Source organism: Vitis vinifera, chromosome 1, assembly GCF_030704535.1.
Source record: "Vitis vinifera cultivar Pinot Noir 40024 chromosome 1, ASM3070453v1".
Taxonomy (NCBI): Eukaryota; Viridiplantae; Streptophyta; class Magnoliopsida; order Vitales; family Vitaceae; genus Vitis; species Vitis vinifera.
The window spans coordinates 9,533,631-9,605,719 of NC_081805.1; the positions used below are offsets into that span (position 1 = coordinate 9,533,631).

The window sequence follows — 72,089 nt, forward strand, 5'->3', positions numbered from 1 at the left end:
CATTTTTCTAAAGACAATTTCATAAAATGAATTATTACTTTGGACTGTATTTGGCAATTAGTTCTGAAAATAGTTTAAAAAAAAAAAAAGTTTTAATATTTTGTGTGGTGGAGTCACGTCATCAGCATCCTAAACCATGAAATGGTTAAATGTTGCAGGTTAGATGGGTTAGCTTTGGACTACTTATAGGCTATAGGATAGTGGAGAAGTGGAGAAAATGTCATATCCCCAATCATTATCCCTAAATTGTTAGCTACTTATAGCATATCAAAATACTGAACATTACCACCCAGTCGGTGGAGAAAAAAAATAAAAAAAAGGGAAAAAAAAATCCATAAAAAAATGTGTTGAGGGGGAAAAAAATCCATAAAAACTTATTACTATATATTTAAACGTTTGTGATATATATAATTAGAATCAAGGATAAAAATATCAATAATTATATATATATCGCTACTGTGATTTTAGGGATATATCAGAAATATTAGAGAAATATCAATGAATATTTTTTCACAAATATCGGTCGAGCGAAAATTATTTAACATTCATAGGAATGATTGGAAAAACTGTAAAAATGATAAAATAAGCAAGAATACACATTTTAAAATTATTTTGTAAGTATAATTGACATAGATATGATAAAAAGAAAAAAACATAGATAAACAAACATATATTGGTATATTCGATATTTCAATTTTAAGAATAATAAATATGCATTTTGGAAATGAATAAAGTTAGAATTGAGTTAAAAAAATATTTGTTTTTATTGAATAAAAATAATTTATACATATGATATTGCAATAGGAGTTAGTATCAAAATAAAGATCGATATGGTTCTATCATATTATTAGATGAAGGGAGCCTATCTTGTTGAAGACAATATTTATTTTCAAAATTTTAAAATACTTTTATTATAACATGTTTTATTACATTTTAAATGAAAAATGAAATTAATTTATATAAAATATTTTATTTGAGATTTAATTTCTATAATTTTATTAAAAATATGTTATAACAAATTTTTTTATTAACATTAATTTATTTAAATAATTAAAATTATTAATAATTTATCTTATGAAATTAATTTTAATTTCTAAAATATGGCCCATAGAAAGCCAAATTTCTGATTTCATCAAGATGGATAATTAATATATATTTTTATTGAGGGAGGAAAATTGTTCTCATAATTTGTTTCCTTGTTTTTCTATTTGTACTAAATCTAAAAATCAAAAGGCCTCACTTCCTTTGACTCGGCCATGAAGAAGCCATTTCTCCAGTTGCCTTCCACAAGAGAGAATCCCTAAAAAGGCCATTTTTTCCTCTGCCACTCTCTTTCAACGCAAGTACTAATCTGATATGGTTACTATTACTATTATTATTATTGCAATCCCCATTTGATTCCCACAAAAACTCTTTCCCCCATTCCATTTCTGGGAAGATTCTTCCCCGGTTGATTTCGGAGACAATCCATGCAAAACCCCCATGGAAAACCATAAAAAAAAATGTTCTTTTTCTTTGTTCCGTGTGGTTTCTGGATGTGTTGTAAGGGTGTCTTAGCTTTTGTACCATTGGATTTAAATTTTATGAACCCTAACTCCACGATTTTTTGGGCAGGTTGAAAAACTCAACCTTTGCCTGCAAATCATGGTCATATTATCGAATAGCATCTTATGTTTTTTTTTTTTTTAAAAAAAACGGATAGATTTTGTATCCTGTACGTGGGTTGGACTGGTAGGAAATATCGGTCAATTTTCTGAAAAATCGTAAAAATACCGATTAATACCGAAATATCGGATAAATTTTTGAAAAATTACCGAAATTTCTGTGGACCAATAATTGGTTACGAATTTTGTGTTGGAGTCGGTATCTTTCATCATCCACATGGGTATGGAATTGTTCCATTTTTGGGACAAGGAGCTTAACTAAAGTTGGTGAAGTGGAGACAAAGCAGGAAGATGGGAGGAAACTATTCCTTTATTTATTATTATAATTATTAATTGTTAATTATTATAATTATTGAAATGGTCGTCACTTTTTGATTTTATTGACTTAGATGGAAGTGGAACCTCCATATGGCCATATAGGTTGGTGGTTGGCCCTTTAGTTTTTTTATTTTCTTTTCTCCACCTAGTGTACTAGGATTAGATTAGGCATCCTTTTGGAACTCTTATATAAATTTTCAAGGATATTTCCCATCGAAATAGTATTTTATTAATAATTATTATGAAAGCAATGACAAAAAAATTTATTAAAAAAATATGACAAATTTTATGGTAAAATTATTTATTAATCAAAAATAGTTTCTATGAAAAAGATAAACATGAAATATGAAAATTCTAAAATTATTGAAAGAAAAAGATTATAAAATAAATATCATAAATAAATTAAAATGGATATTTTATAATTCTAATTTATTTATTACAAAATTCATTATAAAATATTTTATTGCTATGTAATAATGGTCCACAATTTTCAACCCATTGTAGAAATAAAGCAAAGCTTTCTCAAATTGCATTGGTACGTAATGATGATCCTATTTTTTTAGCCAAAAAGTAGAACAAGAAACATGAAACCTGATGAGAAAAAAAAAACAAACAAGGAGAAAAAGAACTAAGAGTTTTAATGGAGATTGATGTTCTATTTGTTGTTTAAAAGTTCATCTCCTTGTACCAAAAATGCAGGTCCTCCTAGGTTAGCTTTTGAATTTCTCAATCACTAGAGGACAATTTCAAGGGACAAGTCTTGTTAAGGTAATTTTTTACTCTCCCCGGTTTCTCTCTCTCTATACTTTCCAATGAAACTCTAACTTGTCAATACTTCATTTTTTTATAAAGGAAATTGAGCATAAATAATCAAACTTGCAATTGAGTTATTTGATGGTTAGTAGATTTGGTCTAGTGGGTGGGTTTACTTTTAATTTAATTTGATTCCATTGAATGTGACGTTGATGACTTTATATTTTGAGTATTAACTTTTGTTTGTTTGTTGCCAAGTGTAATTAAATTTCTCTACTCATAAGTTTTCAAGTAAATATATTTCTTTTTTCCTCTACTAGGCAAATAGCAAATATGTTAAAGGAATTAAATGTATTTCATTTTAATGTGTTTAGGATACTTAGATAGGATTTAAATAAGTTCATGCATGAAACATTAGACTTCCCGTTCTAGCATCCTTGTATGAAAAAAATTTCTCTTATTACATGCTAAGGACATTTAAGTTGTCAAAGAATGAAAATGGTTCATTGATGAACAACTTTGAAGTTGACAACTTCTAAATTTGTCTAGCATGTGAATGAGACTATTTTTTTCTACAAATGATGCTTGAAGTGTCCAATTGGACAATATAAGGAAAACATAATATCTTTGAAGTTACGCTCTTATGCTTGGTTCATTTTTTAGAAATTTCGATAGTCGTTCCTTTTGTTCTCTAAGTGCATATTTGGACAAGGCTGAATAATATGCCTTCTCCATTTTGTGTACTTGGAGAACTATAGGGAAATGCTGTCGAAATTTTTCTAAAATGAAACGAAACATAATAGTTGTTGACATGTAGGGATTATGTATTCCTATATGGGATAGGAACCACCACCTAAACTAGGAAGTTGGAGATGTTAGAATGCATAAGACATGTAGTATAAGTTGATATTAGTTTAACAAGATAGAATCATGAGAGTTAATTATGTTTCTTGGTTTAATATTTTGATATATAATTTTATTTTAATTTTACAGAAATATGCATAATAAATTATCTTTGACGATTCGAGAGTGAATAAAGACTTAAACAAATGTAAGATATATTTATTTCTCATTTGCATGGTAGGACATCAACTAGATAGGATCATAATTCTATAAGAGAACCACATTTATTACTTTGGTTCAATACGTAATGAAATTAAATGTATTTAATAAGATGAAATATCATGAAGTAATAGAAATTTTAAATTGATAATTTGTGGCATTAACTACAATGACATGAATTGAATAAGACAATTTTTATAATTAACCACCCCACTTTCATATACTTGTAGACAACATGGATATATTACATGATGAATCCTTTTGATATATGATACAACATTAACATTTCAAAAGTGTTAAAACAATTGCTTTTGTAGACAAAAAAAAAAAAAAAAAAAGGTCTAATGCATGGAGCAAGAGCCCTTACTCTTAACAAGTTGATTCTAATGTTAAAATTCCTCATGATTAATTCATTGTGTATTTGAATCATAGAATGGATCGAAGTTGGATGTCTAAAGATAGAATGTCAAGGGAGTACGAGGAAGGAGTTGAATACTTCATTAATTTTGCATTAGAACATTGTCCCAATCAACGTGGAATTCGTTGTCGTTGTATGCGATGTGGAAACTTAATACATCATACACCTAACAAGACGGGAACATATGTTTTTCAATGGAATTGACCAGAGTTATTATACATGGTATTGGCATGGAGAAGCAGGTCTTACTAGTAGCCAACCAACTGAAATGGCACAACGTTATGACACGATGGATTGTGGTGACGTTGCTAGTACAGTAGAAATGGTTCATGCTATAGAAGATGAGTTTATGACAGACCCAATGTCATTTAAAAAATTGCTTGAAGATGCTGAAAAACCTTTGTATCCTAGTTGTATAAAGTTCACAAAACTTTCTGCACTAGTTAAATTGTACAATGTGAAGGCACGGTATGGGTGGTCAGATAAAAGCTTTTCAGATTTACTCCAAATATTAGGGGATATGCTCCTGGTCAACAATGAGATGCCTTTATCCATGTATGAGGCAAAGAAAACATTGAATGCATTAGGGATGGAATACAAAAAGATACATGCATGCCCAAATGATTGCATACTATACAGGAATGAGTTAAATAAAGCATCTTCATGTCCTACTTGTGGAACGTCAAGGTGGAAGGTAAACAAGGCAGGGGCAAGAAACACTAAGAGGATTCTTGCAAAAGTGTTGTGGTATTTCCCACCCATCCCTAGGTTTAAGAGGATGTTTCAATCTCCCAAAATAGCGAAAGACCTAAAATGGCATGCACAAGGAAGAGAAAATAATGGTAAACTTCGACACCCAGTGGATTCCCCAACATGGCAACTAGTGAACCAAATGTGGCCTGAATTTGCTTCGGATTGTAGGAACCTTAGACTTGCCATTTCAGCAGATGGTATCAATCCTCATAGCTCCATGACCAGTAGGCATAGTTGTTGGCTTGTTCTCACAATAACTTACAACCTTCCCCCTTGGTTATGCATGAAGAGGAAATTTATGATGTTATCTTTACTAATATCAGGACCACGACAACCTGGTAAGGATATCGATGTTTATTTGGCACCATTAGTTGATGATTTGAAAACATTGTGGGATGTAGGGGTGAAAGCCTATGATGCACATCAACAAGAGTTCTTCACATTAAATGCTATTTTGTTATGGACGATTAATGATTTCCCTGCATATGGAAACTTGTCTGGTTGCACCGTTAAGGGATATTATGCTTGTCTAATATGTGGTGAAGAAACAAATTCACATTGGCTAAAACATGGGAATAAGAACTCATACACCGGGCATAGAAGATTTCTTCCATGCAACCATCCATTTAGAAAGCAAAAGAAGGCATTTAATGGTGAACAAGAGTTTAGGTTACCTCCAAAAGAACTTACTGGAGATGAAATATTTACAAAGGTTGATATGATTCATAACTCATGGGGGAAAAAAAAAGGCTAAACAATGTGAATCCTTTGCTAATCCGACAAGTTGCTGGAAAAAGAAGTCTATATTTTTTGAACTTGAATATTGGAGATATTTTTATATCCGACACAACTTGGATGTCATGCATATAGAGAAGAATGTTTGCGAGAGCATCATTGGAACTTTGCTTAACATTCCAGGTAAAACAAAGGATGGAGTAAAGTCTCGACTTGATTTTCTCGAAATGGGCTTAAGGCCTAACTTAGCACCAAGGTTTGGGTTGAAGCGAACTTATCTTCCTCCTGCATGCTATACTCTTAGTAGAAAGAAGAAGAAAATACTATTACAGACTTTAGCTGATTTGAAGGTTCCAGAAGGTTATTGTTCAAACTTTAGAAACCTTGTGTCCATGGAAGAGCTAAAGCTTAATGGTCTTAAGTCCCATGATTATCATGCACTTATGCAACAACTACTACCAGTAGCAATAAGATCCGTGTTGCCTAAGCATGTCAGATATGCCATTACAAGATTGTGTTTTTTCTTTAATGCGCTTTGTGCAAAGGTGGTGGACGTGTCAAGATTGAATGATATACAACAGGACATAGTGGTGACTTTGTGCTTGCTAGAGAAATATTTTCCACCTTCCATCTTTGACATCATGCTTCATTTAACAGTGCATTTGGTAAGAGAGGTTAGATTATGTGGACCAGTGTATATGAGATGGATGTACCCATTTGAAAGGTACATGAAAGTCCTCAAGGGTTATGTTCGAAATCATAATCGTCTAGAAGGGTGCATTGCTGAGTGCTATATCGCAGAGGAAGCCTTAGAGTTTTGTACAGAGTATTTATCGTGCATGGATGCAATTGGGATTTCTTCTAGTGTGAAAGATGAATGGAAATGTGGGAAACCATTACTTGGTGGTCGTGCAATAACTATTCATGATTACAAATTGGTGGAGCAACCACATCATTATGTTCTACAAAATACAACCATTGTACAACCGTTTATTGAGTAAGTGTCATATATGTGAATATTTGATTTTAAAATTCTAACTAATGTTTATACAAACCATGACTTGCCTATTTTTGCTTGATAGTGAACATATGAAATATTTGAAGACAAAATATCCTCGTCAATCAAAGAGAGTGAAGTGGCTAGAGGATGAACATGTGCGCACATTTAGTTATTGGCTTAGAAAAAAGGTATGAAACTATTCATACTCCCCTTAAAATTTAATGCTTACAAAATTTAAATTACATTAACTTACATATCATTAATGAACCTTATAGGTTTCAGATGACATAAGTAAGAAAGAACCTATTGAAAAGGAACTTAAGTGGCTTGCACAAGGACCAAGACAACAAGTTCTTACGTACCTTGGATATATCATTCATGGTTGTCGTTACCACATCAAGAACCATGATGAGGCACGAGTCAACCAAAATAGTGGTGTTAGTATTGTGGCATCGACCATGCAAATTGCAAGTTCCAAAGATAAGAATCCTGTGCTTGGTGACATGTGTTTTTATGGGATTATCACAGAGATATGGGACCTTGATTATAACATGTTTAACATTTGTGTTTTTAAGTGTGATTGGGTTGATAGCAAGAATGGTGTCAAAGTTGATGAGCTTGGTTTTACATTAGTTGATTTGAGCAAGATAGGACATAAATCAGATCCTTTCATTTTGGCAATGCAAGCCCAACAAGTTTTTTATGTAGAAGATCAAGTTGATCCAAGATGGTCTATTGTATTATCAAGGCCAAAAATGGAGTTGTTTGACATAGAAGGTGATGACAACATAGCCGACAATTGTATGGAGCATCACCCATTCGCGAATGGGATGCCTAATATTAAGTCTTTTGATGAAGTTGAAGATTATGATGAAATTTGTATGCGTACTGATTGTGAGGGGATTTGGATTGAAAATTAAGCTTAATACTTTTTTTTGGTTGTGATTGTGATTACTAAGTGTATTATGTGATTTTTGAGTTATTGTTAATATACAATATGATGCTCAACAATGTTATGTTTTTATTTTATTCTTGTCAAATATATTTTTATTATTATATACTTGCTAAGCTATTCTAAATAAATGTAGTTAGCATCATATTTATATATTTTGAATAGTTTGAACTTTCATTTGAGCTTAATTGATATGTAGTTAAATAAATGTTGCTTATATGTTGATATTGTATGTTTAATTTAAGATTAGACAAGATAAAGCCATTACTCACTTATTTCATATTGATTCAACTTTTAAATAATTTAAGGGGTAATTGCATTGAAGGTTTCCATAGATTTGAATTAAAAACTTTAAATCAAAGTGTTAAACTACGTACTATGCAAAACAAAGCAAAAGGTTTTATGGGAAGATAGATTGAATCCACCAACCCATAATGAACCGGTTTGAAACATTAATAAATAACATATATGAATTAACTGTAAACATAATAACAACCTACCTTATATGAAGTTGATCTTCGTTAGGAGTCATCTAACAATGGAAAAATATGTTTTAATTGATAGTTGAATATTCTTATTTCCAACTGAAATGGTGTATGAATACCATAATTTTTATTTTCTTGCTCTTTCCTTTGTTTTAGGTCACTTGTTTATGCTAGAGAACAAAACTTTTGAGAGATAATTGATCAAGTTGCAATTTTTGTGTAATTGAATAACATTAGTTTTAAAAAATTCAAATAAAGTTTCATTAATGTGAATTTGGTGGATTTTTTACTTTATGTGAATTTAGAGAAAATCTTCTTCAATTTATTTTACTTCAACGAATGTAGTCTTTGGTTTGTTATTGTTAACTATTAGTGACATTACTCCATCCTCAATATTGTGTAAGTGAAGCCATGTATCCTAGAATCATTAAAGTTAAGGCAACCACATCTCATTACATATGATTAATACTTATATGCTTAATAGTAGGAAAATCAAACACCTTGCAATGCATCCTCAACCCACACTTTTAAACTTCATTTTATGAGTATTGCATCCTAACTAGAAACATGCATTCCAATTAGGACCTTATAACAGTAGTGACTAAAATAGATGTAATTTAACTAAGCTATAAGTAGAATGTGTGTGTGTGTGTGTGTGTTTATAAGATAAGTCATGGTAATTTTCTTTAAACTCGATGATATGTTGTTGTTGAGGTTTAGCAATAGATTAGCCTATTAATTTTATGCATATTTTATAATCAACATTTAAGATTAATTTTCATGTATTGCAAAGTTTGTACAACAATGATTTATTCATACTTATGAAATCATTTCGTAACTAATTTCTTTCGATTTAGTTGAGATGCATTTTCAAGTGTTGTTTATTATTGCCTAATTCTGAATTATTTGGGAACTTGGGAGAAAAGTGCTACATTTTTACGGATGGCTCCACCAAGAAGAGATAAAAAGCAGGTAACTATTAAAATATCATGTTTTACTTTTGAATGTAAGATATATATATATATGTATGTATGTATTATGAGATTAATCATATTCTTTTGATTGTCATGTAGATGGATGAAAAGGAAGGAAAACAGAAGATTACTTCACCAAAAAGGTTAAGAGGCCCAACTTTAAAACCTGAAATTGCTAAAAAGAGAAGTGAAAGACTGAAAATTGACATTCAATATAATGATGATGGTGAGGGAGTGGGTGAGGGATATGTACAACTTGTATCATACATGGGTGTGTTAGCACGAACCATGGTGCCAGTTTATCATACTGATTGGAGAGTAGTGTCTGTGGAATTGAAGGAGAAATTATGGGATTGCGTTAAGGTATATAGAAATCTATTGAAATTATTTTTCTATATTTTGTGTAGACTGACATGATTATTAAATAATCAATATCTTCTTATAAAGTATGTAGTAATCTAATGAAATTATTTTCCTTTATTTTGTGTAAATAATCAAGATCTTATATTTTAGGGTGCATTCTTGGTTGATGAGAATAGAAAAAACAACGTCATATCATCCATTGGGACTAGCTTTAGGTCATTCAGGCATAGATTGACACAAGAGTATATCCTGCTTTATAAGGATAAGCCCGAGTATCTTTTGCAGCCACCAACTGAATATAATTACATTCCAATTGAAGACTGGAGAAAGTTAGTGGCTAATAGGTTGTCAAAAGAGTTTCAAGTTAAATCAAAAAAAGGAAAAGAAAGGAGGGCAAAATACGTTTATATTCATCGAGTGAGTAGGAAAGGATATGCAGGACTTCAAGAAGAATTGGTAAGTTGAATTAGTATATTTTATTTTGTTGGACATTTACTTTTGTAAAGTTTAAGTACTTCACTTTTTTGTTTTTTGATAGATGCAAAAGACAGGTTCGAGGAAACCTATTGATAGATGGGTCTTGTGGAAGCTAACAAGATTGAAAAAAGGTGAATATGATGAAGTTACGAGGCCTGTAGTGGAAAAGATTGTAAGTTGTCAAACCTATACTTAGTTTTAGTCAATTTCATTTGTTTTTATTTATTTAATATGACTTTTGAAGTATCTTATATTTTTTTGGAGGATGAGTTGACAAAGGCTGTTGAGGAAGGAAAGATCACATGTGTTGGCCAAAAGGATATCCTTACTTTAGCATTGGGTACATTAGAGCATCCTGGACGGGTTAGAGGAAAAGGTGGAAAAAAAAAGCCCAAACAATTCTTCAACACACCAAAACCCACAAAAACTCTTGAAAAGGAGGAATGTCAAAGGATGTTAATGGAGAAAGTCAAGAGCTTGGAAGAGGAGATCATTGCTTTGAAAGCTGGAAAAAAAGAACCCCTCACACCCCGCTCTGAAGTGAGCAGCACAAACATAAGGAAACAATTGTTGCAACATGAAGAAATAGGAGGGAAGACTCATGATAGTGCTCATGTGGAGAACCTATCAGCACAAGGGACTCGAAAAGCTTCTCCACTAACTCAGGTATATATGCCTTTTTCTAAGTTAAATTTATAAAAACAATATATAAAATAACTATAATGAAAGACTAAGGATTACAAAATATGTTTTTACAGGTTTATAAATGCAAATTAGCTCTTGAAACTGAAGATAACATTGTTGCATATGGAACTTATTTACGAGATTCACAGATTTCCATTGATGGTGCTGATATATTAGTGGTCATCCTTTACCCTCTTCAACCTAATGCACTTCTTCCATTCCCACTTTCTGAAAACATTAGGACAATAAGGGAGGGTGTTGGATATGAGGTTTTGTGGCCTATTGCATTTGTGATAAATGATGATGATGAGGTGAATAACGTTATACCCAAACTTTCAAAGTTGAGTTATATTTTCCTACACTCTTGGTTTCTTTATTAATCATTTTAATGTCATGCATCTATTTATGTGTTTAGGATGTTGGCAAGAGGAAGAATAAAATGAAGAAGATACAAGCATCCCCAAAGAAAATCAAATATGAGAATCCTAGAGATGTACAACTATTTTCTAAAACAGTTTCAACAATGTTGGAGGGTAAATCGGCACCCAAAGTTGACTTTCCAATCAATGTTTTTGGGATGAAATTTCAAACTTTCCTCTTGACAAGTGAAATGAATGATGTAATTTCTGCAAAAGAGTTGACTATGAATTGCATATGTTTCTATATTTGGTGAGATTTTGTTGTAAATCTTTATGTTACATTCATGATATAAATAAGTAGAAGCTGTTTTTTTGTTAAGTAATTTTAAATTGGGTGATATTTCATTAGGCGGTTGCATGAACATCTGGATGAGACACTACAGGAGAAAATTATATTTATTCATCCAGGAATGGTGTCCAAGGCTGGAACAATAGCCCCACAAATTGAAAAAAGAGCAAGGTTCATTGTTGATCGCCTAATTGACTCCAAATTGGCAGACTTGGTTTTTCTTCCATATAACCCAAGGTAAGTTGTTAATCATAATTGTTTTTAATTTCTTAGCCTTATAAATGCTATTTATCTAAATTATATGTTAATATATTGTAGGTTTCATTGGGTTTTGGTTGTAATTGACCTCAAATCACAAATAGTCTACTATTTAGACTCGCAATTGCAACAACCATACCAAGATATAAAAGATATTGTGAACATGTAAGCCTACCATAATTTTAGTTTTCATATCTCAAAACGAACACTAATGTAATCTTATTTTTTGTAGGGGGTTTCGAATTTTTGTATCTCAAAAGAAGAAAGGATCTAAAAAAGAGCTCAAGTGGATGGTTGTTGAGGTTACATTTTTTTTTTTCTCCTAAACTTTTTGAAGACTTACCTACATTTAAGTTGCTTTCTTGAATGAAAATTTACTTGATTTTTGAAATGTAAAGATTCTATATGGCTTTCTCTCACATGAATATATACATATATATATATATATATATATATATATATATATATATATATGAATTTTCTTAGTTTATAATTGTTTTTGTTATTATTTCCTATTTCTAACTTGAGTTGAGAAGGATGCCATATATGTTTGTTTCACTACCTTACGAAAATATAATCTAAAATGCTATGAATACAATGTACTCATATGTCCATTATTCCACTATTAATTAATGAAGTAGTACTAAAAAAGAACAAACCCATTTTTTCATGTGATTGAAAGATTTATGATCCATTTTTACCTTCTACAATTAATATTTCAAGAAATAGTAATAGAAACTAGAAGAAAAATAGTAAAATTTTTGTTAAAAATGCATGACTAGAAGACTTTTTTCAATTGTATTATGATGTGGAAGATCAAACCTTAGAAAATTCAAGCATAAAAAAAATTAATATATACATAATTAGTCAATTTGAAATGTTGGTCATAGGAAGAACAATTATTAAATTTTGATCACTATATCCATAGCATTTACAATCCTTTAGAACAATTTAGATGTATGTGTGGGTAAGGAAGCAATGGGGATCCTTTAGATAGCTTTGATCATGTTACTTAGGTGTGAGTTGTTCTTTATATCTTTCTTTTAACCTTAGTATGTCTTATATACATCCTATATTTAGTTTAGATGTTTCTTGTAAGGCACAACCTCTCTCTTTCTCTTTCTCTCTTTAATCAAAACTCTTTACTCTTTTATCCATCTTCAATCAAATTGTTCATATGTAAAACATTTATTCCTTATAATTACTAATTGCATTTCTCTTCTATAATGTCAATCTATGAGATGTAAAATGAGGTTAATACTACATATTTCCAAATATATTATCGATAATTGCTCTTGAAGCTTGATTGATTTACCTTAATGAAGTCTTCAAAGTCATGATCTTTTCTAAGGGATATTCTCACATAGACAAAAGTTAACTATTATATTTTTTTAAAGTTAATCACTATTCTTAATAAATATAATTGATCATTACCTTTATCTATTCATTTTTTTTTCTCCATATTTCACATATACATGTTATTGTACATTCTTATATTTTACCTAATTTAACCCTCCAAGTTGTAAACATGGGAGCTTAAGGTATTATGCTAGACATGTATTGAGTATAATTTAGGTGCAAATTTTACTTGAAACTAACATTATGTCATTCATTCTTTTTTTAAATTTAAAATGTGAATGATGAAAAAATTGACCAAATTTATATGATGTCATATTTGATTGTGAAATTTTGTTGCTATAATTTTGCTCATAGAGGCCCAAACAGTTGGATGGTGTCATGTGCTGATATTTTGTCATGCGATACATGCAAGACATAATTGCAAATAGAAGTCTCTTAACATCTCAGGTTTATCTGCCTATGTATTTTCATAAGCACATGAGAACTTATACATATATTTAATGTTTCACAATAACATATTTTCTCTTGTCATATATTTTAGTTTGAAGGAAAAAAACCTATTCACGAGCTAAGTTAGATGAAGTGAGATCTGAATGGGTCTCATTTTTTAGCACTCTTATCTTAGACCAAGTATAGTGGGTATGTTAATTTATAATTTTTTCATAAAATTTCAGACATAGATTTCAATTAATGTTGCATCTTTTCTCTTTGCAAGGTTTCGGGTGACATTTGCAGTTGTTGCAATTTTGAGATGACAAGATCATATGTAAGATCTTATTGTCATGCATAGATGCTGAAGTTTTGGATACTTTTGGGTACATACCTATATCTTTTAAAAGATACATTTGATGAAAGTACTAATTCATGTTTTTTTTTTATTATGTATGTTTGTTGGATTCTTTTCGCATAAATTTTGGTACATGTTAATATCATTTTAGTAAAATTTCAAATATAGACTTAAAGTAATGTTTTTTTTTTTTTTTTTTTACTTGCAAGAGGTTGGGTGGCATTTGTAGCACTTGCAATTTTTAGAGTATAAAATCATGTATAAATTCTTGTTATCATGCATAATTATTTAATTTTTGGTTCTTTTTTAGTAAATATCTTATATATATATATATATATATATATTTGATAATAGTATAAGATCATGTATACTTGTTAGGTTGTTTGTGGATACATTTTGATATATTTAGGATACATATTTATATCTTTTTAATGAACTTTCAAACACAAATATAAAATAATGTTGTTTTTTTTCATACTTGCAAAAAATTAGGTGACATGTTTAATATACATTGGATGTAGATTTTATGAATAAAAAATGATACATAATCTATCTAAAGCAGATTTTACTTGGCTGTCTTAGTAATGCTACAAAATGAGTTTAAGCTTGCCTTTTGTTAATCTTGCAGGTTCATAGAAATGTTATCCAACATAAAGGAAAGTGCCACTCTTCCTCTCCATTGAAATGGTGTTCACCATGGAAGGAAAACTCCTCTCATCAATTAGTTTTTGGTTTGCCAATGCCATAACAAGTTAAGGTTAGCTCCTTGCTAGTGATTAAATTTGAGATTTCAAAATTTTCAAAGATCGTATCAACTTGAATTTGGTTTAGGAGTTGAATGTCTTAGTCCTACATGGTATGCATTTTAAATAACACATCTTGTCTTTCATTTCACATCCATGGATTTGAGATTGTAAACATGTTATCAAAATCTAAAGCTGCAGTCCTAGAAGTTGTCCCAAACAACAAAGGGCACTCACAACCAAGTAAGTTGAAGAATAATCTTTCAATGCATTTCTTTTTGGTTATTAATGTGTTGTAGTACAAATTAAGGTCATAAGATAAGTACATTATGAATTTTGTATATACAAACAATGGTCTTTGCTGATCTGATAAGATGTCTTATTTGTTGCACACCATCATGTTATTACTACAGATCATTCTTCTTCTTTGTTATAATAAAATAGGATCTCTTTCAAAGATGGAAAGGTCAATTCACCTCGAAACTTTCTTGCTAGTACCCACTTCGAGGTTGTTCATAAAAATCAAATGACTCTCTTCAATCCCCCATTTGTATATGGTTTTCTCACCTTTTGGACTTCAACTGCTTCTCAAGTGCCATCTTCTAAGTCATATATCAAGCAATCTAAATCAGGAACATACCTTGATTCCTTCATATGCCCAATCAAATTTTCCAGAACTTGATATATCCCCTCTATTTTGGGGCCCACCTCATCCCCAACAACAAACTATAGACATGATTTCCTACCTCGACCCAGCAACTACCAGTCTCCTTCTTATTTCCCATTTTTTTCATCAACTTTCTCAGTCTTACAAACTCCCCCACTTACCATCAACTGCATATATATTTGATAGCATCACATAAGTCCCTGCCATATTAGGCCTCAAATCCAATATCCTGTGAGCAGCTAATTTTCTGGAATTGGGAAACCTGTGTGCTTTACAAGCTCCAAGAAATGGCCCCCAAACGCACTCATCAGTCTTGAATGGCATGCTCTCTATGAGTTCATAAGCTTCCTCAACTTTCCCAACACGTCCTAGCAAATCCACTTCACACCCATAAATCTCCTGGTCTAGACTAATGTTATAATCACCCACCATTAATTTAAAATATCTCAAGCCTTCATCTACAAGTCCAGCATGACTGCAAGCACTAAGAATGCCCATAAACAAGACTCAGTCAGGCTTAATATCTGACCTGACCATCTTGTCAAACAATTCAACAACCTCTTCTCCATACCCATGAGTCCCATACCCAATCATCATGGTAGTCCAAGAAACCAAATCTCTATGAGACATACCCCCAAAAACTTGGTGTGAATAAACAATATTTCCACATTTGGAATACATGTCTATAAGGACATTAGACAAGGCCAAATTCCCATCAAGGCCTCTTCGAATAATCCTCCCATGAATCTGTTGTCCACAATTCAAAAATGCTAAGGTCATGCAGGCAGCCATAATGCTGGTAAATGTGAAGCTAACTAAGATAAGAAGAAATAACATGTAGGATAAATCACTCAAAGAGGGTATATCCGAAGTCTCAGAAGAATTTGACACTGGTCGGATAAATTTTATACTTAAACTGAATATAGAATGTCTACCCACCTGGTTTGAGTGAAGATCTAATGTCCCTAAAAGAGAAAGTGCCCCAATCTCTGCTGGTAGCAAAGACAACACGTTATTCTTGAAACTTGAAGCCACGACAATTAGATGAATATCAAATATAAAAAGATTTAAAATGAAAGAAAATCTACGTACACCAGACACTCCCAAATATCTAAAATTTTTTGCTACAAGGAATGAGAATATGACCCCATATAAAACTCTGCAAGGGAACAACAACCCTTTATTGATGCTGGTATTGATGAAATTCCTGCATAACTCAGATGCACATGTTTCATTAGAAGAGTTGAGAGAAAATAGTTAAGATAAAAGAGTATACTTAAAAACCACTATTAATTCCTCTAAAAATTTACATACGTACTGGAAAAACCTTGTAGAGACTAGATTCACTCACTGTTCTGATGAAAGTCAAGACGAATGAGACGTGAAAGCCTTCTAATATTCTCTGGCAAGCTAGTCAACAAGTTTCTTGCTGTGAAAATAGCAAGCAAACACAGTTTTGAGAATACTTTAAGTATATTTAAACAAAGAATCAGATATTGGTGGCATCAGATAAAGGACTATTTACATGTCTCAGTTGGATTGGATCTTTCATATCCCGCGATCAAGGTGTTCCATGTGATCAAATCCCTTTGATTCATTTCATAGAAATATCTATTTGCTTCAGAGAAACAACTACACCTGCAATACATGTCTAGTATAGAATTCATGACAGGAAGATTGGATTCAAACCCATGTTTAGTCACTGCTGCATGCAGTTTTGGACTAATTGAATCGAGTTTCTCACTATGAGTGGAATTGGATGAAAATGAGTGGTAGATAGTAGTCATGAGTGGATACATCTAGTGTTCTAATCTTAGTTCAGAACTATGTTTTGGACTATTTGATAATAGTATAAGATCATGTATACTTGCTGGGTTGTTTGTGGATACATTTTGATATATTTAGGATACATATTTATATCTTTTTAATGAACTTTCAAACACAAATATAAAATAATGTTGTTTTTTTTTCATACTTGCAAAAGATTAGGTGACATGTTTAATATACATTGGATGTAGATTTTTTTTCATTGAATTTTTAATAAACTTTAAAAAATAAATATAAAATAATGTTACTTTTTTCTTTCTTGCCAAAGGTTAGGTGACATTTGCAGTGCTGTAGTTTTTAGAGGAGAAGATCACGCATAAATTTTTGTTATCATGTACAACTACTTGATATTTGGTTATTTTTGGGTAAATATCTATTCTTTTTTCATATATATTTGACAAGATAACAAGATTTTATATAGTTGTTAGGTTGTTTGGGAATATATTTGGATACATGTTTATATCCTTTTATTAATCTTTCAAATATAAACATATATTGATTTTTTTTTCTTACTTGCAGAAGATTTGGTGGCATTTGCAGCAATTACAGCACTTTTGAAGGCACAAGATCATGGCTACATTATATTTATCATGTATAACTATTGGATTTTTGGGTACATATTTGCCTTTTTTTAGATGTATGTGAGATAATATAAGATTATGCAAGGATATTAAGGTTTTTTTTTTTTTTTTTGTCAATATATTTGCCTACATGTTCATATTTTTTTTAAAGTATATTTTATACATTCATGTACTTTATATATATATATATATATATAGACACACACACAACAGGTTCAATTTTGATGCAGATTATTTGGGTAACAGGTTAGGTTGTTGACATGTTCCATATGCAACCTTGATATGAAATAAAATAATTTCCTTTATATGAATAAAGAAATCTTGACATAAAAGAAATTGTATTCCTTGACATAAGAATAAAAGAACCTTAACATATTAAAATTTCAACTTTGAAAAAAAAAAAATAACAAAAAACATCCTTGACATATGTGTAAATTAAATTTAAAAGCATATAAAACAACATTGACATATATCATACTTAAGCTTAACATATATTGAATATAATCTTGAAAAAACAATGAGTTAACCTTCACATATGTTTAACCTAACCTTGACTAAAGTGGAAGAAACGTTTTAACATATGTCATATTAATAAGATTCCTACATTGATAGAAATAAGGTCTACTTAACATATGCATATGTCAAGCTAGCTTTTATCATTTCTTGACACTGGCATAGACGACATATGTGAATACTGATCTACCTTAACAGATATACCTTATCTTGACGATGAAAAACTGTCAATGAAGACCTTTTTTCTTGTAGTGAAGGACACCAATTAGCAATAAAACACTCAGAAGATATTCAAAAAAGAATTTTAACAATAACCTCAGAATTAGGTTCACAACCACCCTTAAATAATCATCAATTCAATTTTGATAATAATTCAATTTTTGCATCACCCTTCAAAATTCCAAGAACTAAAGATGAATAAAGTCCCATAATTTAAAAAGATATTAGACAAGTTCAACAACAATTAAATTATACAAATCATTCTCTTCAACATTTAAATCAACAAACAACAAAAATTTCTCAATTTTTGTTTTCTTCTACCCCAAGAGGGAGGATAGGAGAAACATCATCAAAATTAAATTTTTCTTCAAAAGTTTCTTCAACTTTATCATCATCATCATCATCATCATCTTCTAAGTCTCTAGATCAACCTTTCATTATTCCTATAAATGCTGCAAAATCAAATATTCAATTAGCAACACCAACAGAAACAATGTTAAAAGAAATACAACTTAGATTAGATAAACTTAATATTAATGGTATTAATCAAAATAAGAATCAAATTCAAACTATAACAAAAGAAAAATAAGAAATTAATAAAATAGAAGAATAATTCAAAATGTCTCCTGATTCAATAGTAAAACCCCTTACAACAGTCAATGCAATTTCTAATAATTTTGTAAGTAGAAAAAATTATTATTCAAAACCCTCTTTTCCTAATGTCCAATTAGAAGAAAGAAATTATCAATTAGCTGCTAGTTATGATGGTAGTAGTTTTTATGAATGGAATATAGATGGAATGAGTGAACATCAAATAATCAATTTGCTTCATGAAATGATGATGGCTGCTAATGCTTATAGAATCAAGACTAGTAATTCTGACTTTCATGCTGTCAGTGCCTTGGTCATAGGATTCACTAGTTTGCTTAAAGATTGGTGGGATCATTATTTGAGTCAAAATGATAGAGAATACATATTAAATGCAAAAAAAGACAATAATCAAAGAAGAAGGAACATCAGTTCAAACTTATGAAGAAGATGTTATCAATACTTTAATATTTGCAATAACAAAACATTTTGTAGGAGATCCAATCCATTTTCAAGAACGAACCTCTGAAATCCTCAACAATCTTAGATGTCCAACACTTCAAGATTTTAAGTGGTATAAACACATGTTTTTAGTCAAAGTTATGTCAAGACCAGATTGTGGAAGTCATTCTTGGAAAGAAAAAATTATATCAGGATTACCCACTTTATTTGTAGAAAAAGTTAAACAAAGAATAAGAAATATTCACAATGGTAGAGTTCCTTATGAGTCATTAACATATGGAGAATTAATTACTTTTGTCAATAATGAAGGTTTAACACTTTGTACAGATATGAAATTAAAGAGTCAAATGAAAAAAGAAAAACAAGATAGTAAAAAAGAATTAGGAAAATTTTGTTCATATTATGGTAATGATACAATAGTTGCCCCTTCAAAAAGAAAAAATAAACAAAATAATATAAAAGGTAAAAAAAACCCTCAATAGAGTCAAAATTCCAAAAGAAGTTTGTAAAATATACTCCTAATAAATCAAAATCTTCAAATAAATCAACTTTAAAAAAGAAAACACCTACATGTTATAAATGTCGAAAAGTAGGTCATTATTCAAAATATTGTCAATTAGAAAATAAGATCAATTCATTAGAAATAAGTAATAAACTAAAAAATTTAATGATAGAATTAATGATTGATAAAGAAAATGGAGAATCAAGTGAAAATTATAAATCAGAAGAAGATAATTAAATCTTGATAACATAAGAAATATCAAGTGAAGAGTCAAGTCTAGAAGAAGAATCCGATAATAAAAAAGATTGTGACGGTATTTGTGCATGCTCATATAAATCAATAAATGTGATTTCAAAAAATTCAAAAACTTCCTTTAATTTTCTTATTCGCAATTATGTGCCCCTCATGAATTCAATATATTTTCAATTTTGGTATGCTAAAGACAAACACATTAGATATCTGCTTTATGCTTCAAAAGAGGTACTAAAATCTTATTTTTCTCTACAAATGGAGCAATAACGAATTAAGTTTGGGAAATTTACTCTTCCAGTATTTCCTAAAAGTAATCTGTCCTTTTGGATTCATAAATATATATAAGGTTTAGACAGATCACAAAAATGCATTTTAGACAACCTCTAGAATGCAAAAAGTGATGTTCAAAAGTTAGAAGCTTTAAATGTTTTATCTTTTCATTTTAAATAGATAAATAATAATTTAGACAGTTTTTCTAACCCTTCAAGTTCTGATATACATTGCATCCCTATAGATACAGATCTTGAAAGCTTTAATTGTAGGAAAATTGCAAAAGAATCTAAAGCTACATTTTCAAAATCTTTTCAAAAAGAATTTCAAAATGAATTTTCAACACTTTCTGATGAAAGCCTAGAATGTCAACTTTCAAGATTTTCATTTTTCAAGCAAAAGATTTTACATCTTCCTCAAGAAGTTAGATAGACAATCAGTCAAAAGGTTCAAGCTACAAGGGAAGCAAAGTAAGAGCATATCATGAAATTGCTTGTTGACTGTAGCACTTTTGGAATTATTATTCAAGGGATGAGTTTTACTTGGATTTCTCACTATGACAACACTTATAATGATTGTCCAAAAATTGATCCCTTGCGTAAGGAAATTCCATTAGAAAGGTATGACTGTAAGTGTGCTCTTACTTACAGTATTTGCAAAGCCAACATTGACTTAGACAGTTATAAGTCAATAGTCATCAAATTCAATAATGAGTCAATAGAGTTAACTCCATCTCTCCTCATGGATTATGGAGTTCTTTATCAACTAATTTTCTCTCATCCTGATCAAACTGACAGATTTGGAAGAAAATTAGCAGTTTGTATTTTAAATGTCTTCATCAAAGATTTCAAATCAGTTGAACTCATTATAGAAAGCAAGCCTCTTGAATGGTCTACTGATGGAAGAGTTTACTCTACTCAACATTTCATACTGCTCAAAGCCAATCAGAGAAAATATCAGTTGTTTGGTATAGAGATCCCTTGGCTCTGTACTAAATTTGGCATCAAAAAACAAATCAGACATTGGAGATCAAGAATGATTGCAAGAGACCTTGATTTTGAGATTTATAGTTCTTCTAACTATAATCTCGTTACTGAAGACAATATTCAAAAAATCATCTTTACAACTAATTTTCCAAAAGTCCCTCTTTTGTTTCAAACTCAATTTACTTATCTTGTTGATAAGTACAAAAAGGAGTATGTCTTCGAAAATGAAGTCCGACAAAATTTTGAAAAATATCTCTTAGAAATGCTTAGGGAAGAGATATCCAAAATCTTTTGTACAACTGTATCTTTGTATATTTGTGTCTTTGTATTTATCTAGTAAAAAAAAAAAATTGTGAGAAGTATGTAAAAAAATGAATTGTGAAGAATGTAAAAAAAAAAAAAAAAAAAATTATCATCATTATTATAAACTTCCTCAATCCTATTTCTAATGACTCAAACTAAGAGATTGATTACCCTATGCATTGTATTTAGGAACTTAATTGTAGTAAGGGAAGAGAAACAACTTATATTCATATGCATAGTTGGAGGGTCTAAAAATATGCCGCTTACTATAACATGATTCAAACATTTTAGTAAAATCTGCGTCCAACAAAACAACAATTCAATTTCTTTTGTAAATTTAAATCATTATTTCCAATTCAAGAATTTAAGAAATCATATAATAAAATATAAGTATAAAAAGATTAATTGCTAACAAATATGTACCTAAATGGAGATGGCCTTACATTATGTTGCAATGAAATTCATCTTACCTTATTTTTGTATGATGGTTGTTATTTTGAAACCACATCACCCTCTGCAAAAGAGTTGAATTCATTGTGATGATAATCATAACACACCAAAAATACAATGAAATAAAAATAAATAAATACATAAACAAGGAAGAAAATAAAGGAAAAATAATGGGAAGTGATGTAAGATATTTCACCTTTTCAACGATGAACTCCATTTGTTTCCATCTTCCTTTTAAGACGAGCCACATTCACTGCAGTGAAAACATATAGCCTATCTCTGGTTTCATCAATGAACCGAAAATATGCCTGCCTCCAAGACTTCTTTAGAGCCAAACTACCACATACAGCCCAAAATCCCACCGGAAAGCCCAATCCCATGCTTATGAAGAACCATGACATGTCCCATTCACCTTCATCTTCCTCCTCATCTTTGTGATCTTGATCATTTAGAGTGGAGCAGTTGGTTGACAATGGAGGCCCATAAAGTCCTGGGTTCGCCTCATAAATGGATGGATCATTGAATGTCGAGAACTGGTTGGTTGTTGGAATTGGTCCTGACAGGCGGTTATGCGATAGGTTCAAATGGTTCAATGAGGTTATAGAAGACGTGCTCGGAGGAATTGGGCCTGACAGGCAGTTCCATGAGAGGTCAAGAGTTTCTAGCCCTTGCATGGCTCCAATCTTCTCAGGTATCTTTCCAGTCAACTGGTTTCGGGACAAATTCAAGGCACCCAGGGTCGAGAGATTTGTGATCTCTTTTGGGATCTCTCCCCAAATGTTATTGCTAGAAAGATCTATCAAATTCAAAATTGGCAATATGCTATCAAATTCCATATTTTGTCCCTTTACAACTAGCTCCATGCTCTCCGAATAGGAGCCATGAGATTCGAGGTTGTCAAAATTTCTGTTTAATAAGGCCACAAAACTTAAAGCAGTTAAATTGCCTAAGCATTGTGGGATGAATCCTGATAAATTGTTCACTGCAAGATCCAAAATGTGGAGATGAGAAAGCCAACACAATTGCTCAGGAATATCTCCCGTCAACATGTTGCCTCGTAGACGCATCTGCTCCAGTGATGGCATTCTTTCTCCAATCCATTTGGGTATCTCACCCGAAAACCTGTTATTCCCCAGATCAAGGGAGGACAGCCCTGTGCAGTTTTGTAAACTTGGAGTGAGTTCCCCAGTAAGATTGTTGTCACCCAATATCAACTGAGTAAGTGAAGATTTTGAACACATCCAACTCGGAATCCCACCAGACAGTTTGTTCTTGGATAGGTCTATGGTGTCAAGATGCTGCAAATCACTCCAATTCTTTGGAATCTTTCCAGATAATTGATTGTTTGAGAGATCAATTACTCGCAAATCCTTTAGTTTACTCATTGATGAAGGAATGCTGCCATTTAACAAGTTACTAGAAACATCGAGGACTTCCAAACTTGATAAGTCCCCGATGTTCAAGGGAATTGGACCTGAAAATGAATTGTTTCCGAGAAAGAGCCATGTCGCATTAAACCAAAGTGGTAATCGGCCCACCAAGCGGTTGAAGCTTAAATCCACCAGGACTGATGCTGGGCTAAAGGATAATGAGTTGGGAAGCTTTCCATACAATTGGTTTCTAGAAAGATCTAACCACAAAAAATATAGTTTCCAAAGCCATTCTGGTATTGTATCTGAAATCCCCACATTTTTTAGGGTTATGAAGTGAAGTCTTTTTTGAGTTCTAATCCAGTTAGGGAATTTGAGAGATACATTGCAGTTGGAAATATCGATAGACATGAGACTGAAGGGAGGAATCCATTCAGGTCTCACATGAAAACGGAAAGACTGCTTTGTGGGTGATAAGTGTGAAGAGAAATATTCCAGTTTTGTAAGATTACTGAAATGAATTTCAGACATTACCCCTTCCCAAGAATTCCAATTAAGATACAACACAGTCAGCTCTCTAAGTTGTCCGATACTTTTTGGAATCGTCCCATTCATTAGATTGTTTGACAAGTCAAGTCTCTTCATCCGCAGCAAGTTTCCAATCCATGTTGGAATTGGACCTGAGATGGAGTTTTCCCTCAGATTAAGACTCTCTAAGTTGGTAAGGTGTTGAATTGAATTGGGGAAGGGACCAACAAAACTATTATAGCTCAAGTCCAGGGATTTTAAATTCTTAAAGAGCCCTAATGAATCTGGCAACTGACCACCGAATCGATTACCACCCAAGTGTAACCGTTCCAAGGAATTATTAGCGCATGTCGATAAACCATTCACCAATTCAATTCCTTCACTTCCAATACTAGCATCATTTAAATAAAGATCCGTGAGGGTGCTGATGTTAAACAACCAGCCAGGAAAGGTAGTGCTGAGATTGTTGTGGGAGAGGTCAATGACCAAAAGAGAAGTCAAATTAACAAACGAAATGGAGTGAGGGAAGTCACCGAGTTCACAATGGGACAAATGTAATTCTAACAAAAATGGAAGCATGTTTACAGCTTGCATCCAATTTGTGGTTGCTTTACTAAGGTTCACATTCCCCAGATCAAGGTATTTTAAAGAAGAAAGACCAGAAAGCCAATTCAAATTATGAACCCTCATTAATGGAGCACGAGAGTAGTAATCTCCACTAAGATCAAGATAACATAACTGTGACAAATTTCCAAGATGGGGAGGAATCATTCCACCAAATGCTGCATGAGAGAGATTAAGGTATCTCAACCTTTCAAATGAGCCCAAGAAATTTGGAATTGGAATTCCTTGAAAATCATTAAAACTTAGGTCCAAGTAATTTAAATGTTTCAAGTCAAGTAAGGAATCACTTATCTCACCACCCAAACCACCATATTTGAGGTCAACCTTGACAACATGCCCTGTTTGGTTGTTGCAATCCACACCTTTCCACTTGCAGCAATCTGCACCAACCCAGGAAGAAAGCGTACGTGAAGGTTCTTTCAGTCCATTTTTGAATTCTAGAAGCGCTTTCCGCTCTACCTCAATGCAGCCCTTGTTCATACCACCATCAATGGAATTGATAATAGTAGCTTGAGCTAGGAGAAGCTCGAGAAACAGAGAAAGGAGAAAAAGAGTAAGAAGTAGAAGGGTGGTTTTCCAACTTGCCATTTGATGAATGCAAAGTTGCAAAGTTATTAGTGGGTGCTATATAAATAATTTTGGTCTAATTTAGTCAACTATTTTAAGTCTTTTGGCCGCCATAAATATAGAAGAAATTATCAAGTTCAATCACAATCGGATCACATATCTCTTCCATCCCTGAGTAAATTAATTCAAGACACTAATTACCAAGTTTTTGGTCCAAAGAAAAAAAGAATTTTTTTTATTTCTAATTTACACTCATCTAATTATTAACTAGAATAAAAAATTTCAATTAATTAAAAAAATAAAATTTAGATTTTAATATTTTTCCCAAATTAAAAATTCAAAACTTAATAAATTAATCTCAACTATGTTATTCATAAATCCCAAGATAGGTTACATAAAGATAAGTTTTAATTAAGAAAATTTCTAACATTTTATTAACTACTAAGTATAATTAGAAATCCTAATTATTATGTAATTATCAATTTTCTACTAATTATATAATTAATTATTATGAAATTTTATTATACTAATAAATTATGATATTTTGGTATATTTTAAAATATATTAAATTACCATTTTTATATTATTAATTTTAAAATCAAAATAAAAAATATAATAACTAATTTTTAGATATTTTTAACATGTGAACATAAATAAGTATAACATTTTAAACATTAATAAAAACAAGCAATATAACACTTAATAATATTTATATAATAATAAGAAATAAACAACCTAAACACTTAATCAATCTACTAAATTTAAGTCAAAGTTCCGTCTATTCAAATATATATATATAAAAAATTAAATACCATCTTACACTTATTATACATTACTCAAGCCATTTATATATGTAATAAAGAATTTCAATATATATAAATTTTTAAATAATTTTCATGATATTTTATTTTCGTTTATAGGCTACAATCAACATGGAGGAGGAAGCTTCAAGTAGCTTTCTTCAATTATTTAAAGTTAGTGACTGTCCATAGAAGAAAATTTTGACACGAAACTAAAAAGAAAAACAATTTTCACACAAGTCTAAAAATGTCTTTTAGAGAAAATTAATACATCATGTATTAAAACATTATTTGAATTTCTCCTCTTCTTGATTGTTTTCTTAGACAATGACTTCAAGGACTTTTGTGACATGTTGAATGTTGACTGTTGACTATTGACTATTGACTATTGACTTGTCTATTTGGTGTGAGGTAGGAAAAAAACAAGAAGTTGCATTTTTTTGAATGAAAACATTTATTTTTTCTAAATAAAAAATTCTTTTTTTTAAATAAAAAATTTCCTTATTTAACCAAACCGATTTTAACCAATTCATTGTAGCCTAATTAGTTATGTTGACTGTTGTTGACTATTGACTATTGACTAAAACAAAGTCCTTGTCAATTTGGTGTGAGTTAGGAAAAAAAAAGGAAGTTGCATTTTTTTTTTAATGAAAACATTTAATTTTTCTAAATAAAAAATTCTTTTTTTTTTTAAATAAAGAAATTTCCTTATTTAACCAAACCGATTTTAACCCATTCATTGTAGCCTAATTAGTTCTGTTGACTGTTGACTATTGACTGAAACAAAGTCCTTATCAATTTGGTGTGAGTGAGGAAAAAAAAAGGAAGTTGCATTTTTTTTAATGAAAACATTTATTTTTTCTAAATAAAAAATTCTTTTTTTTTAAATAAAAATTTTCCTTATTTAACCAAATCGATTTTAACCCATTCATTGTAGCCTAATTAGTTCTGTTGACTGTTAACTGAAACAAAGTCCTTGTCAATTTGGTGTGAGTTAGGAAAAAAAAAAGAAGTTGCATTTTTTTTAATGAAAACATTTATTTTTTCTAAATAAAAAATTCTTTTTTTTTTAGGTAAAAAATTTCCTTATTTAACCAAACCGATTTTAACCAATTCATTGTAGCCTAATTAGTTCAGTTTTTCATTTAAAGACGTTTGGTTTAGCTTGTAAAAAAAAAAAAAAAACACAAGGTTAAATAAGTGGTATTTATTTTTTTGTCTAAAATCTGAATGGAATATTATTAAGTATTTAGGTCATTTATTTTTTTTATTAATGCTAAATATTTTTAAGTGTTAAATTACTTGTTTTTAGTAATGTATAAAGGCTTAAAATTATTTATTTTTACACATTAAAATAACTATAAAATTAGTTATTATTATTATTATTTTAAAATTAATAATTTAAGAAATAGTAATTTAATATATTTACAACTATCTCAAAATATTATAATTCATAACCAAAACAAAAATTATATAATAATTAATTATGTAATTTATAGAAAATTAATAATTAGATAATTATTAGGATTTTTAGTTATGCTTGGTTGTTAAGAAAATGATAAAAATTTTCTAAGTTAAAATTTATTTTTATTTAATATATTTTCAGATTTATGAATATTGTTGAGATTAATTATTAATTTTTTTCTTTTAAATTTGGGAAAAATAAGAAAGACTAAAATTTTAGTTTTCAAAATTAATTGGAATTTTTTTTTATTCTAATGAATAATTAGATAAGTGTAAAATCAAGGACATGAACGACCCCAATTTTTTATAATGACTAATTATTCAAAGTGTAGAAACATAATAATTAGATAATTATTAGGATTTCTAATTATGCTTGGTTGTTAAAAAATTTCTATGTTAAAACTTATTTTTATATAACTATCTTCAAATTTATGAATATTGTTGAAATTAATTTATTAATTTTTATTTTTAATTTGGGAAAAATGTAAAAGTCTAAATTTTGCTTTTTAAATTAATTGGATTTTTTTTATATTTTAGTTAACTATTAAATGAGGGTAAATTAGAAATCTAAGTTCAAGGACATTGCCAACCAAACTGACTTCAAACCTAACCAATCTAATCTTATTACTTTTTATTTCCATTTAAACATGTTTGTTTCTATTTAAAAAAAAAAAATTGATTACATTGGTTTAGTGTTCATGTACCAATCAAAGCTAAACCAATCGAATTTATCTATTATTTATCAAAAAATTAAAAATAAAAATGATTACATTGGTTCAGTATTCATTTCAAAACAACGAACCAATAGAATCTGATATAATCGACTTAAAATGTGCAAATTTTGAATTTTCAAAATTTGAAGTTATTTTTCAACTTCATATTTTGCATCTCATAATTTACTATAAATTTATGAAGTTATTTTTTAAAAATATTTTATTTTTTCAAAATAAATTCACTAAATATTATCTCACTTGTATTTGTGGTTCACTAAATTTTTAATAATCAAATTAATAAATTTATAAAAGAAAAATATTATATTTTCTCCATTTTGTTCACTTGATAAACATATCTACAAAAATGTCAAGCGGGTGTTTGAAATTTACCTATTTTTTTTGTTGTGTAATATTGATTGTATTTATAAAGCATTATAAATCCCAAGAAAGTCCACAGACACATAAATTATTATGAATGAAATGAAATTATTAATTTAAATTTAGTCTTTATAGTGAAAAGTTAAAATAAGCGAAATGAATTTGAAGTAGTTTATAAAAATCATTTATTAATTTTAAATTTATGTTATATTTTTCTTCATTTATTCTTTCATTTTATTTTTTATTTTTTTTTTGTATTTTTTTTCCTTGTATTTTCCCCAAATTTTGTCCAAACCAAACATAAACTTGGAAAATATGTCAAACCAATACTTAGTGTTTGAGACTTAGAAATTTTTTTATAAGGATTGGATCAAGATTCAATCACGATTAGACCACACATAGCCCTTTTGCCCATCCAAGAAAAAGAAAAAAATATTTTATTTATTTCTTTTTGTTAGCCCAAGGGTTCTCCTAATCGGGTTTTGATGATAATAAACCATGGTTAAGTGACTAATTGTTTCAAATGGTAAAGAATCTCAGGTATAATTTCGGAAATTCATACAAGGGCCAAATAGATACAAGACCGAGACTATTGGAAGTCCCTTGATCATAGGAAATGAATGTAAGATGCATGGGTGCACTTAAGGTTTTCATACCATTTCATGCATCTTTGAAAAACTCAGTTTATCCTTTAAACTTTCAAATTCATTCAAACCCGATCTTTATCAAATGTACCTTAGGCAAAAAATTTTAAAACTTGCATATTTATTCACCTAAAGACCTTGCCTAAGTAGTAGAAAAGAAAGGAATTTAAAAAGGAAGGTTTTCGGGGCCAAAAGGCTCAACCGGTCGAGGCTATGGCCAACCGGCTCAATCGGTTGGGGAACCGGTCGACTGGTTGCCCTTGTTCGATCGAGGTTCGGTCGAAGAGTGTCAAAAACACTCTCTCTCATCCAGTAGCCTTCTCTTCCCGGGTGAGGTTCATACCGTTCCCGGTTGAGGTCCGGTCGAGGTAACGGTAACCTGTCAAAGCATTTAATGCCCAACGGCTAGTGATCCGGTCAACCCCTAACTCTACTGATCGAGGGTACCTTTTGCTGTTTTTGACTCCCGAGCTTAGAAACCTATAAATTGAGAGCTCTACTTCATTTATGAAAAAGAGAACACTTGCAATCAATTATCCACCTACCTGTTCTTGATCAAAAAGCTCTCATTTCCTTCTTGGTGCATTAAATCATCATTTGCATACTCCTTAGTGCACCTTTATAAGTCATCCTAACCTTGTTTTGTATTCGATCTATCTTTGAGCTAGGTTGAGTGTTTTATTCTTGTAAAAGTCAAGTGTTTAAGCCTTCAAGAGGTGTGATTTTTGAAGAGATTGTGTAAGAGCCCATTGAAGTCGGAATCCAAGTGTAAGAAGATTAGAAGCTTGGTTGAAACTTCAAGTTAGTGGAACCCTCACTTGATTAGGAGATTGAGGAGAGTGGACGTAGGGAAGGAAGTGCCGAACCACTATAAAACCCGAGTTTGAGTTCTCTAACTCTATCTCTTTACTTTCATTTATATTGTGCTTGAACTTGTTGTTATTGAAAAGATTTTTTAAAAACCCAATCCACCTCCCTCTTGGGTGTTTTTCTTAATTAAGCATAGCCTTTATTTTCTCAATTGGTATTAGAGTTAGACCTCTTGTTTAAGACCTAATAGTCTAAGAGGAAATGGCTATTCCATCAAGCTCTTCTCACACTGAAATTTTTGCAAAACATAGAGCTCCATTCTTTACGGGAACCGATTATCTCTATTGGAAAACCAAAATGACTTGGTTTTTACAATCAACCGATTTAGATGTATGGGATGTCATTGAAGATGGTTCAACTTTTCCTACTAAGCTTGTTGATGGAGTTTTAGTTCCAAAACCCAAGCAAGAATGAAATGAGCTTGATAGAAGAAATTTTCAATTAAATGCTAAGGTTGTTTTTACTTTGCAATGTGCTATGGATAAAAATGAATACAATAGAATTTGTCAATGCAAATCAACTAAAGAAATTTGGAGATTCCTTGAAATAACTCATGAAGGAACAAATCAAGTAAAAGAGTCAAAAATTAATTTACTCGTTCATAATTATGAATTGTTTTCAATGAAAGAAAATGAGACTATTGTTGAGATGATTACTAGGTTCACCGACATTGTCAATGGTCTTGAAGCTTTGGGAAAGACCTATAAGGAATCTGAGAAGGTAATGAAGATATTGAAGTCACTTCCATCAAAGTGGCATACTAAAGTCACCGCAATTCAAGAAGCAAAAGACTTGACTAAGCTACCTATGGAAGAACTCATAGGGTCATTGATGACATATGAGATTAACTTGGCAAAGAAGCTTCAAGAGGGTGAAGACAAAAAGAAGAAGAGCATAGCTCTCAAAGCTACAACCAAGGAAGAAGAAGATATTGAAGAAGAAAAACCAAGTGAGGAAGATGATGATTTAGCCCTCATCACAAGAAAGCTTAACAAATACATGAGGAATGAAAGGTTTAGAGGAAGAAAATTTACCTCTAGAAGAGACCTTTCTAAAAAGGAATCATCATTTCATGGTGACAGGAAGAAATGGGAAAAAAAAAGAGACTTGGGGTGTTTCAAATGCAAAAAACCGGAACACATCAAATATGATTGTCCTCTCTACAAAAGTGAAGCCAAGAGAAGAATGAAAAAGGCAATGATGGCCACTTGGAGTGATAGTGAAGAATCCTCCAAAGAAGAAAAGGAGAAAGAAGTGACAAACATGTGCTTCATGGCAATAGATGATCTTGATGAGGTAAACTCTAACTTTAGTGATGAAGATATGCATGATGTTTTTGAAGAATTATACGAGGATTTTAAAAAACTTAGTTTGAAAAATAATTCTCTCAAAAAGAAAATTCAAGAACTTCAAAAAGAACTTGAAGAAGTGAAAGAAAAATTTTCAATTGATGAAATATCTAAAACTCATCTTGAAAAAGAAAATGAAATTTTGAGAAGTGAAAATGAGGTTTTAAAAAGGAAAAATGAATGGTTGACCTCTTCTCTTTCAATTTGTTATTGTGGACAAAAATCCTTTGAAATGATCTTAACTAGCCAAAAATGTGTTTTTGACAAAAAAAGGACTAGAATTCAAATCCTCAAAGAATCAAAAGTATTTTAAAAACTATTTTGTAAAAGAATCCTCAAGTACAAGTGTAGACCCTCAATTTTGTCCCTTTAGCACACGTCTTTAAGTTCGTTTTCAGTGCTTCAAAATAGTTCCTTGGTGGCCCATGGCTACTCATACCACTTACCTTTTTCTGAGTCACTTCGGAGATTTTGGTTGAGGGATTATTTGATCCCTTATTGTGACCCTTGGCAGCCCTAACTTAGACTTAGGCTTTTCTTGTTTTTTTAGGATAGCTTTTAGATACACTTGGCCCATTAGGCACTACCCTAGGCCCACTTAGTCTCACCTTAGGCCCGTTTAGGCACACTAGGCCTACGAAGACTTTTATTTTATTTTATTTTATTTTATTTATTTATTTATTTATTTTGTTTTTAATTTTAATTTTATGATTATCATTCACTTTTTATTGGTTATCTTCCTCTTTATATTATTTTCCTTAACTTATTTATTTATTTATTATTTTTACCATTTTTTTAATTTATTTACTTATTTATCTATTCATGCAATTATTTAACTTCAAAAATTTCATGTTTTTGCAAGGAAACTTACCATTGGAGTTTAAGGAAGACGGGACTCTCCTTGGAAGGTTTTGGAGGGGAATTTGAAATTGGGAAGATTGTTTTTGATTGGAGGATTTAAAAAAAGAAGAGAAGAAGAAAGGAAGGAGGAGAATTTTCCTTTTTGGAAACAAATTTAGGTCTTGAGGGGTGATATATATAGGTGAGAAAAGGAAAAGAATAGGAGATTTTTTCTTGGGGGCAGAGCACACGGAATTTTGGAAAAAAGCAAGGGACTTCGAACGGAGATCGGGTTGTCATTTAATCATCAAGAGAGGATTTTCTCTTTCACTTCAAAGGTTAGTTTTCTATATAGTACTTTTATTTAGCCTAGATTTTTATTTTTTTATTTTTTTTTATTTTTTATTTTTTATTTTTTGGAAATTTTAGTTTTTGATTAATTCTTTGTGTTAAAGTGTATATTATTTTATTTTTAAATCCCCAATTAGTTTAATTCTAATCTATCTTTTAGTTTAAGTTTGTTAATGATCTTAATTCTTAAGTTTAAATAATCATATCGAATAAAGTTTGTATTTTTAATCCCAATTAGTTTGATTTTAACTTGTTTTTTTAGTTTAAATGTATTTTGTTGATTTTAATTCTTAAGTTTAAATAATTGTATTGAATAAAGTTTGTATTTTTAATCCCAATTAGTTTGATTTCAATTCATTTTTAATTTAAATGCATTAGTTGATCTTAATTCTTTGTTTTGAATAATCACGTTAAATAAAGTTTGTATTTTTAATCCCAATTAATTTGATTTCAATTCGTTTTTAGTTTAAATACATTTTATTGATCTTAATTCTTAAGTTTAAATAATCATATCGAATAAAGTTTGTATTTTTAATCCCAATTAGTTTGATTTTAATTTGTTTTTTAGTTTAAATGTATTTTGTTGATCTTAATTCTTGACTTTAAATAATCACGTTAAATAAAGTTTATGTTTTCAATCTCAATTAGTTTGATTCCAATTCGTTTTTAGTTTAAATACATTTTATTGATCTTAATTCTTAAGTTTAAATAATCATATCGAATAAAGTTTGTATTTTTAATCCCAATTAGTTTGATTTTAACTTGTTTTTTAGTTTAAATGTATTTTATTGATCTTAATTCCTAAGTTTAAATAATCATATCGAATAAAGTTTGTATTTTTAATCCCAATTAGTTTGATTTTAACTTGTTTTTTAGTTTAAATGTATTTTGTTGATTTTAATTCTTAAGTTTAAATAATTGTATTGAATAAAGTTTGTATTTTTAATCCCAATTAGTTTGATTTCAATTCATTTTTAATTTAAATGCATTAGTTGATCTTAATTCTTTGTTTTAAATAATCACGTTAAATAAAGCTTGTATTTTTAATCCCAATTAATTTGATTTCAATTCGTTTTTTAGTTTAAATATATTTTGTTGATCTTAATTCTTGACTTTTAATAATCACGTTAAATAAAGTTTGTGTTTTTAATCTCAATTTGTTTGATTTCAATTCGTTTTTTAGTTTAAATACATTTTGTTGATCTTAATTCTTAAGTTTAAATAATCATATCGAATAAATTTTGTATTTTTAATCCCAATTAATTTGATTTTAATTTGTTTTTAGTTTAAATGTATTTTGTTGATTTTAATTCTTTACTTTAAATAATCACGTTAAATAAAGTTTGTGTTTTTAATCTCAATTAGTTTGATTTCAATTCGTTTTTAGTTTAAATGCATTAGTTGATCTTAATTCTTAAGTTTAAATAATTATGTTAGATAAAGTTCATGTTTTTAATCCCAAAATAGTTTATTTTTAATTTATTTGTTAGTTTAAATATGTATGTGATTTGAATACATTAGTTTAATTAATCCCGTTAGATAAAGTTTAATCTTGATTTAATTTATTTTTTTAGTCTAGAGGCATTTATGTGTTTAGTTAATCTTATGTTAATTATGGATTGTTATTCTCAATTTACGCGCTTCTTGAATCATTGTTGCTAATTCTTGATGGATATTTCATTAGCTTATTTGATCTAAATATTAATAATTTATTGCTTTGATAGTTTCCTTTTTGTTCAAAGGCCATTGGAAAATCATGAAGATTGGCCTCTACCATCACCATTATCATTTTTGTTAATTACTAAAAAAATTTTACTTTGAGGTTTCATTTTTGTTTTGTTGGGTATTTTATTTCTTATATTTTATTCTTTCCAAATTAATTCCTTTTATTTTAAAATAAAATACTTTTCTCAAAAAAATCATTTTAAAAATCTATTTCAAAAACTCATTTAGAGTCCTCAGGATCAAAATCTCTTTTTTTTTTTATTATTATTTAAAAATAATATGCAACCATATCTTGTTCGGTTTGCATCCTTCTCGGTTTTCAACAAAAATTTTGGTTTTGAACAAAAACACGAATCAAAGCTTGTGGTCCCAAATAATGGGATAATTCTGGGCTAAATTTGTGTATATTAATTTGGGGAATTGGTGAAACCCCTACATAAGAAAATCTTTTCAAAAATTATTTTTGTTGCCATTTTTGTCACTTGTTGAAATTATGTCTATCTTTTTTAGGAATTGTATATAAGATGTGTGTGATAATTAATGTTTTCATATACTTTGATAATTTTTGTTATGCTAATTAGATAACAAGCATGCTAGGGTTTCTTTATTTTATTATTATCTAATCCCTCATGTCTTATGGAAGCGCATTGTAAGTTATTTATGCTATCCAGGTACGCCCCCCCTATCGCCTACTTTCTAAATTTTGTAAACAATCGTGTCACTATGAAGTATGCATATGTTTGATAATCCTTAGGTGTTTAGATGTATGTTTGATTCACTATGATTAAATACATGTTGTGTGTTATACTTCTATACTAACTCTGATGTTTTATGATAGCGCTTGAGAAGCGGTCCGGGTACGCATCCTACCCTTTCTTTTATGGCAATTTGATCTTGTTTAGCATGCAAATCTTTTGAAATCACCTAGCCTACTTAGGTATCCATAATTAACCGATTAATTGCCATATTCCCCTTAACTTAATTAGTAGAGACCTCTTTAGGGCTTAGAGGGGTGCTACCTCCTAGAGGTACCTTCCCAATAAGTAACCTGATCCCCGGACCAAGACTTGGGTTTTCAAAGACACGCTTTTCCAAAAATTATGGAGTCATTTTTTTTAGGGTTTTATTTCTTGTTTTATTTTCCCTTCAAAAATAAAAATAAAATAAGTGGCGACTCCAACTTTTTTTCAAAAAATCAAATTTTCACAAATAAATAAAAAGCGAGTCTCGCCGATCGAGTGGGGGCGCACGTGAAAAATGCGGGTCCACAACAAGTCCCTCTACTATTTGTAACTTTTGTGGAAGAGGAGGGCACATTAGTAGAACATGTCCCTTAAGAAATGGATCTCAAAAAAATTCAAACACTAAGGTTAAAAAGGTTTGGATTGAAAAATCCAAAATCACTAACCCTCAAGGACCCAAAAAGATATGAGTACCTAAATCAACTTAAATTTTATTTTGTAGGGTTCAAAGAAGGATAAGTGGTTCTTGGATAGTGGATGCTCAAGACACATGACCGGGGATGAATCCAAGTTTGCTTTCCTCACAAAGAGAAAGGGAGGATACGTTACTTTTGGAGACAATGCAAAAGGAAGGATCATTGGTTAAGGCAACATTGGTAATGACACATCCTCCCTTATTGAAAGTGTTTTATTAGTAGATGGTTTAAAACATAATCTTTTAAGTATTAGTCAACTTTGTGACAAAGGTTTTAAAGTAGTTTTTGAAGCATCTCATTGCATTATCAAAGATATTCAAAATGATAAAACCATCTTCATGGGCCATAGATGTGATAATGTCTATGCTATTAATATTTCAAAATATGATGGCCATGATAGATGCTTTTCAAGCATGCATGATCAAAGTTGGTTGTGGCATAGGAGGTTGGGACATGCTAACATGGACCTCATTTCCCAACTCAACAAAGATGAACTTGTTAGAGGCCTTCACAAAGTAAATTTTCAAAAAGACAAAGTTTGTGAAGCTTGTCAAATGGGAAAGAAAATCAAAAATTCTTTTAAAAACAAAAATTTTATTTCAACATCTAGACCTCTTGAGTTGTTGCATATGGATTTATTTGGTCCCTCTAGGACACCAAGTCTTGGAGGAAAATTTTATGCATATGTTATTGTGGATGACTTCTCTAGATACACTTGGGTCTTGTTTTTAAGTCAAAAGAATGAAGCATTTTATGAGTTTTCAAAGTTTTGCAACAAAGTTCAAAATGAAAAAGGTTTCACAATCACTTGTATAAGAAGTGATCATGGGAGAGAATTTGAAAACATTGATTTTGAAGACTATTGCAATGAACATGGTATTAACCATAATTTTTCGACTCCTAGAACTCCTCAACAAAATGGGATAGTTGAAAGGAAAAATAGAACTCTTCAAGAAATGGCTAGAACCATGCTAAATGAAAACAACTTACCAAAATATTTTTGGGCCGAAGCGGTTAACACTTCATGTTATGTTTTAAATAGAATACTTTTGAGGCTCATTCTTAAGAACACTCCCTATGAGCTTTGGAAAAACAAGAAACCCAACATTAGCTATTTCAAAGTCTTTGGATGCAAATGTTTTATATTAAACACCAAAGATAATATTGGAAAATTTGATGCAAAATTGGATGTTGGAATTTTTCTTGGTTATTCAACTTCAAGGAAAGCTTTTAGAGTGTTTAACAAAAGAACCATGGTTGTAGAGGAGTCCATCCATGTCATTTTTTATGAATCTAACAATTCCTTCCAAGAAAAAGAAAGCTTTGATGATGATTTAGGCTTGGAGACCTCCATGGGAAAATTGCAAATTGAAGATAGAATGCAACAAGAAGAAATTGAAGAGGATCCCAAGAAAGAAGAATCACTATTGGCACTACCCCCTCCTCATTAAGTACAAAGTGAATCAAGCCAAGACCTTCCTAAAGATTGGAAGTTTGTGATCAACCACCCACAAGATCAAATTATAGGTAATCCATCTAGTAGGGTAAGAATTAGATCATCTCTCAAAAACATTTGCAATAATCTTGCTTTTGTCTCTCAAATTGAACCTAAAAATAAAAATGATGCTCTAGTTGATGAAAATTGGATGATTGCCATGCAAGAAGAGTTAAATCAATTTGAAAGAAGTGAAGTATGGGAATTAGTGCCAAGACCCTCAAATCAAAGTGTTATTGGAACTATATGGGTCTTTAGAAATAAAATGGATGAAAATGGCATAATTGTTAGAAATAAAGCAAGATTGGTAGCCCAAGGTTTTAATCAAGAAGATGGGATAGATTATGAAGAAACCTTTGTGCCAGTAGCTAGATTAGAAGCCATTAGAATGCTACTTGCATTTGCATGTTTTAAAGACTTTGTCTTGTATCAAATGGATGCAAAAAGTGCTTTCTTAAATGGTTTCATAAATGAAGAAGTATATGTTGAACAACCACCCGGATTTCAAAGTTTTAACTTTCCTAATCATGTTTTTAAACTTAAAAAGGCACTTTATGGTTTGAAGCAAGCACCTAGAGCATGGTATGAAAGATTGAGTAAATTTCTCTTGAAAAAGGGTTTTAAAATGGGAAAAATTGACACAATTCTTTTCATAAAAACCAAAGAAAGTGACATGCTCTTAGTACAAATATACGTAGATGACATCCTTTTTGGAGCTACTAATGTCTCTCTTTGTGAAGAATTTTCCAAATGCATGCATAGTGAGTTCGAAATGAGCATGATGGGAGAACTCAACTTCTTCCTTGGACTTCAAATCAAGCAACTAAAGGAAGGAACCTTCATCAATCAAGCAAAATATATAAGAGATCTTCTCAAAAGATTCAACATGGAAGAAGCTAAAACAATGAAGACTCCAATGAGCTCCTCCATCAAGCTTGACAAAGATGAAAAAGGTAAATTCATTGACTCAACTATGTATAGAGGCATGATAGGTTCTTTGCTATATTTGACCGCTAATAGACTCGATATCATGTATAGTGTATGCTTGTGTGCTAGATTTCAATCTTGTCCTAAAGAATCTCACTTAAGTGCCGTAAAACGAATTCTTAGATATTTGAAAGGGACAATGGACATAGACCTATGGTATCCTAAGGGTGATAACTTTGAATTAATTGGATACTCGGATGCCGACTTTGCCGGTTGTAAAGATGAAAGGAAAAGCACTAGTGGCACTTGTCATTTCCTAGGACACTCACTTGTTTCATGGCATAGTAAGAAACAAAATTCGGTAGCCTTGTCAATGGCGGAAGCCAAGTACATAGCAGTCGATTTGTGTTGTGCACAAATCCTTTGGATGAAACAAACTCTTAATGATTTTAATTTATCTTTTGAGCATGTTTCTATTAAATATGATAACACTAGTGCCATAAACATTTCAAAAAATCCCGTGCAACACTCTAGGACCAAGCATATAGAAATTAGACATCATTTTCTTAGAGACCATGCACAAAAGGGTGATATTACTCTTGAGTTTGTAAGCACAAAGGATCAACTTGCCGATATTTTTACAAAACCTCTAAGTGAAGAGCAATTTATTGATATTAGAAGACAATTAGGGGTGATTTCTTTATGAGCTTATGATTGTTTGTTGAATTCTTGTTGAATATGTCTTATAAATGCATGAACTTTACATCATTTTGCATCATATAGAAATACACTTAGGAAAAATGTCAAATTTTGACCAAAAATCAAAATTTCCTTAGCATTGGATGTCAAAAATTGGGGATTTCACCTGAAAATGGCAAGAGGAGGATCACGAGACAAGGAAATGCACAAAAATTGAAGTGTTGACCGTGTTGACCGTGTTGACCGTGTTGACCGTTGACCAAGAGGTTGATCGGTTCATCGGGGCTGGGAATTTAAAGAGCCTCCCGCGCCTCAGTTTTTCATCCTTTTCGTCTGGTTCTTCAAGCCTTGTGTCGTTCCAATTGCCCACAAGCGATCTTTGACACCATTGCAGCCTTCTGAGAGGTACAAATTGAGTTTTGGAGGCTAGGGTTTGGGATTTGGGACCTAGGGTTCTCATTTGGACGTCTTTCTTTTCAGTCCGCGCGTCACAGCCTGTGTCAATGCTTTCCCTCGCATCTAGGGCTTTCAAGTGTGTGTGCATCCCTATCTTCGAGCTTCGCCTTCTTCATCTCAGCCTTTCTGATGGTGCTTAGAAGAGAGACAGCCGCCTCCAGGGCTCAGGGCAAGCGCCCTACTAAGCCATCACAGCCGGATCAGTCCGAGGCTCGCCGAAAGGCGAGGTACGACACTGCTCTCTTCGATTCTGTCGAAAACTATTAGAGGTACAAACAAAAGTTTGCCCAGAGAAAAGTTGTTCTAGGGAGAAACATCAATTTCTCCCAACTTCAGTACTTTGGATTTAAGGGGATATTTGGACGGATGGGATGACTACCAGTGGTGACTATTTCGAAGCCCATCTTCCTGACTCTGGTGCGTGCCTTCTACTCACGGGTGACCTACGGACTTGGAGGACCGATCACTTCCACCGTCAGAGGAGTTGAGATCACTTTGAGTCCGAAGAGCATTTTCCAGATTTTGGATGTTCCGTCAGTTGGACTCAGGGTGTATGAGTCCAAGGTTTGGCCCACAGTGTCGGGATTCAAGCCTAGAGAGGCTATTCAGAGGATGTGTGGACTGGCTGATGCCTAGGGGATGGGCAAACCTTTTACACATAGCCTGACAATGATTAACCGTGTTCTTCATCATATGGTCTGCTCCATTCTGTTGCCACGCGGTGGACATCGAGACGAGGTCTCATACCTTAAGGCTTTCATTGTGGATTCCATTTTGACAGGGAAATGGATTCATGTAGGGTACTTGATGATAATGCATATGATATCTTGCTGCGAGAGCAAGACCAGAGTATTTCCCTACGGGTCGCTTCCTCACGAGAGTATTTATGGATGTCGGGGTTGACTTGAACCGAGAGACAGATTTTGAGGCCCCTACCACTTATGACACATATGATGAGCAGTCTCTAGGGCGGATGAAGTTTGAGAAGGTCCATGATGGCTCTTGGAGTAGGAGAGCTAAGTGACTGCCAGCACAGGACCGGGGACAGAGACAGATGCATCCCAGAGATGAGGAGGAGGCCGAGATCCGAGAGATGGAGAGTGGGCTAGACCCTCAGAGGGACTTTGAGCAGAGTGGGCCCGAGTTTGACTTCCCTCTTCCACTCCAAACCGAGAGTGTTCAGTTTGAGGCATTTTTTCCTAAGTCGATGATATTTGAGTCAGCGTACACAGCGGGACCATATTTCACTAAGTCATCCTTCACTGAGCCTCTTCACCTAGAGATACCATCGCAGGCACCTCACGCACCTGATCATGCGCCTTTGATGGATTTATCCGCTTAGATCAGTTCTCTCGAGACTCGTATGGAGGAGCTTGCAGTCGTCAGTGATACTAGTTTCTACTCTATGGAGGATCGCATAGATTAATATCAGACCGACTTCACTACTCAGTTTGAGCATCTCGAGCAGAAACTTGGGCATATGGAGGAGCGTATGAATCAGCAGCATGAGGAGATGATGGCTTACTTTCGCTCTGTGTTTCCTCCACCTCCACCTTGATATCTTCGAGACCCCCTCTTCGTTTCTTTTTTATGTTACCAAAGGGGGAGAAATTTTAGGATCTAGGGGATACACACATGCATGACATTTCCATATCATTAGTCTTGATCTGTGTATATGCGATGTTATTATATATGATATGATATTTTCAGAATTCACATTGTTTCTTGTTGAAATTTTGCATGTCGTGTTTATCATTTAAAATTTTCGCTTTAATTGATCCATGTTTGGTTTAAGGGGGAGATTTATTATCTCCTAGAAAACCAAGGTTTGTCATCATAAAAAATGAGGAGATTGTTAGCCCAAGGGTTCTCCTAATCGGGTTTTGATGATAACAAATCATGGTTAAGTGACTAATTGTTTTAAATGGTAAAGAATCTTAGGTATAATTTCAAAAATTCATCCAATGGCTAAATGGATATAAGACCGAGACTATTGGAAGTCCCTTGATCATAGGAAATGAATGTAAGATGAATGCATGGGTCCACTTAAGGTTTTCATACCATTTCATGCATCTTTGAAAAACTCGGTTTATCCTTTAAACTTTCAAATTCATTCAAACCTGAGTTTTATCAAATGTACCTTAGGCAAAATGTTTTAAAACTGGCATATTTATTCACCTAAAGACCTTGCCTAAGTAGTAGAAAAGAAAGGAATTTAAAAATGAAGGTTTTCGGGGCCAAAAGGCTCAACCGGTCGAGGCTATGGCCAACCGGCTCAACCGGTTGGGGAATTGGTCGACCAGTTGCCCTTGTCTTATCGAGGTCCAATCAAGGAGTGTCAAAAACACTCTCTCTCATCTAGTAGCCTTCTCTTCCTGATTGAGGTTCATACCGTTCCCGGTTGAGGTCCGATTGAGGTAACAGTAACATGTCAAAGCATTTAATACCCAACAGCTAGTGATCCGGTTAACCCCTAGCTCGACCGGTCGAGGGTACCTTTTGCTGTTTTTGACTCCCGAACTTAGAAACCTATAAATTGAGAGCTCCACTTCATTTATGAAAAAGAGAACACTTGCAATCAATTATCCACCTACCTGTTCTTGATCAAAAAGCTCTCATTTCCTTCTTGGTGTATTAAATCATCATTTGCATACTCCTTAGTGCACCTTTGTGAGTCATCCTAACCTTGTTTTGTATTTGATCTATCTTTGAGCTAGGTTGAGTGTTTTATTCTTGTAAAAGCCAAGTGTTTAAGCCTTTAAGAGGTGTGATTCTTGAAGAGATTGTGTAAGAGCCCATTGGAGTCAGAATCCAAGTGTAAGAAGATTCGAAGCTTGGTTGAAGCTTCAAGTTAGTGGAACCCTCACTCGGTTAGGAGATTGAGGAGAGTGGATGTAGGTAAGGAAGTGCCGAACCATTATAAAACCCAAGTTTGAATTCTCTAACTCTATCTCTTTACTTTCATTTATATTGTGCTTGAACTTGTTGTTATTGAAAATATTTTTTAAAAACCCAATTCACCCCCCCTCTTGGGTGTTTTTCTTAATTAAGCATAACCTTTATTTTCTCACTTTTGTCTAACACACATAGACTAAGAACTTTTCTCCGTTTAAAAGTCAAAATGCCACTAAAGTCCTTGAAGTCATTGTCTAAGGAGAACAATTATCAAGAAAAGAAATTCAAATAATGCTTTAATGAATGGTGTATATATTTTCTCTAAAATGCATTTTTAGACTCTACTACAATTTTTTCTTGTGGGAAAAAATAAAAAATAAAGCTTCATTTTTTTGCCTAACTCACACACAATAGACTAAGAACTTTGTTTCAGTCAAGAGTCAACATGTCACAAAAGTTCTTGAAGTCCTTGTCTAAGAAAAATAATCATATAATAATAAATAATACTTTAGGTTATGTTTGGTTCCGAAAAATACTAAAGAAAGAAAAAAAATGTAAAGGAAAATTATTTTTTTTATGTTTGGTTATACTATGAAAAATATAAAAGAAAATCAAATATAATTAAAATTAATTAAAAACTCATGTGTTTCTAAATTATTTAATCTTTATATTAATGAGTTAAAATAAATAAAATGAGCTTGAAGTAACAAAAAAAAAATTTATCAACTTTTAATCTATTTTTTTTTATTTTACTTCTACTTTTTCTTTATATATTTTTTTCTCTTGCATTTTCCTTCAAATTTTCTGGAACCAAACATAGCCTTAAGATATGATGTATATATTTTATCCAAAAAGCATTTCTAGACTTTTACATTTTTCTCCTATGAACCACTTACTAACATCAATTAATAGATGAAAGCGACATGAATGATGAAAATTCTTCCTACTCCATGTTAAGCGATATGACCAATAAAGGAAAATAAAATATAATGAAAATTATTTAAACACACACACACACACACACACACACACATATATATATATATATATATATATTCAATTCTTTATTATTATTATTATTATTATTATTATACATAAAGGGTTAGAAAAATGCAAAATAAGTCTATGCCTTTTGGAAAAATGTTTATTTCTTTGAAAGAAGCCATGGAGGCTCTGACACCAAGATGAAGGAAGAGATGAAAACAGTGGGAAACAGAGAGAAAGAGATGAGAGGAAAAATGCTGATATTATTTATCTCAATCATCTTCTACAATAACGGGGTAGGCATTATATACAATCAGGAGATACACATCCTAACCAACTGTACACGTGGAGCTACAAGACTAGAAAGGAAAGAATATCCTAACTAATTACATCTTTAGGCTTAGCATCCTCCCTCAAGCTCATTGGTCTAGTAAGAATAGTGAGCTTGGAGCGTAGAGTGATGAAACGTTGGGTAGAAAGAGGCTTGGTCATGCAATCAGCAAGCTGATCATCAGAAGGTGTAAACTGGATAGAGAAAGAGCATTGAAGAACACATTCTCGGACAAAGTGATAGTCTATTTCCACATGTTTGGTGCAGGCATGCAAAATAAGATTGGCAGCTTAGTATGTGGCATTGATATTGTCACAGAGAATGAGAGAAAATCGAGTGGGAGTAATGGAAAGTTCATAAAGAAGAGATTCAGTCCAAGCAATTTTAGCAGCCTCATTTGCTCCCCCTCGGTACTCTGATTCGGTGCTAGAGCGGGAGACCACTTTTTGTTTGGAAGATGACCAAGAAACCAGATTGGAGCCAAGAAAGAGGCAGTAGCCACTGGGGCTACGCCTGTCATTAGGGCAGGAAGCCTAGTCGGCATCTGTATAGCAAGTGATGTTGAAGTCATAGGAAGGTTGTAGGAAAAGACCAAAATGAGACGTGCCCTTTAAGTACCGGAGAATACGTTTAACAGCTTGCCGGTGAACATCAGAGAGATGGTGCATGAATTGACACACTTTATTTACTGCAAACGCTATATCTGGGCGTGTCATGGTACAATACTGAAGGGCACCAACAAAACTTCGATAATCTGAACCATTTTCAAGAGTCACTCCATCATGAAGAGAGAGATTTGTGTTGGAGAACATAGGAGTGGGACATAGCTTGGCATTCAACATAGCAGCCCGAGTAAGGAGATCAGTGATATACTTTGCTTGACTAAGGTGAATACCAGTAGGGGTGCGATGAACCTCCAAACCTAGAAAATAGTGTAAAAGACCAAGATCCTTTAAAGAAAACTAATGATGCAACTGTTGGATAAGGTGAGTAACCTAAGTAGAGTGGCTCCCAGTGACGATTATATCATCCACATAGACAAGAACAAGAAGTAATCCATGAGAAGAATGACAAATAAATAAGGAAGAGTCATTCTTAGAAGTAACAAATCCCAAGTGTAGCAGAAAAGTACTCAACTTAGTATACCAAGCCCGAGGCCACTGTTTAAGGTCGTAGAGAGACTTATTCAACTTGCAAACATGAGTAGGATAGAGAGGATCAACAAATCTAGGTGGTTGCTCCATGAAAACGTCTTCAGCCAAGTCACATAATGTAAAAGGAGGTACAAACAATATAAGAGGATATACGAACAATATAAGGGAGAGTACGAAGAATATGAGATGAAGTACCAACAATGTGAGAGAGGGTACGAATAATGTGAGAAATGATATAAACAATGTGAGAGGAAGTACTAATAATGTGAAAGATGGTACGAATAATGTGAGAGATATGATACAAACAATGTGAGGTGAGATACAAATAATACGAGAGAATATATGAACAATGTGAGATAAGGTATTGACAATATGAGAAAATGAATGAAAAATGTGAGAGAGGGTATAGACAATATGAGAAATGGTGCGAACAATGTGAGAAAATGGTATGAATAATGTGAGAAATGGTATAAAAAAGTGAGAAATGGTATAAATAAATTTGAGATGGGTACAACTAATGTTAGAGAGGGTACAAATAATGTGAGAAAGTGTACGAATAATGTGAGAGAGGGTATGAATAATGTGAAAGAGAGTACCAACAATGTGAAAGAGGATATAAATAATTACCTTAGGTTGGGATGGTTAGAATCCTAACACATGTAATACAAGATTTGTAGCAATGAAAAATATGAGATCAAATACTAACAATGTGAGAAAGGGTATGAATAATATGAGACATGACATGAACAATATGAGAAGGGGTATAAACAATGTGAGATGAGGTACAAACGGTGTGAGAAATGGTATGAACAATGTGAGAAGTGGTATGAACAATATGAAAAAGTATACGAACAATGTGAAAGAGGGTACGACAATGTGAGAGATGGTACAAAAAAAGTGAGAGACAATATGAAAAATGCGAGACAAGGTATGAACAATATGAAAAATGGTATAAATAATATGAAAGATGGTACGAACAATGTGAAACAATGCATAGATAATGTGAAAAAGGGTGCGAACAATGTAAAAAAGAGTACAAACAATGTGATAGAGGGTATGAACAATGTAAGAGGGAGTGCAAAGAATGTGATAGGAACTACGAGGAATGTGAGAGATGGTACAAACAATGTGAGAGAATGTACGGATGATGTGAGAAATGACATGAATAATGTGATATAGGGTATGGATAATGTGAGAAATGACATGGAGGGTACGAACAATGTGAGAGATGATACAAATAATGTGAGAAAATGTACAAAAAAAAAATGTAAGAAATGATATGAACAATGTGAGAGAATATACAAATAATGTGAGAAATGGTACAAACAATGTGAGAAGGTGTACAAATAATGTGAAAGAGGGTAAGAACAATGTGAGAGAGGGTATGAATAATTACCTTAGGTTGATATGGCTAGAATCCTAACATATGCAATACAAGATTTATAGTAAATTGCAGTGTACTTACATTCTCACACCAAACCATAGGCATTTTAGTTTTAGCTACCTTTAACTTCTCAAGCAAAGAAGTTAATCGAGTTAATTCTAACACAATGTTAGTAAAAATTTTATATTCAAGCTCTGTAGATGAATAAGAAATAGTATGCTACTTTTTTTACATGACACCAAGTTTTACCAAGAAACACACAATAACTTGATATAGTTAGACTTCTTATCATTTGGATTTGTGGCTCAATCAACATCATAAAATCTTACTAAGCTAAGATGATCTTTTAAGGTATAGGCCATAATCCAAAGTTCCACCCAAGCATCTTAGTATCCTCTTAATTGACTTCCATTGAGATTCAAGTGAATTTTGCATGAACTAACACACCCTATTGACACAATAAGAGATTTTTGGTCTGGTAATGGTTACATATTGCAAGGCTCTAACTATACTTTGATATCCTTGCCAATTCTTCATAAGATCACTTCCATAAGCAAATAATTTGAGGTCAGTTGCCATTGGTGTACTATCCTAGGTTCAAGTTAGGTGAATGATTTTTTTCCTTAAGTCTTTAGATCTAAGCAATAGAAGCAAAGAAGACATTTTTTGTTAACACAAAAGGATCTAGATCAATGCTTTAGAAAACATTGCTTTTGATTTGGATGTTCCCAAATCAATTTCTTATGGTGAAGGTTAAGCTTGAAGTCTCTAATAGCCTTATACACCTAAGATCTTTTGTTCGATAACTCTCCATTTTCCTTAGCACAAATAGTGGGGGATTTAAGATGGTGGAAGCTAGGATTCTCTCTTTGAATGGTGGAAGACTAAAAAAAAAAAAAAAAAAAAAACCCTAACCCTTAAAGGGGGGTATTTATATGGTTTCCTATTGGGTTTAAGTAACTTGAACCTAATAATGGCTTGAATCACTTAATCTACCCCAAAAAGGGTCCTAATTAATTGATTAACTCAATAGGATCGGATCATCCAATAAATCAATTAGCCCAATCTAGAAATATGGTTCACTAACCCTGTGCAACCTTGAAAAATTACCAAAATGCCCTTATGCACATAAGTGAACCAAGAATCGATCCAATGCTCTAACATAATCCTAACAAGGTATATGAGGTCGAATGGGGACCACTAGGACCCTTAAGACAATATTAACTCTCTTAGAATCCAATTATGAAGTTGATTCAATATCCCACTATAAAGAATCAACTACATTCTAGTACTCTATGTAAATGATAATGAGACACTAAGTTCTCAGGTCTATAACCTCCAATCCATTGCGTACAATTTCTCCATGAATTGGTGTCTATAGCCTAATGAGATGACAACTATCAACCTTTCAAGACTACCTCTACTATCCTTCAGTTATAAATCATCCTATTGTGTGATCAATTGATAGGTCTTAGCTCACAAAGAACTTACGTCAAATTCCACTAAAGAAACTATAATTATTATAGTTTACATTAACACATCTCCTTAGGATCACCTAAAAAGACACTTTATCTCAATCCTATGTGATATCATAGTGCCTTTAGAATACCTATTGCATATATATATATATATATATATATATATATATATATATATATATATATATATATATATATAATCACTTTAAGATCCCATCCATTGGTCAAAGCCACTGTTAATTTTAGCATAATGTCACAGACTTAGTCTTTTCCTAAGCTTGTGCTCTACTTAGACAAACCAAACTCTTGATCTTGCTAAGTCAGCCTTACTCCTGATGTTTAGCTTCCTAAGTTAAGATGCTCACGACTTAGAAACTTTAGAAGATGTAGTAAGCAATTCTTAAATAATGGAAGCTTTTATTGCTCAAAGGAAGCTTTACAAGTGCTTTGGAGCTCACTTGCTTGGCTGGTGCCTTGGCCAAATGAGGCCTTAACCTATTTATAGGCACCTTAGGAAGTCTCTAGAACCTTGAAGGGCTCCTTACAAATCAAGAATAATCTAGAAGCTCTTACACTAGTCTATGTACAGGGGTATGTACAAGATGACTTTCAAAGATTTTAGAACATCCCACACTATTCCAATGCTCTCTTAGCCAAGTGTAGAGATGTGTGGACATCTCTAGCCCTCTCTAGAAGTTTCCATACTCTTCCACTTTGTAGCTAAATGTAGATGTCTCTAGGGGTCTCTAGAAGCTTCTCACCTCCTATATAATCCCGTAGGGAGGGTCATTTGAAGCATCTTGTGATAATGAGCTCAATATTTTTTTTTAAGGTTGAGAGACAACACAATGAAACAACTTGGTGAAGTCATGACTACTTGATAGTCTTATATCATAACTTACCATAGGCCTTATCCAATGTGAACCATACACATTAGTGCAACTCATCTTGGAAGCCTATCCCGATGGCCAGGATTAGTCATCCCTCAAATTATGAAGTAGTGCATTACAACCTTTAATTGGTTGTTGAAGCCCATGAACTAACTATGGACAATTCATTAACTTGTAAAGAACCTATGACTTAGATCTTCCATACAACTACTAATGCACCTAAATCACATATAATGTAAGAGGTGTAGACCAGAATGCTCATAAGGTACAATTAATGTATAGAATGAAGATAGATGAAAGTGAAATTGAAACTTTATAAAAAAATAAAAATAAATTTCACATTCATTATATCATGTCATGCTTTTAAGGGTTCTATTCTTAAAAAAAAAAGAATATACAATTGTATAATATATTTAATACTAATGCCAAATGGGTATAAAAAGACGCTTCTAACACTAATAATTTTATTATAAATTTCATGTACGATACAAATGCATCACATTTATTGTATAATTATATCAACATTACGATGCACTACAGCATGACTTAATTAGGAATATGATAAAACCCAAAATTTCAAGATTGAATTAAAACAAAGGTACAACATAAAGATGATGCTGGAACAATATTGAAATATAAGACCTAGACTCACATCAGTAAATGTAAAAAATAAATAGACTCATTAAATTGTCAAAACAAAGTTAGGGATCTACTGCAAGTTTTTTTTCAAGTCTTATCTTTCTTATTCCTAATGGGACAAGTTTGGGATGAAAATTAATGAGTTAATAATAGGTTTAGAATTTTTTGAAACCAGGGATGGTTTGATTATTGTATTGTCAAGCCTTGCTCTATCTTGCTCGGGCCCACTTTACCCTAAACCAATTATATATAAATTAAATTAAAATTAAAAATTTAATTTTCAGTATTTTTCCATTTTTAACATATAAAATAATTGAAATACTACTTTAAAAAAAATCATAAATTTTTTAAATATTTTATTTATTTATAAAATATTTATTTTTAATGTAAAAATAAAATTAAATTAAATTCGCATGCTTGCCTCATTGTGTTTAAAATTTTTATTGAGTCAAGAATGATAATAGGTTTACATAAACGGGATGGGGTGAAAATTCGAAGAGTTTAATTCATACAAACGGAGCATGGTGAATGCGGCATATTGCCATCCTTAGTTGAATAATGTTGAATGGGTCTGACCCGAGTAACAGCTCGACCCGCTGGCTGCTTGGGGGCGTCCCAGCCACGTGTCCCTGTAGTGGAATGGCCCCTTCACATAAGCTACTTTCCGAGAAGGTCGAGACTCCTAACGGGTCCATGCTAAAATGTATTCCTATAATTAATAATTGCCTGAGAAATGGTGACAAAAGCTTTCCATTTAATTATTAATTTTTTGAGACTTTTAATGATAAGTGACAAAAAAAAAAAAAAAAAAAGAGAAGATAGTACGAGATAGTGGAAGTAGGGGCAACCCTCTAAAAACAAAATAATGAATTCTACGTAGAACAGAAATCCCAATCCATTGTGATGGCAGCCGCACAAGGATGGCATTTTCTTTGGTATCTTTGGTGCCATCTAACCTGATCTTGACCCCGAGGTGACATAGGACCGTGAGGGGGAGCACCCCCAAAATCAATCTGTCTTGGAACAAAATATCTTTTATATCCACCTGCTTCAATATTAATTCTCTTAAAAGTTAAAACTAGTTCCATTGCATCACTGGGGGACAATCAAATCGTTGATCTTACTTTGATTAAAATTTAGTTACGGGCTTACAACCAATTACCCCTCTCCCATCTCCCCCATCTTTCAATTGTTTTGGTGTATGCCATAAGAGAGAAAGATGTGGAGTTCAGAACTCACGGCAGTGATATTGTTGACGATAGAGTGCTTGGATGTGGGTTTAATCACGTTGAGCAAAGCAGCCATGAGGAGAGGAATGAGCGACTACGTTTTTGTTGTCTACTCAAATGCCCTTGCCGTTCCAGTGCTCTTTCTCTGTAGCCTCCTCTTTCACAGGTTCATGTCTACTTCTTCTTCTTCTTCTTCTTCTTCTTCTTCTTGTTGATTACCGTTTCTTTTTAATTATGGCTTTCTCATGGTGATGGATAAACAGGAGAAGGTCCCCTCCTCCACTCACACCTTCCATCCTGTGTAGAATCTTTCTTCTCGGCCTGGTCAGGTAATTTGAGTTGCAAATTGTTAGTGGGTGGGGCCTCTTTTCATTTTCAAAGTTAAAATTAATGGTAAATATGTGTGTAAAGCTGTTCATTACAGATGCTCAAGTTTATAGGGATAGGGTATAGCTCTCCAACTCTTGCCTCCGCCATGACTAATCTCATCCCTGCTTTTACCTACGTACTTGCCATCGTCACCAGGTATTCATATTTACACACCTCTCCTCTTTTTCAGCTCTGATTAATCTCTTTACAACAACTATACATCTGCCAATTTCAATTCATGCGATGTCCAAGTCCTGGATCAAATGGTAGAATTTGAATTATAATTTGATGTGCTTGTGTGATTTATATGATTTGAATCGTATATGTATTAGTATTTTTAATATTATTTATTTATTATTATTAAATTATTATCAACAGTTGCATTGATATTATCATTTTTAATAATAATATTGAATATAATTATTATCATTCTTTTTATCACTTCTTATTATTATTATCATTGAAAATATTTATTTATTACTAAAGAATATTTATATTAACATTATAAATAATAACAAGAATAATAAAATATAAAAAAGAAAGGAGAAAAAAAAATTACAAAAAGTTAGGTGAAATGGTAGAAAAAGACAAATAATAATAATAATAATAATAATAATAATTTTATTATATATATATATATATATTTACAATCAAATGTGGTCAAATATCCTTAGAGATAATTTAAATAGAACCCATGCCTTATGAGAAATGTGAACCTTTCAAATCCTTTATGCCAGACCCCAATGCCTTAATTAATTAAATTAATTTAATGAAACAAAGTTAAAATTGGGATCTTAATAAGTAAATTAAAATTTTCAATTAAAAAAATAAAATTTATCTATTTTTTATTCTTTTTAAAACTTAAAATAGTTATTCTTAATCTTTTAATTTTTAATATTTTTAAATTTTTTTAATTGACCAATTTAGACTCAAATTCTTAAAAGCCCAAAGCATATAAAATTAAACATGGATGAAGGGATAGTTATATTCATTAGAATTGCTTTTTCTTGGAATAGAAAAGATATCAAATGATACAAAATTAATTTCATGGAATAACTATGATCTATCCCTTCATCCATTTGGCATTACCAAATCACTTTCTCTAGCTACTTTCTACTGTCTATGCCATAAGCAGATGGTATAGCAGCAATTCAGCAGTAAAATTATGTATGTGTAAATGAAGTAAATGAATGATGATTAGGATGGAAAAGCTAGACTTGAAAGTCAAAAGCAGTCGTGCCAAATGTCTTGGAACCCTAGTATCAGTAGCAGGGGCACTCCTTATAACTATATACAAAGGCCCCGGAATTGAATTTGCTTCAACTACTCCTTCCATGCTTAACCACAATCTTCTGCTGCCCCGATCAAACTGGATCATTGGAGGCTTTCTCACTGCAGCTGCTGCCTTCATGGTCGCAGTGTTGCTTGTTTTCCAGGTACGCTCTTTCTTTAAAAAAATGAAAGCATTAAAACTTCCTCTTAAAGCAGTTCTACTCCTCATCTGTCAGAATATATATGTTTTTCTTTGTTACATCTTCAGACCTCTATCATTAGAGACTACCCTGCAGAGCTGATCGTAACCCTCATTTCTCACATATTTGCAACCATGCAATCTTCTCTAGTCTCTCTGATCGCAGAAAGAGATCCAAGTGCTTGGAGGCTAAGGCTTGATATGGAGTTGATAGCTGTTGGATACTCGGTAAGCAGATAGAACAAGCTGCTTGTTTTCAAATACCATTATAAAGTTGTCCTTATTCTTCATAATTTTCTTCTATGGGATGTGTAGTTTGGTTTGCTCTTTTATGTATAAAATTGTAGTAACCTGGCATGTTGCTTATCCCCTAGGGAATTTTTGTGGTTGCATTGCGAGGTGCTGTTTATGCATGGGTTCTGCACCAAAAGGGACCTGTCTTTGTAGCCATGTTTAAGCCAGCTGGGATCGTTATTGCAGTTATCATGGGGGTTACTTTTCTCGGGGATAAGCTCCATCTTGGCAGGTATGATTCTAAGTTTTGAACTCTCTGACATTATGATATTTAGGGCGATGATCATGAAACCCTTTTTTCTAGACATGTAATGGGTGTTTGGAGGCAAACCCATATGTCCTTGGTTGAAATATCAGTGGCAGGATGAAAGACACAATAAGAATCAATTTACTCCTAATGATTTGTCAATTTTAATTCTTCTTGAAGAGTATAAATAAGGGAAGTAAAATCTAATGGTCTAATTGGAAATCATTTGCAGTGTGATTGGAGCTGCTATAATAGCTCTTGGGTTTTATACTGTGGTTTGGGGGAAAGCCAAAGAAGAGAAGATGGCTGAAGACATTGCAGCTTGTGGCGTTAACACATCCTCCCACAGAGTTCCCCTTCTCCAAAACAAAAGCACTGAAGTGTAGAGTTTTTGTAGGAAACAAAAATTGAAAACATGCCAAAATTGAAATAATAAATGAGTGGTAGACTTGCTACCCAGCTGCCATAATCAAATATATGATAGATTTCTGGCCAAATTGATCTGTGCTGTTGTTGAATTTCTTTTAAATGTTAGCGGAGATCCCCTGTTTGAAAGCAGCTGCTGTGCAGAAGATCAACATCTAATCACTGGTGCAAAGTAGAGTTTTTCCACTCTCCTTTTATAAGCAGTGTGAGTGAATGAATTGAAGGAAGGATCCCTGTGAATCCATTGTTTATTCCCACACAGATAGGCACAAATTTATCACCACATGGAAATCTATTGTTGTGTTGTGTTGTGGTGCAGCCATAAATATCAAGCTCTTAGGTTTCATACCGCCCACATGTGGGTATGGGAAACCCAACAAAGGTTGAACGATTGAATAGCTTCTGTTTAGAAAATTTAAAACATGGTAAATCAGGAAAGCCAGATTCACCAGCCAATAGGTTTTGACAATTGACCCTGAGTAGAAGTTTGTGAATAAAAGTCTTCCCCCGGGGTTGCTGTGCTGGAAAGAATCTCTTATCTTTCTTCAATTGGAGGCTACAAACAAATAAGAGCACCTTCATAATTCTTGAAATGAAGGAAGGTTCTGAATGGTTAAGACAAATGACAATATACTTTTCACGACCATAAAAATGGTATTTTTTTTCCTTCTTCACAACGAAAGATTTTGTTTGGACCCCTTAGATTGAGTTGGACTTATTCATCTACAAACAAAAGGACTGTCACCCTTGGGTCCACCTTCCACCAATCCGAGCAGGAATAGGTTTTGTGGTTTGAAAAAGGCTAGGTATATTGGAATTATGAGAGGAAGAGACGAGGAGTAGAATTGAAATTGCATGCATCTCCTCCCACCTTGTTTCAACTTTCAATCAATCAACTTCATCTCTCGTTGGCAGGTAACCTTTCCCTTTCTTCAACAGCACGGGTTTGTTGGCTGTGTTCATGTCTTTATTGTAATGAAATGTCGACACTAGATGTTTTAAGGCTCATAATGTGCACGAGTGCAAGCTTCATCAAAGCACATCTAAAAAGAAAAAGAAAAGTAAAACTTCTTTATTCGTCAAACTACCTTAGAATAGGTAATTTGATTGGTTAAGGTTAAAACGTTAGGCCTGTTTGCTGGAGTTTTTAAAAATTGTTTTCAAAATAAAGACAAAAAATAATTTTTAAATTTTTTTAAAAATAAGTGTTTGACAAAATGTTTTAAAAAATAATTTTTTTAAACAAAAAATAAAAAAGTTTGTTTGTATTAAAGAATTTGTATTGTTTTTTAAAAACAATGATTTACATTTATTTTATAATTTTTTTTATAAATTTAATTTATAATAATATGAAATCAAATTCAAGTTAAGTATTATTAAAAAATAAAAATTAAATCTATAATTATGTATGAGTTAAAGGTAAATAAGTTTTTTTAATTATGAAACAATTTTTTATTGTAGTGAAACAAAAATTACTAAAAGATAAAAATAATTTTAATATTCATTTTTAATACAAGTCAAATAAGTACTTTAATTTAAAAAAAAATTTGTTTGATCATGATTTCTTATGTTTTTTTAGAAATTGTTTTTAATTTGAAGATTTTTTTAATTATAAAAATAAAGATATTTGTCAAGTTGCTTTTATAAAAGGATTTTAAAAGTAAAAAACAAAAAGTCTTGTTTAGATAAATTGTTTTTCTTTTTTAAATATTTTGATTTTGCAAAAATATTTTAAATTCAATTTATATAATATTAATTAATTAAATTTAATTGAAGTCTGATTGAAAATGAAAATAATTTTTTAATTACAAATAAATTAAAAAAATATATAGTTTTTAGTAAAATATTAATAGTAATATTATAATAAAATCATAAATTATATTTTTAGTAGAAAATACACTATTTTATTATATGTTAGAAAAAAAAGATATTTTATTATATTCATAAATTTCTAGTATTAATGAGTTTATTATTTAAGTTTTAAATTATTTAAAAAAATTAATAGATTTGTTAATAAATCCAACACATCAAGTCTTATTTAATTTGGAGTTAATCTACCTAGCAAAAAAAATTGAAAAATAATAATTCTATGTATGAGAGAAATAATAGAGTGTTTTTCTATTGTTTTTAAAAAATTGGTAAAAATAACTTTTAACCGTTCTCTAAAAGTTGTTCTCTATTTCACTTTATTTTTAAAAATTGGAAACAGAGAACAATAACAAACCTAATTATGATTTTTTTTAAATTGTTTTATGTTTTTAAAAACAAAAAATTGTTTTTAAAATTTCCGCCAAAGCTCTTAATTTCTTTTAATGATTCTCGGTTATCTTAGTGCTTTAATTTTTTTTGTTTTTATATTTTTGTGATTATTGGTGAATAGATAATTTGACTATGATTTTTTTTTAAAACGATTCTTGGTTATCTTAATCCTTCAATTTTTATTTATTTATTTATTTATTTTTGTGACTTTTGGTTATTTTAGTGATCCAACTTATTGAGATAGGCTTGTTTAGAGGATAGATCAATCATCAACTCTTCCTAGATCTTGAGATAGGCTTTCAGAGTTTAGAGATATTTTAAAATAATGGCAATGTAATATAATCAATGGATGACTGCTACTCTCTATCGTCTAAAATAATAGGGAGAATTGTGTTTTCACCCCAGTTGGGGTTGATAATTAAGGTAAAGTCCTCCTATCACTCATAATTAATTACAAGGATATGAGATGATAATGGACACAAATACCTCTTTACTCATTTTTGTCTTTATTCTACCACTCTTTACATGTCACTATTAACACATTCTCTCTTCTTTAACCATTTTTTAGTTTTTCATTGGTTTTTTAAAACTTTTTTATAAATAATTGAAAAATCAATATTATTTTATATTTTTAAATTTTAAATAAAAAAAATTATATTGATGATTTAAAAACTATTTTGAAAAATGCTTTCTAAAAAATGTTAATTTAAATAAATAAAAATTATCTTTTATATTTTAGAAGTAAATAATTTAATGATTAAAACACTAATTAAAATAAATATATTCACTATTTTATTTTCTTTTATACTAAAAAGTATTTTACAATTTTCTTTTTCCTATTATAAAATAAAATGTTAAATTTTTTATTTTTTATTTTTTAAAAAATTCTTTCTTTCTTGTTTTAATAACTTTTTTAACATAAATTTTAATAATAAGTTATATGAAATGTTGTAAATTTGTTTAATAAAGATTTTTTTTAATGATTTAAATTAATTAAAAATTTATCAAAAAAAAAAAGTAAAAGAGAGAAATAGGATGGATGAAAATTTTTTATTTTAAATATACAATTAAAATATTTTTGTATGACTTAATTTTAAAAGTGAATTATAACTATATATATATAGTAGATATTGAATTTTTTTTAAATAAAAGGGTTAAAAGGTATATTTACTTATTTCAGATAAAAAAAAATTAAAAATTATATAGATTGTGTTTGAGTTTGGTTTAAAAATATTTTTCTAGTTTTTATTTTTTTATTATTATTATTTTTAAATAATTTTTATTTTCTATATGGTCTCTTTTAGAAAATATGTTTAATTAAAAAATGAAAACTATTTTTAAAAATGAAAATTGAAAACCTTGTTTAATACTATTTTTCATATGAAAATAATAAAAAGACTTAAAAGAGTTTAATTCTAAGTCATACACTTTATTTAACTTCCATATGGAAATTTCAATACTTTCTCCGGTAATGATGTTTGGAGAAAAAAATTTGACCCTAAGTCATCCACCATTTTCTCAACCAAACCATTGAAAATATGATTAACACACCTACATGAACACATAACTTAGAGAGATATGAAATTTGTGTTATTGTACAAGGGTATTACACTAACTGTACAATGAAAATGTACTAAGTGTACAAGGTTGTATAAGGCTACCTTTTGTAAAAGATTTCAATCGATTATGAACCACTCCATTTTACTTTCCTTGTTGCCAACATATTGTACACTCATGTCATACACTTTATTTAACTCTCACATAAAAATTTCAATATTTTCCCTAGTAACGATGTTTAGGGAAAAAAATTGACCCGGAGTCATCCAATATTTTCTCAATCGAATAATTAGAAACATGGTTAACACACTTACATGGATACATAATTTAGGAGGAATATGAAATTTGTACCACTGTACAAGGGTGTTACATTAACTATACAAGGGTGTTACATTAACTGTACAAGGATATTACACTAATTGTACAAGGGAAATATACTAAGTGTACAAGGATGTACAAGGCTAGTATTTGTAAAAATTTTCAATCAATTATGAATCACTTCTTTATTTTCCTTGTCACCCAAGAATTGTATACTTATTACACTAATTGTACAAGGGAAATATATTAAGTGCACAAGGATGTACGAGATTAGTATTTGTGAAAAAATTCAATCGATTATGAATTACTCCTTTATTTTCCTTGTCGCCCAAAAATTGTATACTCATGTCATACACTTTATTTAATTCCCATATGGAAATTCTAATGTTTTCCCCAATAATGATGTCGGAGAAAAAAAAACTTAACCATAAGTCATCCACAATTTTCTCAACCAAATGATTAAAAACATGCTTAACACACCTACATGGACACATAACTTAGAAGGGAAATGAAATCTGCACCACTGTATAATATTACACTAATTGTACGGGGGGAATGTGCCAAGTGTACAAGGGTGTACAGGACTCCTAATAGGTTTTGTATGATTTTTAATCAACTTGAGTTTGACATTAGAACAATTATCCATAGTTTTTTTTTTCTCTTTTTTGTTTTTTTACCAAACTATGCCATTAAGACCAATGAGAAATAATATACAACATATTTATTATTTTTTAAGTAAGAAACAAAAAAAAATATTTGCTAAGGTATTTAAAAAATATTTATTATATATTTTATAAGTTTGAAAAAAAAATTAATGATGTCTAATTTGCAAGTTAGAACAAATAAAGAATACTAATATTTTATGAGATATTTAAAAATTGTTTAATATATATAAGAAATAATATAAGTTTGAAATAAATAATAATATTTATTATATATTATGTAAGTTTGAAAAAAAGAATAATATTTGATAAGGTATTTAAAAATTATTTACTTCAAAAATGCATTTGACAATAATAATTTTTAATTATTTATCTTTTATATTCAATTTGTTGGAGAAAAATAATTGGTAAATCATTTAACTTCATCCCACTAATAAATAAGTGAGAGAATGGTGAAAAAGTCAAAGAAAGAAAAGAGAAAGGTAGGAGTGGTGAGTAGCTTTTTCATTTGATAGTTAAAGGTATTTTAGGGATTTTTGAAAGACAATATCCTTCTTCTCATTTTCTATTCTTTCCTTGGGTTTTGAATTTAATTATAGGTAATAGGAGGACCTTATCTCAATTATCCAACCCAGCTGGGGTGGAAACATAATTCTCCCAAAATAATAAGGCCCTATTTAGGAATATTTTAAAAAATGGTTCTCAAAGAACAATTTTTTAGAAGAGTTTTTAAAAACTATTTTATGTCATTTCAAAAACAAAATTATGTTTATAAACAGAATTATGAGAAATAGTTTTCTATTCTTAAGCTTAAAAAAACATGTTTGCTTGAGTTAATATAAACAATTCTATAAATCAACAAAAACAAAAAACTTGTTTGGAATTTGTTTTGTAAAATGAGTGTATTATTCCCATTATTAACATCATGTTGTAAAAACAAATGATGAATGAAATTAAAATTTTAAAATATAAATATATACTTAATTAGAACAACAAATTTTTTAATGAATTTAAAAAATTATATGCATCTATCTTTAAATAATTTCATTTATATATATATAATCTTTATAGTGTAAACATATCCATTTATAAACAATTTTTAGTCCTTACTCACAAATGCAATTGATAAATTAATCAAAATTTCGATAGCCTTTTGCCTATTTCATAATATTTTACAAAATCTTGTACCTATATATATAATTTAACTTAATAAAATACAATTATTTAGAATTATATGGGTCACAAGTAATGGATTGACACTAATATAATTTGTCCACGTTACTTAAGCAATTTCATCCCTACATGTTTCCATAGCTATTGCACTCTCGTTTGAGAAATCAATGGAGTGGCTTGTGTTGTTTGTGGTTGCCTCTTCACATTGCACTAAAAGGTCTTCTATCTCATATTATTTAAATAATTGATCATTTTGTGCTGATGGATAAATCCAATTGTGAAGTGTACAACATGCAACAACAATTGTTGGTTGTCTATTTAGCTTATAAGAAGACATCATTCTCAATATTAGAAACTGTGCTTTTAAAATACCAAAACACCTTTCAATAATATTTCAAAGTGATGAATGTATATAATTAAGTTCTTTGTATCTTATGGGTTGATTATGTCTACCTCAATAATCTTGTAAGTGATCACTAACTACGATATGGTGATAGAAATCCAAATTTACAAGGATAACCTAAATCTACTAAATAATATTTTCTTTTAGTTGGCCATAAAAATTGGATTTCAAGTCTAGTCAATACATCCAAGAAGACATGTGCATCATTTGATATTCCCTCTCAACTAGCATTAACAGAAGTGAACATCGTATCAAAATCACATATACACATCATATTTTGCATTATGACTACTTTTTTACATCTAAAACTAGCTTGCTTGTTAGTTGGAACCCAAACACTCACATGGGTGCCATCAATTATTCCAATGCAATCCTATAAGAAAAAAAATTATGTTATTTTTAAGGATAAAAAATATAAACATGACATACTTATATACAACAGCTTCAAATTGTGAAATATTATATATAGGATTTTACCTAGAACCATGTAAAATACTTAGGGTTATTGGCAATTTATGAAGGCACCTCATTAGGCATATTGTTGGGACATATGGGGATTTTGGCTAGTCGACATAATGTTCTTCTAACTTCTTTGAAATGTCAAGTGGCAGTCTTTGTTAAGTGTTGAAAATGGTCAGCTATTACCCACATTCTCACATTATATCCCATTATTAATAAGAACATGACAATTGTTTCTGCAACTGTCACTCATCGTGTATCCTCTAAGTTTTCATGTCTCTTTATATGGTCACAAAGGTTAACAAAAGTTTGTTTGTCCATTCACAACAATTTGTAACATGTTTGAGGATGAACATATAGTATATCTCTTACTAACTATACACCACTTAACATAGATGTCCTCTAAGGTGTCTTGCTTAAAACAAAATTCTTCATACTCTTTCATTATCTGGGCAATAATATTTTGTCTAAGTCATCTTCATCCTTAGAAAATGAAGTTAACTCATACAATGACCCACCACTTTTTTTGTCATCATCCATTATGTGCTACATAAAATAAAACAATAAATAACATAAAATAACATTTGATAAACATTAAAAACACATATTATTTAAATTTCATAAGTCCAAACTAAATTCACACAAAAACTAAATAACATACTAAAACTTGTCTAACAAAAGGTAAATAATAATAATAATAATAATAGTGAGAGACCATAATTGAGAGGAGAAAAAGAGCCTTTACCATTATAACATTTGTATTTTCATTTGATCAATGGATTCTTGAGTGTTGGTGCAACTTGTGAATGTGAGGATCACATTGATCATCAAACCACACTAGAATTTATTTTTATTTTTCTTATTTCTACTAATCAAGTGTGTGTGGTTGTGTTAACAACTAATATTAGAGTGCCAAAGTTAAAAAATCCTAGGCTTGGCGTATTCGACTAATTATCATTTGAGTATAAGTAATGGGATTAGAAAAAAATTCAATGGTATAAATTTTGATTTCTAGAAGATGCAAATAGAAGATTATTTGTACCAGAAAGATTTTTATTTGTTGGGAAGAGGTCAGAGTTGATGGATGAAAAGGAATGAGATTTGCTTAATTGCAAAGCCTTGGTGCGATTAGGTTAATCATGTCGAGATTGGTTGCTTTTAATGTAAAAAACAAGAACACGACAATGTCTCTCATGGCCACCTTAACCGGTATGTATGAACAACCTTTTATAGAAAAATAAGGTACATTTGATTAAGAAGTTGTTTAACTTGAAGGTACCTGAGAATGAGAATTTTAAGTAATACATGAATGAATTTCATGAAATCATTCATAATTTAAATTCAACTGACTTTAAATTTGAAGATAAAATTCAAGCTTTTTTAATCCTTAATTAGCTAACTTTCTTGAGAATTCAAAGGGCATTATCACCTCGATCAGTCGTTTATCTAAGAAATACAAATTGGTGTTTTCGAATGTAGGGGACATAATTATGATTGAGAAGATTAGGAGGTATGAAAAAGGTTTTTCAAATTCAAGATTAACATTAAACATGAATAGCAAAACTAGAAACAAGAATAAATGTAATGGGCACAATAAATCCAAATTGAAGAATCACAAGTCAAAATCCAAGAATCCCAAGAATTTTCAACATCATAAAAGTAAGAAAGATATTGCATGTTGGAATTGTGGAAAGATGAGACACTATAAAAAATGAGTACTGTAGGGTTTCCAAGAAAGATAGTGAAAGTAAGACCAACACAAAACAATGTGCTAGAAAAATCAAATGATGCTCTTATGCTCTTTAGAAAGCAAAATAGAATCGTGGGTATTGCATTTGAAGACATTGTTCCATACTTCTTTAATTTGATAATTATTTGAGTATTATGTCTTAGGTAATTTAGGTAAAGTGTATCTTAGTGATGACCAAATGTGTGATGTTATTGGCAAAGCTGAAGTGTAGATCAAACTAAATGGGTATATGTATGGAAGATGGATAATATAAGACACATTCTAAACTTGAGGAAGAATCTGATTTTTATTAGGCATATGGAGAAAAATAGCTAAGTAACAACTTTTGCAAGTGACATGTAAAAAATCATAAAGAAAGTAATGACTATTGTTTGTGGTAATTAGAAAAGTGATACTCTTTACATGGCAACATATAATTGTGGGTCTATTTCAATTGTTATGAGCAAAGAAGATTTGAATCTATGGTACTAGAGGTTTGGCCACTTAAGTCGTAAGGGGTTAAAAATTATGCACTCGAATGGGAAGTTGTTAGGTTTGAAGTCAAATGACATTGACATGTGTGAAAGTTACATATTTAGAAAACAAAGAAGAGTTAACTTCAAGAAAGTTGGAAGAATCCAAAAAAATAAAAAATTGATTTAGTCTAGATAGATGTTTAGGAATCCACTTCATTTCATTAATTGATGGAAGGTTTTATTTTGTGAATTTCATTGACGATCATTTCAGGAAAATATGGGTATACCTTATGGAACATAATTCACAAGTGTTTGATGTATTTTAGATGTAGCAAACAATGGTGAAGAATGAGACAAGTACGAAAATTAAGAAGTTGCAATTTGATATGGTGGAGAGCATGAAGACTCTGAGTTGAAGAAATTCTATTAAATTAGAGAAGATTGTGTCAGAGATACCATAGTAGAATGAATGACTAGGGCACTGATTGAGATAACCAAAAGCATACGTATACAGGCAAGGTTGTCGAAGCAATTTTGGGTAGAAGCGATCAATACAATAGCTTACTTGATCAATTGGGGATCGTTAGCACTATTAGAGCAAATACCAAAAGAAGTTTGAATTGGAAAAGAGGTAAAACCTTTTCACTTAAAGGTATTTGGTTGTGTATCATTTGTACATATTAGTGATCATGATAGAGAAAAAAACTTGATGCTAAATCACTAAAATTTACTTCCATTGGTTATGGTGTTGATGGTTTTGGTTATAAGTTTTTGGATGACTAAAACAAACAAGTGATTAAAAGTGTGCATGCCACATTCAATGAGAAAGTTCTGTATAAGGATATAGATACAACATAGTGTACTAGTTTAGTATAGCTTGAACTTGTATACTTTGAACTAGATAATGTTCCACATAGTAGTATTGTAGATAAGATAGGTTAAAATCATCATATTGAGGAAAACACTTCAAAATATGTTGATATACCATAAAATCTAGTTCCAATTTCAATTCTAGTCTTTATATTTTCAATAGGCTATATGTACCAAATAAGAAGTATTTGAATTATTTACTATTGATGGATGGCGATGAACCTAAATACGTACTATGATGAGGCATGTTAGGTGAAAGATAATAGCAAGTGAGAGCTTATAATGAAAGATAAAATGAAGTCTCTTATTTCTAACTAGAAATAGAAGCTAACTAAGTTACTAGTGGGTAAGAAAGGTCTTCATAACAAGCGTGTGTATTGAGTTAAACAAGAACATGATGACTCCAAGAGATATCAACCTAGATTGGTAGTCAAAGGGTTTTGATAGAAATAATGAATTGATTACACAAACATCTTCTCTCTAGTTGTGAAACTGACTAATATTCAGTCAATTTTGAGTATTATAGCAACAAAGAGTCTACACTATGAGTACTTAGATGTGAAGATAACTTTCCTTCATGGTGATTTAGAGAAGAAAATATACATTCAACAATTAAAGGGCTTTACAGCGAAAGGAAAGGAGAATCTAGTATGAAGATTAACAAAGAGCATAAATGGTTTAAAACAAGCCTTGAGACAATGGTATAAAAGGTTTGATGGTTTCATGCAAAAGAATGAGTGTCTCAAGTGTAATGTTACTCATTGTTGTTACCTCAAGATGGTTGGTTCTTACTATATCATTTTGCTACTTTATGTTGATAACATGTTAGTAAATGACACTGATTTAGATGGAATCAACAAATTAAAGAAACAGATATCTAGTGAATTTGAGATGAAGGACTTGGGCTAAACAAAGCATAGACTTGGGATGAAGATTAATAAAGACAAACAAACAAGCACTTTGAGGTATCTCAAACTAAGTATATTTGTAAGGTATTGAAAATGATACTAAGGCAGTTAGAACACCTCTAACCAATCACTTTAGGTTGTTTAAAGAGCATTATCCATAGATAGATAAGGAAAAAGACTTCATAGCTGAGGTTTCAAAAGCCTCAGCCATTTGAAGTTTGATATATGCTATGGTGTGCACAAAACTAGACATTGCCTATGCAATGGGAGCTATGGCATATTTATATCAAATCCAGTCAAATAGTATTAGGAAGCAATAAAGTAGACACTTAGGTACTTGTAAGGTACAAAAAATGTCTATGTTTTAAAATGGCCAAGTTGAAATTACTAAGATATATGGATGTTGATTTTTCTGCTGAGATAGATCATAGGAGTAGCACTATAGGGTATGTGTTCACTTGGGGTACTACTCTCATTAGTTAGATTTCTCAATTGCAAAAGATTTTTGTTGTATCTATAATTGAAGCAAAGTATGTGGTTGTGATGGAAGCTAGAAAAAGAGATGATTTGGTTATAGAGTTTGTTGGTACAATTAAGAGTCAAACATGTGATGAATTATTGCATAGTGATAGACAAAGTACAATACATCTATCTAAGAATTAAACATTTCCTTCAAGGACTGAACATATTGCTTCATTATCACTTCATCAGGTCTCTACTTAAAGATAGGGTGTTAACATTTGTGAAGATACAAGATAGTAAGAATCTAGACATGTTGATCAAAGTAAGGATAACAAAGAAATTGGAGCTATGTGCAATTTCAATGAGATAAGGGTGAGGACATGTTATTTGAACACACTATATTCATCAATCATTAAATGAGGATGTTTACTTGTGCTTTAATCTACAAGTGGGAGATTGTCAGATTGTAAAGTATAAATCAGTCTAATTGTGTTACATAGAGTATGTTAATGGTCAATTGAGCTATGCAAAATATGTTAGTGGTTGATTTTGCCTTTGTAGTTGTTGTATTTAACCGCTTATGATTCAGGGTTTCATTAGCGAGTAAAAAAAAAAAAAGGTGGGATTGCAATTGTGAGGAGAAAGAGATCAATATTCACCATTATAACTTTTCTATCTTTATTTTATTAGTGGATTCTTAAGTATTGATAGGCTACATAGATGTAGAAATCACATTGATTGCGAACCACTTTAAAATCTCTTACATTTTTGTTATTTTTGCTTATGTGTGTGATTGTGTTAACCAAAGGGAACTCTTTGGAACCTTGGTGGTTCTTCACAATTTTTAAGGGTTTGTTTGGTTGCTGTTTTTGAAAACTGATTTCGAAAATAGTTTTTGAAAATAATTTTTAAGAATAATTTTTTGTGTTTTCAGGAGAAAAAAAAAATTGTGTTTGGGAACTGAATTATGTAAAACAGTTTTTGTTCTAAAAAAAAAAACATGTTTGGTTGAATTAATAAAAAAAGTTTTTTAGAATAAGTAAAACAAAAAACATATTTTTTTTAATTCATAAAGTGTTTTCTTCCATTAACTTGATATTATAAATATATAAATAATTTTCATATGCACAATTCATTTAAATTAAAAAAAATTATTCCGTTTTGAAATTTTTACATAAGTTATAATTTTCTTAAACAAATGATGATTTTGTAATCATGTGTAAGTATATTAATTTTAATAATTTAATGAAGAAGAAAAGGCTTGCAGGTGGGAGTGTGGTAGTTGGGTGGAACTTATCTTTGTGGAAATATAAAAAGCAGTTAGGAAAACACAAAAAGAATGAAGAAAAAATACGAAAAACAATATATTATTTGAACAATAAAAAAATAATAAAAACATTTTTTCATTGTTCTTAAAAAAATGATTTTTGAGAACACGAAAAACACAAAAAATAAAAACATGTCCCCTTTCCCAATCAAGTTTTTTATGTTTTTTATTTTAAAAAATAAAAAACAATTTTTGAAAATAGTAACTAAACAGACCCTAATATTCTCTCGAGAATGCTACATATAAGCTTATATAAAAGAATTTTCAAGAATTCTCAAAAACCATCTAGAATCATTTACAACTTTCCACTATCTCCTACCCATGTGTGGGGATGCCTCTTCAGGTGTTTTCAGAAGTTTATTACTCTCATATAAAGCACAAGTGAGAGATCATCTCGAGCAGGTTATGAAATATAGCTCATGTGAGGTCATTTGGGATGGTCAAAGTATGAGTCACCACATTAAGTCTAATACAATTAATTATGAATATTAAAAAAATAAATATATAATAACCTTATATTTTATATTTATAAATAATATTACAAAGTTTTTCTTCGAGTAAATTTCCTTAGATTTCCGTGAAGTGCGGTGCATAAATACAGCCCATTATCATTAGCCTAAAATTATTGGATTCCTCCCCTACCTGTAGGCCACGGCCATTCAGACTAGTCGTCAAAGAATATTATTTTTCCTATTGTGGCTTGAAGCTTCGCAGAAATACTACCGACTACCAGTGGCCTATAAATTATTCCGTTCCTCTCTCCGTGGCCATTCAGAGTACTATAATACTGAAAGGATGATATATTATTATTCAAATCTCATGTGAGCAATTTAATTTTTCTTTAAAAAATGCCTTGAGCAAGCCTTGTGTCTTGTGTCTGATTTCTCTCCCAGAGGACGTTTTCAAAGACTCTCCGCTTCCTTCCAGTTTACCCACATTGTCATGTCATGGGATATAGGAGATGAATGGCCTGTTTTTGTCTCAAGCAAAGAAGACATAGAAGACTGAGGTGGAGTGGGCAAGATTACGGCCATAAAATTGAACATCAAAAAGATAAATAAATGAGAAAAAGACAAAAACAAAAATGAAAATTTAGCTACGGCCCCGATCTTGGAGAGTGGTGGACCATGGTTCTGGCTTGGAGTGGGCCCGATTATGCAGACCCGATGGTAACGTGGCAGCGTGGTGATCACAGAGAGCGGGGCAAGACTGTGAGCTTAGCCTTTCAGCCAATTCCCCAGAGCATAGGTGGGGAGCTGAGCTGGGGCTGCCAATTCCTGATTAGACTTTACTCGCAGCTTCAACTTTCAAATCCACCCAGAGAAGAGAGAGATGTGGAGTTTTAAACTTATGCTAGTGATGTTAGTAATAGAGTCGTTGGAGATGGGCCTAAATACCATAAGCAAAGCAGCCATGAGTAGAGGGATGAGCAACTTCGTCTTTGTTGTTTACTCTAACACCTTTGCCATTCCCTTCCTTCTTCTTTCATGCCTTCTCTTTCACAGGTTCGTTTCTTTATCTACTTCTTCTTCCCTCTGTTTTCACATCCCTCTTTCTCATCTCTTTCTCATTCATCCACAGAAGAAAAACCCCTCCTCCACTCACCACTTCCATCCTCTGCAGAATCTTTGTTCTTGGCCTCATCAGGTAACTTCTCTTGTTTTCTCTTTGGATTAAAGGGACAAATTACTTTTCAAGTTCAAAGCTGATAATAAGGGTGTTGTATATGTGCTTTGGTAAAGTTGTTCAATACAGATGTTTATGTATGTTGGAATAAGGTATAGCTCTCCAACCTTAGCCTCAGCCATGACTGATCTGGTCCCTGCTTTTACCTTCATACTTGCCATCATTACCAGGTATGTGCACATCTACCTCTCCTTTATTTTCAGTTTGAGGCTCTTTTCAACGAGGGCACCCTCATAATTCTTGAAATTAGTTTTCCATTTTCCTATATAAAATCTCAGTAGTTTTAAATTTTATAGGCATGAATATAACTTGAAAATAGGGTGATATTTTTGGGACGTCGAGAGAATCTCAATTCTCACAGCAAAAACAGAGCTTGAGGTTGAACTAGGGTTCTCCTCTCTCCACGCTTCAGGCAACCAACTTCATCCTCTTGTTTGACTTTTGTGACCTCCCTTCTTTGTTTTTTCTTTCGGCTCTAGAGGCCAAAAGTTCATAATATGCAAAAGTACAAGGTCGTCCAAAAAAGAGAAACCAAGGTGTGGACCCCGCATTTTGGCTCATGCGTTTTCCACTCGATGGCGAGCTCGATTTTAATTTAAAAAATTGATCTTTATTGATTAAGAAAATGACTTGGAGTCGCCACTTATTTTTGTTTTATTTTTAAAAAGGGTAAACAAAATAAGAAAGAAAAACCCTAAGTGTGACTCCTTACTTTGGAAAAGGTGGTCTGTGAAAAACCGGATCGAGTTCGGGGGTCAGGTTACTTATTAGGAAGGTACGGTAAAAATCCGTAGCACCCTTCTAAATCCCTAAAAACAGGTCTCTACTAATAAAATGAAGCAATCATGGCAGTGGACTAGTAGATCAATGAGTACCCAGAATAAATCATGCACACGTGAGAATCAAAATATGCTTGGACAATTACCAGAGTGAAAGTAGGTGCGTACCTGGGCGACGAGCCACCATGCGCTATCAAGAGAGAGGTTAGTGCACAATTAAGAAAATATAGCATGCATGTCGGAGAGCAGGATAAATAAATCACGTGTGACAAACAAATCAATCAATTATAAAATCACGTATGTGGGGCCCCCACCAAAGCCCGATTGATCTTGCACGAATTAATCTCACAAATTCCATTATTCTGAAATTATGAAAATGACATTCATGCTTATTAAAATTAAGAGGAGCGGAAGATTGTTTGAAAACCAGAACATAATTAAAACTATTTGAGAGAAAATTGGATTTTCGAAATTTATTTGAAAAAAATGGAATCTCGAAGGTTATTTAAAAATTGAAGTATTGAGAATTAAATTCAAGAATTGGAATTTTGGAAATTGAAATTGAAAGAAATTAGAATTTTTAAAATTATTTGAGAGTTGGAACTATGAAAATTAAATTATGAAAATTGGAACCTTGGAAATTATTTGAAGGTGGAATTTTTTTAAAAGAAATAAATAAAATGATGATAACCATAAATAAATAAATAAATACATGTGAAAATTGAAATTTTGGAAATTGGAGACTAAATTCAAAAATTGGAAAATAGGAATTTTGATGAATTATTTAAAGATAGGATTTTAAAAATAAAATAATAATAATAATGAAAATAGTAATTATTAAATAAATAAATGTAAAAATTAAAATTTTAGAAATTGGAATGTTGAAAATTATTTGAGAGTTTGGAGCTATGAAAATTGGACTATTGAAAATTATTTGAAAGTGGAATTTTTGAAAAATAAATAAATAAATAAGATAATAATAATAAATAAAATGAGAATTAAATAAATGAATGTGAATATTAAAAATTTTTGAAATTAAAAATTAAATTTGGAAGTTGGAAAATTAGAATTTCAAAAATTGGGAATTAAATATTAAATTGAGAAAATGAAGTTTGAAAAATTAATTTTAAAAGAATTCAGAATTTTAAAAATTAAATTAAGACATCAACATATGAAAGAATTAAAAAAAGAAAAAAATTTGAGATTGGTAGTGGGTTGGTCTTGTCGGTGGTGATGATGGAAATTGCAACATGGAATGATGGTTGGCTTTTATGGATAAAAAAAGAGAAAAACATTTGACTAAGGATGAAAACTGGAAATTGAGACTTTCAATGGCACTCTCATTAAATGCTACTCCCAAAATCAAAGGCAAACTAAAGTCAGCATTGGTGGCGTTTTATGAGAGAGATAAGTTTCATGTTCCTGCTGCGCAGACTTGCTGGCGTCCTCTCGTCTCTGCACAGCTCCGCCAAGTACTCCAGCCGAGATCTTCTTGTCCCTTCACAAAAATACATCAGCGTGTCTTCCTCCCCCGAGAACTATATGGACCAGCTTCTCCCGTCCAAAGAGGCGAAAATCCTTGGCTTTGACGGACGACGGCGACGCTGTTTTATCAGGATCGGAAACGGAGTTGGACGATGACGAATCATGGCCTTGCAACTCGTCGGTGATATTTTCCAGCGAGGATTCAGATGCGGCTCTCGAACCTTTGGCATGTTCAGCCATTTTTATCGGACTGGGACCCGAGACGCAGTTCTATCATGTCGGCGAAACGAGAGGGGGAGTTGATATTTCGGGGACAAAAACAAGATTCCGGTGAATGAAAATGGAGTTGAGAGAGTGGCGACGATGGAAAGAGAAATGAGTTCATATTAGTGGAAAAAAACATATACAGAGTCAAAACCAAACTGCAACCCATATCTCTGGTGTCTCATGATGGATAAGACGAAGGCCTTTATCAGTTTCTCAAGCCGGATCCATGGAACAGAGAAAGAACCAACAGCACAAGTGTATAAACGAACACATAAAGCAACAAAGACATCCAATAGAATGATACCCAGAATAAAAAATATGGTTCACAATGAACGTACCTGGAGTGCTTCCTGGAGTCGGATTTGCTCCCCCTCTACTCAGCTTTTCTGCCTCTGCCTCCAGCCAAGCCCCCCCTCTGCAGATCCCCTCTTCTTCTCTTTTTCTCTTCTTCTTTTCTTTTTCTCAGTCTTCCTCAGCAAGCCACCCCTTGCTTCCTTCCACCCATCCCATCTGCCGCCCCGGAGCAGCCCACTCGAGAGCGTGGGCAGAGGAACAACAAAAAAAAAATAATAATAATTCCCCCCCCAGAAAGCTCCTCTCCTCGGGTGGGGGTCTACAAATATGCCCCTCTTCGGTAGAGTTCACGAGTGCAAGGAATATGAACACTAGAATGAAAAGAAAGTGTGAATAGTGAGTGGAATGAAGTGAACTCTACCGAAGAACCAAAGAGACCCCCAAAAGGACACTAGTAAAATAAGAACTCACTCAAGCCAACAGATGAACACAAAGGCTCTATCCCTAAAAGAAAAACGCGTCTCAAAACGCCTCTAAGTTTGCACCAAGGATCCACACTCTCTCTAAGATGTCTCCAAAAGTGACCCAAGAGATCAACGTCAAAGATGAGTAACGGTCGAACCACCCTGGAGTACGAGATGAATACGCGATAAGCACCGGGTAACGAAGTGAGGAAAGCCGAGGACGAATGCAAAACCCTGAAGGTAAGATGTGCAATGCCAGTGGACATGAACGCCAGGAGTTGTGACCCAGGATGACAAGGCCAACTCTAAGCACTAAACTGAGAAAATAAAAGCTCTGGAAGCCAAACCAAAAAGCTAACTCTAAAAGTTAAACTAGAAAATAACAGCTCTGGAAGCCAGCCAAAAACTAACTCTAAAAGCTAAACTAGAAAACAACAACTCTGGAAGCCTAAACAAGATGACAGTGATGGCTCTAGAAGCCTAAATGAGATGACAGTGATGACTCTGGAAGCCTAAACAAGATGACGGTAACGACTCTGCAAGCCTAAACAAGATGACGGTAATGGCTCTGGAAGCCTAAACAAGATGACGGTGGTGGCTCTGGAAGCCTAAACAAGATGACGGTGGTGGCTCTGGAAGCCCAAACAAGATGATAGTAATGACTCTGGAAGCCTAAGCAAGATGATGATAATGACTCTGGAAGTCTAAACAAGATGACAGTAATGACTCTGGAAGCCTAAACAAGATGACGGTAACGACTCTGGAAGCCTAAACAAGATGATAGCAATGGCTCTGGAAGCCTAAACAAGACGACGGTAATGGATCTGGACGTCGAAACTAAAAAGTGATGATGATGACTCTGAACGTCAAACTGAGAAGTGATAACGACTCTGAACGCTGAAACCGAGGATGCGACTCTGAATGTCGATCTGAAAACCGATGATAGCTCTGAACGCCGAAACTGAGAGAAGTAGTGATGATGGCTCTGAACACCGAAACTGAGAAGTGATAACGACTCTGAACGCCGAAACCGAGAACGCGACTCTGAACGTCGATCTGAAAACCGATGACGACTCTGAACGCCGAAACTGAGAGAAGTGGTGATGATGGCTCTGAACACCGAAGCTGAGAAGTGATAACGACTCTGAACGCCGAAACCGAGAACGCGACTCTGAACGTCGATCTGAAAACCGATGACGACTCTGAACGCCGATCTGAAAACCGATGACGACTCTGAACGCCGAAACTGAGAGAAGTAGTGATGATGGCTCTGAACACCGAAGCTGAGAAGTGATAACGACTCTGAACGCCGAAACCGAGAACGCGACTCTGAACGTCGATCTGAAAACCGATGACGGCTCTGAACGCC

General features: G+C 31.8%; 3 protein-coding genes and 1 pseudogene across 3 annotated transcripts; 2 read left to right on the forward strand and 2 right to left on the reverse strand.

Annotated features, from left to right (window-relative positions):
* The first annotated feature begins 9,082 nt into the window (after nucleotides 1-9,082).
* LOC104880072 (uncharacterized) lies at nucleotides 9,083-11,587 on the forward strand. The gene is made up of 8 exons (XM_059736664.1): nucleotides 9,083-9,112; nucleotides 9,214-9,477; nucleotides 9,763-9,933; nucleotides 10,016-10,126; nucleotides 10,219-10,620; nucleotides 10,713-10,949; nucleotides 11,054-11,307; nucleotides 11,407-11,587. The coding sequence occupies exons 1-8, from the start codon at nucleotides 9,083-9,085 to the stop codon at nucleotides 11,585-11,587; spliced, it is 1,650 nt and encodes a 549-aa protein (XP_059592647.1).
* Nucleotides 11,588-15,073: 3,486 nt separating this feature from the next.
* On the reverse strand, nucleotides 15,074-16,175 carry LOC100265655 (putative pentatricopeptide repeat-containing protein At1g56570; annotated as a pseudogene).
* Nucleotides 16,176-22,313: 6,138 nt separating this feature from the next.
* LOC100260433 (receptor-like protein EIX1) lies at nucleotides 22,314-25,223 on the reverse strand. Its single transcript, XM_002265910.1, has one exon. The coding sequence runs from the start codon at nucleotides 25,221-25,223 to the stop codon at nucleotides 22,314-22,316; it is 2,910 nt and encodes a 969-aa protein (XP_002265946.1).
* A 24,970-nt stretch (nucleotides 25,224-50,193) lies between these two features.
* Nucleotides 50,194-53,213, forward strand: LOC100267362 (WAT1-related protein At5g40240). The gene is made up of 7 exons (XM_002266060.4): nucleotides 50,194-50,501; nucleotides 50,599-50,664; nucleotides 50,747-50,860; nucleotides 51,906-52,140; nucleotides 52,245-52,403; nucleotides 52,550-52,701; nucleotides 52,949-53,213. Exons 1-7 carry the CDS (start codon nucleotides 50,326-50,328, stop codon nucleotides 53,100-53,102), a joined length of 1,056 nt encoding a protein of 351 aa, XP_002266096.1. The 5' UTR covers nucleotides 50,194-50,325; the 3' UTR covers nucleotides 53,103-53,213.
* Nucleotides 53,214-72,089: the final 18,876 nt, after the last annotated feature.

Coding starts and splice junctions, on each gene's coding strand:
- LOC100267362 (XM_002266060.4), top strand. CDS start 50,326: ATGTGGAGTTCAGAACTCACGGCAGTGATATTGTTGACGATAGAGTGC. Junction 50,861..51,905: donor GTACTTGCCATCGTCACCAG/GTATTCATATTT, acceptor AATGATGATTAG/GATGGAAAAGCTAGACTTGA. Junction 52,702..52,948: donor GATAAGCTCCATCTTGGCAG/GTATGATTCTAA, acceptor AATCATTTGCAG/TGTGATTGGAGCTGCTATAA.
- LOC104880072 (XM_059736664.1), top strand. CDS start 9,083: ATGGCTCCACCAAGAAGAGATAAAAAGCAG. Junction 9,478..9,762: donor AATTATGGGATTGCGTTAAG/GTATATAGAAAT, acceptor TATCTTTTGCAG/CCACCAACTGAATATAATTA. Junction 9,934..10,015: donor CAGGACTTCAAGAAGAATTG/GTAAGTTGAATT, acceptor GTTTTTTGATAG/ATGCAAAAGACAGGTTCGAG.
- LOC100260433 (XM_002265910.1), bottom strand. CDS start 25,223: ATGGCAAGTTGGAAAACCACCCTTCTACTTCTTACTCTTTTTCTCCTT.